The following is a 72,089-nucleotide window of genomic DNA, read 5'->3' as shown; positions in this document are numbered from 1 at the left end:
CCTTCCTTTCTAGTGTCTTGTTGTTATTATATCTACTAACCTAGACCTGCTAATGCCAATGAGTCTAATCCTTCAGACAAGGAGATCATCTTCACCGTCCTACCCCCCCACCCCATAGACACACACACACACACACACACACACACATTGAGCACAAACCATGCATACACACAGACCCTCAGCGCTCATTTTCAAAGCTTTGTTATGTAAGATACTTAATCAGCATTTTGTGACATTGAGTGACTGCTGAGACAGAGGGAGATGAGGGGCTGAGTGTGTCAGGTGTGTATGGAAACACTGAGTATCTTTTCGTGCAGTAGTATGTGATGTAGTATGACCATTCTGCAATTGTATGGATGGTGAGACATTTTTGCCCATGATTAAGCTATACAAATATAAGGATGGCAAGTCTAATTTTATCTATAATTAGCATATACCTTTTTAGAAAGAAAAAGAAACATTTGGACTTTGATATAACAGAATTTGTTATTGTGGAATGTAGTTATATACAGTATGTGAGTTCTGGTCATGGCTTCTGTTTTTTTAAGGTGATAGTTTGTGTTCACATACTTTGAGTCGTACTGTAATTTACAGAGGTGGCTCCTGGAACACTCTGAGAGAGGACTGTATATGGCCATGTCACCCCCCTCTCCAGTCTCTCGCTGATTCTGTTAATCTGTAGAAAAAAATGCTTCACATAGATTGAAAGTAGACTTCAGCTCTCCTGAATTAGCTGAATTAGCTGACAACTATGCATGCGCCGCCGAGAGTGGCAGCAATCCATGTAGCTCCATTTTTTTTTGTTTGTTTGTTTGTTTTTTTGTGTGTGTTTTTGTCTTTTGTTTACTTTTTTTACTTCGCATGCTTAGGAGTTTTAGGATTACACACTTTTAGGAGTGTTTTTCATTCTATCCTATGTATATGGATCAGTTATTAAAACGCTCTGGCGGCAGCAAACTTGTTTATACAAGGAATCAGCTGCTCGCACTACGGTGGAATGCTGGTGATGTTCACGTTAACATCCCCGAGGAATTTCGGGGCTGTAGAGCGGGACTTAAAGTGAGGACTAAACGACGGGAGCAAGAGTGGATATTCAAGCGGAAATTCAAGCCCGCAATTCCATCAGTGGTGATAGGGAACGTGAATTCACTTACTAACAAGACTGACGAGCTGGCTGCCCTGGTAAGAAATCTGAAGTTGTATAGGGAATGTAGCCTGATATGCCTTACGGAGACAATGTTGAGCTGCCTGGCTTTAGTGTGGCTCATCTGGACAGAGACATTAAACTTTCTGGAAAAAAGAAGGGAGGTGGATTGGTGATGTACATAAACAACAGATGGTGCAATCCCGGCCATGTTACAGTTAAAGAGACTGTATGTTGTAAGGATGTGGAATTAATGGCGGTTAGTCTTCGACCGTACTATATGCCGAAGGAGTTTTCGCATGCCATTGTTGTCTGTGTTTACATTCCGCCACGAGCCCTTCCGAACATGGCGTGTGACGTCATTCATTCTACAATTGCAAGGCTCCAAACTCAACACACAGATGCTTTTTTTGCGATCTCAGGCGACTTCAACCACATAACACTGGATTCTACCCTCACTAATTTGTACCAGTTTGTTGATTTGCCCAACCAGGAAGAACAGGATAATAGACCTCATGTATGCAAACGTGAGGGATGCATACAGTGCCAACCCCCTACCCCCACTGGGAAAGTCAGACCACAACCTCATTTATCTTTAACCATTGTACAAACCAAAAGTACAAAGGCTACCGGTTGTCACTCGCACCTTCAGGAAGTGGACAAGAGGAGTGGATGAGGCTTTGATAGACTGTTTTGAGTCCACTGACTGGAGCATGCTACAAAATGGAGACGATTTGGAGGAGGTCACACATTGTACAACTGACTACCTGAACTTCTGAATGGATATAGTTGTTCCCACAAGAACTGTACGTTGCTTTCCAAACAACAAGCCTTGGATAACCAGCAATGTCAAGACCCTTCTCAATAGGAAAAAGATGGCGTTCAGAGAGGGGGATCAGGCAGAGCTGAGGCGCGTACAGGGGGAACTCAAAGCCAGGCTGAGAGAGGCTAAGGAGGAATACAGAAAGAAGGTGGAACAGAAGTTGCAGGAGAACAATGTGAAGGAGGTCTGGGATGGAATGAAGACCATCACTGGACTGAGGAAGAGTGGTAGCTCTGTGGAGGGAGATCTGGATAGGGCGAATCAGTTGAACCACTTCTACAATAGGTTCGACTGCCCTGTTCCAGCTCCAATGGCAGTGGACTGTCCACTACCCTCTGCTGATTCAGACACTGCTCGTGCTTGCTTGCCTGTTCAACTCATACCTCCGCTCTCACTTTCGGTGCACCACGAACCCCCCCCCCATCAAAGGCTGATGTATTCTTCCCCCACAAAGTGACAATGAACAATGTGACTACACCGACATTGGTCACTAGTCACCAGTCTTTAGACACCAGACACCTCCCGCAGGCGCACCCATCCCCTCCCCTCCTCGCTCTCCTTCTCCTCTTCCCCCATATAATCACGGCAGATCAAGTTAAAGGACAGCTGAGGAAACTCCACCCCAGGAAGGCAGCCTGGCCTGACAGACTGTGTCCAAGGCTGCTCAGGGTCTGTGCTTCTGAACTGGGGGAGCCACTGAAGCTCATCTTCAACCTGAGTCTTTGTCTTGGAAGAGTTCCAACATTGTGGAAGACATCAAGTCTTATCCCTGTCCCCAAGAAGTCACATCCAAGTGAGCTCAATGATTACAGGCCAGTCGCTCTAACATCACATGTGATGAAGACCATGGAGCGGCTGGTTTTGTGGATACTTAGACCCCAGGTACGTCTTGCAGTAGACCTGCTGCAGTTTGCATACCAGGAGAGAGTGGGCGTGGACGATGCCATCACATATCTCCTGCACAGGATGCATACTTACCTGGACAAGGGGAAAAGTGCTGTGAGAATCATGTTCTTTGATTTCTCCAGCGCTTTTAATACCATTCAACCCCTTAGACTGGGTGACAAGCTCCTGCAGATGGGTGTGGATGCTCACCTAGTATCCTGGATTGCAGACTATCTGACAGAGCGGCAACAGTTCGTCAGACTGAAGAACTGCCTCTCTGACACTGTGATCAGTAGCACCAGAGCTCCACAGGGAACAGTGCTCTCTAGAGTCCTGTTCACCCTGTACACCTCTGACTTTTGCTACAACACAGAGTCATGCCACATGCAGAAGTTTTCGGACGATACTGCAATTGTGGGGCATATCAGGGATGGGCAGGAGGAGGAGTACAGGAGCCTGGTGGAGGACTTTGTGCAATGGTGCAAACTCAACCACCGGAAGTCTAAGCCTGCTCTGCTGCCAGTCACCATTGAGGGGGTAAAGGTGGAGGTGGTAATCACTTACAAGTATCTGGGAATACATTTGGACAATAAACTGGACTGGTCATTCAACACTGAAGCACTCTACAAGAAAGGGCAGAGCAGGCTGTACTTCCTGAAGAGGTTGCGGTCCTTCAATGTCTGCAGCAAGCTCCTCTGGATGTTCTACCAGTCTGTTGTTGCCAGCGTCCTCTTCTATGCGGTGGTATGCTGGGGAGGAAGCATTAAGAAGAAGGATGCTGGACGACTGGACAGGCTGGTAAGGAAAGCTGGCTCTGTTGTGGGAGCGGAACTGGAGTGCATCAGTCCAGTGTCAGACAAAAGGACCCTGAGCAAATTGATTAATATTTTGGACATTGACTGTCATCCACTCCATAACACTATCATAAAGCGAAAGAGCTTGATCAGTTGGAAGCTACGCTCACTGCCATGCACAACTGACAGGCTGAGGAAGTCTTTTGTCCCTAGGGCTATACAACTCTTCAATGCTTCACTTAAAGGAAGAGGTGAGATAGACTTCTCTGCATAGTCTATCTGCCTCTTCACCTTTTCATACATTCTCATACACTTCCATGACCTCTTACAACAATGTTGTGTACTGGCTCACTGTGTGATTGTTTTACTGTTTACACTGTTTACATTATTTATGGACTATATTAGCCCACATGTACAACCCCTACCTCTATTTCCCAGTCTGTGGATCTTTGATTTGGTATATTTTACTGTTTTTTATTAGCTATTTTTTTAGCATCTTGCTTATACTTTATTGTATGTCGTATTGTGTTTGATGTTTTGAGCTACTGGGACCTTGAATTTCCCCTTGGGGATCAATAAAGTATCTATCTATCTATCTATCTATCCATCTATCTGATTTCAAAGCTCTCCATGTTTGGAAAACACATTAAGCATAGCAGAAAAGGCACTTGAAGGTTTTGTGGGTATGTACAGAATACCTCTAGGCCAATACCATTACCTCTTAAGCAGTTAGAGAGAAAATCGTATTCTCCAGTATGAGCCTTCCAATGTTTTTCTGTGGCTGACTTCAAAAATAAGCTAAGCAGCTGGCTAGAGTCTTTCTGTGTCCCTACACTGCCTACACTTGATTTTCTCTGGTTGTAGCTGAGGATTGTGGGGTAAAAAAGGGATCAAATATTAGCTGTTGATTATAATGAGGCACAGTGGAGTTCAGTGGGTGGTGTACTATTTGCAGCATCTCTCACAGGAGTCAAGTAACAGCAAGTAATTCATTCATGTTATGCATCACCCAAAACGAAACAGGTCAGTCAAAATGTGTATTAAAATGTTTTGAATTTAGCCTTGGCTAAATCACTGGTTGCCCTGGACAACTGCTGATCTCAGAGACACAATACAGCCAGGCTTTATAGAAATGTCACATCACTGAAGAGGACATTTATTGCTTATTGAGTGTGTCTGCTGACAGATGGCTTCTGAGACCAGCACATGCCAATCTATTACAGGGGTTGTTATGAGGGGGAAAAAAATGTTAATATCTGTTAAAAGCAGCAGTGGTCTTCAGTAAATTTTTAATGTGAAATGTATAATAAGATGATATGCTGTTTATGTGGAGGATGCAGCCTGGCTCTTGCAGCACTTGCCCAGCTGTTGTTTTGTTCTTACATACTGTGCGTGAAGCAATTTTGTTGTTATGGATGTCTATGATTCTTTTCAGTCATCCAAGCGGGCAGTGTGTTGTCTCCTCGGAGGCGAATACATCCATTTCTGCTTGGCTGAACCTCCGCCATATGGATTCCATCACTTGTGGATGGAGCCACAAATCCCCGGGCCTCAGCCCCTGCCACGACAGAATGTGTACCCCCACATTCTGGTGGGGGAATGTATCCAGAATGTACATTGCACTCACTGGTAAAACTTTCCCTCTGCCCAGAGAAGAATTAGTTACACCTGTCTGAACAGGGGGTGTGAACATAACCCTCCCTATAGGTTGATATATGAGACCACCGCTGTATTGTCTGTCACTAACACATGGTGACCTCTCAATTGCGGAACAAAGAATTTCAGTGTTAGAAATACAGCCCACATATGTAGGTGATCTATATGCCACTCCAGATGAGGGCTGCTTCAGAGACCATGAGCTGGACAGCCGTCTAAGACCGTGCCCCAGCCTGTGAAGGAGGCATCTGTCATTACCGTCTTACAATAAGGAGACGCCTCTAGAGTGTGACCCGAGGTTAGAAACCGGGGTCACCTCAAAATTCTCAGAGCGCATAGACATCACCACGTGACACTGATTACTCTCAGGGGTTACATCCTTGGACAAAACCCCTGACTTTTCAGCCACCACTGAAACGGTCTCATGTGCAATAGGCCCAACAGTATAATGTTGGCTGCTCGTAGAGACTGGAGGGGATGCCCATACCCAGCTTTATCTTGCTCAGTGTTGATAAGATTGATCCTATGTGTGTTGAGGATAGCAATAAAAGGTAGCATCGTTGTAGAATCCCATATAACCCTAGAGAAGTTGTCCTCTGCATGTGAGAAAGCATAGGTTCAACCTGATTCCCAAACTCCTCATGTGGGTGAGAACAACATCTTGATGTTGAATCACCAGTTTCCTGGATCGTGCTAGAATTAACCAGTCGTCCAGGTAGTTTAGAACATGCAGTTGGTACATGTTGCCTGCCTCAGGCCCAATTCCCTCCCCAGTGTCGAGCTCACTGCTTGGTAGGACTGCAACACTGCTATTGTATGCAGTGACTCACAAGCGAGACCTGCTGGTGCATAGGCTTTGCCCACCAATGCCAAGGTGGCCTTACATGGCTTGGATGGCAAAGCCAGATCCCCCTAAATTACCTGCCGTCGATGGAGAGAGGTAGCTCGCAAGTGCCTTCTCCACCTTTGACATAGCTAAATAGCTGTGCTGTTCATTCCCCACGATGACCGAATAATCCAACGTCATGGTGTTATAAATATGGCTAGTGTATGATTTTCCCCAGAAGCTTGATATTTTATCATGCACTTCTGGAAAAGGAACTGAAGAGTCTCATAACGGTTTTTAAGACCGTGACGTCTGAGGGACCGGAGATTACGTGCATTCAGAAGCGGTTTTTGGCCTTGCCCTTTACGCACCAAGATTTGACCAGATTCCTTGAATCTTTTAACTATTTTGTGCACTGTTGAAGGTGAAATGGCCAAAATCCTATCAATTTGACTTTGGGGAATGTTGTTCTCAAAGTATTTGATTATTCGCTGATGCATCTGTTGGCAGATTGGCGCGCCTCGACCCATGCTTGCTCTAGAAAGACTAGGCCTTTTTTGGAAGCTCCTTATATACTATGCTTAGATAATTTCCTCACCTGTTTCACATCACCTGCTTATTTCAACTTATCACATCGCTATTAGTCCTAAATTGCTCCCGTCCCAACTTTTTTGGAATGTATTGCATGCATCAATTTCAAAATAAACGTTTAACTTAAAAAAACTATGCAGTTGATTAAGTAAAACATCAAATACCTTGTCTTTATACACTTTTTGTTTAAATACAAGTCAAAGTAGATTTGCAAATCACTCATCTTTGTTTTATTATCATTTTCTATACTGTCCCAATTTTTTCAGAATTGGGGTTGTATGTGAGATATTGGAATCAATAATTTTTATACCTCTGCCACTAGGTGGCAGATGCAATAGGTTTTTAGGCTGTCCGTGCGTCCGTCTGTCCGAAATTCTTGTTTGCTTGATATCCAAAGAAAAAGTGGTTGAATGTTTGTAGGATTTACATGGCAATTGTAACCATTAGATGATTTGATTAGCTTTGGGAATTGATCCAGGCAGGCTCAAAGTCACAGCAAGGTCAAATGTCAGAAATTGGTTTTCTTTAACAGCTTCCAACCTCTTTGAAGTATATTTTTAACAGTATTTGAGGCCTACAAATTAGTAACAAGAAGGACTAGACTTATGGGTGTTTGCACTGTTGACACTGTAGACATTGATTTCTATTTGTTTGCAAGAACATATAGGTTTAAAACAGTAATTGTCATCTTGGATCTAGACAATAGTGCAAGAGTGAGAGGCACTTCATGACAGGAGAAAGGATACAATAGCATTAACACTCACTGCATTTATGATGGTTTTACCATGTGGTAGCAAAGTATAGTCAAGGACTGCATTGTAATTTCCTTTCTTATGATAGATTCGAATACTACCATAATGACCTCAGGGAAATATTTAAATGTTGTCCTTCATCAGTTGTTCTTCACAGCTTTCCAATATTCTGTCATATAATTTTTTTAATGAGCATTTCAAGCAACTTTATATTTACCCTTTCAGATTTTATGTGAAAACTTACTATCTCCATATTAATTCGATAACATATATATATATATATATATATATATATATATATATATATATATATATATATATATATATATATATATATATATGAGTGAGAGAGAGAGAGAGAGAGAGAGAGAGAGAGAGAGAGAGAGAGAGAGAGAGAGAGAGAGAGAGAGAGTTCTATTACATTCAGGTAAACAGGACAAGAGGTTTTGCATGTGAAGGGGCATTATTTTGTATAACTCTAATTAAACCTGGTAAAAAAAACAAAACAAAACAGGACTGCACATGTTTTTTGTATTACTACAGTAGTTTTTCCTAGCACATGTGGCATTATCATTAAATTAAGGCCTACAAACTAACAACCATCAGATAGTAATTCTGATTCCTGACTTTGCACTGTTGATTATTAGTCTTGCCACAGATGACTGCATGTTCCACCAGACCTGTGCTTATACTCAGTCCCTGCTGATGTGTTTGTGTTTTTTTAAGATTAATTTACAATATGAACCCCCATTGAACTTTATTAAATTTTATTGTGTAACAACCTAACCAAATTGAAATGGATTTAGTTGGGATTATATGGCGGAATCTACACAAATAGTCTATAATGTTTATGTCGGTGAAAATCAATATAGTTTGCAAAGTTATTTATGAATAAAAGTGTATCTGTGAAAGGTTCTCTAGTCTGATGAGACCAAAATAGAACTTATTGGCCTTGGCACAATGTTTGGCAGAAACCCAGTGCTGCTCCTCATTATTGAATTATCCTCATTGTGTTGAACATTGGCCTCTTGGTTTCTTCTTGTGGTTGCTTCTCTAAAGAATGGCCTTCTTACCTGGTCACTGTGTCATGCTTGTCATGGTGATCTGGGATACAAATAAATCCTGATTGACACTTTTCCAGAACTTTGTCCTGGACTTGTTTTGATAACTCACTGATCTTTGTGATGCTGTTAACATAATTAACTGGGATGAATATTTCTGCAAGGCACTGTAAAACAGATGCATCAGGGCTACTGCTACACAGATCCTCTATTCTCTATGCTTCCTTATCATATGACCACCGTAAAATACAAACGGTGTTCACAGTGGACCTACCTTAATCAAACAATAGTTTAAACTGTCTCTTATAAGTGTGCTTGTGTCTATACATTGAACATTAGAGAACTCTTAGGCCTGTCACTCAACTTCTCACTGCACAGAATTTTAAACTGTACATAAACCTGACTTGCAGTTAAATAGTCTAAACCCACAGTCTATAAACAAACATACTATTTTTATTATGTTGTTTTATAGCCTTTGACTAAGGGTACCATTTCTTGGCTACACTCCAAGTACAAGCTCATAAGTGTCTCATTTTGTGTACCAGAGCATTAGAATCACACTATTTATACAGTTTACTGAATATAATGAATATAATTATATGTTAGCAAACGGTATAATATCCTCTATAATCGTATACATTATGACTTAGCTAACTCTACCCAGCAAATACATTTAGTTAATGGCTCTTCTTTTAATTAGAGAATATACAGTGCCCTCCACTAACATTGGCACCCTTTGTAAATATGAGCAAAGAAGGCTGTGAAAAATTGTCTATTGTTTAACCTTTTGATATTTTTTTTTTTGGAAAAAAATTACAAAAATACTCTGCTCTCACAGATATCAAACACAACACAGGTTTATCAAAAAAAAAAATCTTTGTTAAATGTAGGTGTGCAACAATTATGAATTCATATGAGAAAAATATATCTGAAGTATATTCCCATTCCCAATATTTTACATTGTTTTAGTACACCTGCGTGACTGTTCAACCATGACTTCCTGTTTCACAGGGGTATAAATCTGAGGTAACACATAGACCAAATTCCCTTAGTCATTTATAACAATGGGTAAGACCAAGGAATATAGCTGTGATTTGCGGCAAAAGGTTGTTGAGCTTCACAAAATGGAAAGTGGGTATAAGAATATAGCAAAAGCATTGAAAATGCCAATTTCCAACATCAGGGCAATAAATAAGAAGTTCCAGTCAACTGGAAATGTTATGAATCAACCTGGAATTGGACGTGTGTCTATATTGTCTCAACGCACTGTGAAGAGGATGGTTTGAGTGGTCAATAAAACTCCAAGGATCACAGCTGGAGAATTGCAGAAGATAGTTGTGCCTTGGGGTCAGAAAGTCTCCAAAACTACGATCTGAAGTCACCTACATCACAAGTTGTTTGGAAGGGTTTCAAGAAAAAAGCCTCTACTCTCATTCAAAAATAAACTCAAGCGTCTTCAGTTTGCCAGACACTACTGGAACGTCAAATGGGATCGGGTTCCATGGTGATGAAACCAAAATAGAGCTTTTTGGTAATAAACACCAGAGGTGGTTTTAGTGCACACAGAGAGGTAGCCATATGGAAAATTACCTCATGTCCACGATTAAATATGGTGGTGGCTCTTTAATGTTTTGGGGCTTTTTTTCTGCCAGAGGACCTGGATATTTTGTTAGGATACATGGCATCATGGACTCTATCAAATATCAACAGATATTAAATGAAAACCTGACTGCCTCTGCCAGAAAGCTTAAAATGAGCCATGGTTGGATCTTTCAGCAGGTCAATGATCAAAACATTCATCAAAATCGACACCAAAATGGTTTACTGACCACAAAATCAAGACCCTGCCATGTCCATCCCAGTCCCCTGACTTGAGACCTATAGAAAACCTGTGGGGTTAACTGAAGAGGACACCAGTGTGGACCTGGAAATTTGAAGGATCTGGAGAGATTCTGTATGGAGGAATGGTCTCTACTGGACCATACATCCCTTGTCATGTATTCTCCAACCTCGTCAGGAATTACAGGAGAAGACTCAGAGCTGTTATCTTAGCAAAGTGAGGTAGCACAAAGTATTGACTAAAAGGGTGCCAATAATTATTGCATACTTATATTCAACAAAGATTGCTTTTGGATAAACCTGTGTTGTGTTTGCAATTGTTTGTTATGATAATTGCAAACACAGCAAATAAAAACAGAAAAAAATATGACAGCAGAGTATTTTTGTCTATTGTCAATTTAAACAAAATATCAAAAGTTTCAACAGTAAAGGCAGTTTTTCACAGCCTTCTTTGCTCATATTTATCAAGGGTGCCAATATTAGTGGAGGGCACTGTATATGAAGTGCATGTTAGCATAATCTCAGTTACAATAAACATGATTAATCCAGGTATTTTTAAAAATCTGGTAGTGAAATAAACGTTCATTGTTCATTCGGTGGCAACTTTTTTTTAAACAATTGAGTATCAAGAATATTTGTTCTTAATTTAAGAGTTAATAGTAAACACTGCATACTGAAATACTGAATGTTATAGAAAATATTTAAAATGTAAAAATGCTTGATGTACAGGGTGTACCAAAAGTCTCCGTACATAGGGAAAACTAGCTATTTTTAAGAAAAGGTCTTCCAAAATTTTTCATACTTAGTTTATTTTTATATATATATATATATATATATATATATATATATATATATATATATATATATATATATGTGTGTGTGTGTGTGTGTGTGTGTGTGTATATATATATATATATATATATATATATATATATATATATATAAAGCAGAACATATTGAAATCATTCTCATGGCTGGATCAGGAAGCTGCTGCAAGGTTGCAATGGACCTGCAATTACATGCATAACATGCTTAACGTGAGTTCATCATGAGTGGGAGAGACAACTCCATGTGTGTAATGCATTCAATCATGTAGAAAGTTTCTAGATAAAGTTACATTTTGCTAAAAAGTCTTAATTTGCCCGAGACTTTTGGGACACACTGTAGTAGAACTGTTAAACACATAATTGATATTTTATTTCATAAATTAGTCCATAGAGGGTTAAATAACTTGCTCATTATGCTGTTTGTCTGTTTGTAACTCTTGCTTTTCTGTGTAACTGCAGTATCGTACTGGTGCTGTTATCAGCTGTGTAGTGCAAGTGCAAGTTGATGAGCAGGCTTAAAAGCTAAATAGAAAAAAAATAAAATAAAAAATCCCTCTCATTCAGCGATTAGGCAGCAGTAGTAACACACCAATCTCTCTCTTTCTCTCTCTCTGGCTCTCTCTCTCTCTCTGGCTCTCTCGCTCTCTCACGCGTGCACTTTCTCTCACTTTGGTCTGGATCATACTGTGATGTAGCAATTCCAGACCAGGGTTTTACTTTGTCTGCTAAGAATTATGCCCAAAACAAACAGACAATAATTACAATTTAGAGCAGTCATAATATTCTTTACACGGACTTCCAAGAGTAAGAAAAAAGGTAGGACTAAATGTATTATTATGCCCTGTAAATTCATACATTTATATTTTTCCCCAAGATTTCTTGTTTCTCCTAATTAAGGTACATGAAAGGCAGAGCTAATTAGATTCCTCACATGCATATGGTTTAGACTGTCTCAGTTCTAGTAACAAGAAGAGCAAATTAAATTTAAAGCTTTTTTTGTACAAGGCAAATAAATCTTCCCTGGCTAGAGGCATTTTTCCTTGTGACAGAGCAAAGACATTGTAGTTCAAACAGTGAAAAGGACAGAATAAGATTACTTGTGTTTATCATCTTTTATTAAGGAAAAAAAAAATCCTTTAAATGTTCGACCCATTGGACACATGAACAATATTTGCAAAAGAGCGATTAAAAAAAAAAAAACATTTAGCAGCTTGATCACACATTTTAAAGCGGATTGACAATTATGATGTATAATACATTTATTGAAAACAAGTATGATACAAACACAGAGAACAGAATGTCTTATTTTTTAACATTTTGAAGCAGTTTAGAACACTGTGCAACAGGGGATGGTATGCTACATGTTTTTTTTTTGCCCAGCTAAGCAACACTAAACTCTTATAGCATTCATAGGGCGTGTGTAAATTCCTTCTGTGTGTGTGTCATCCACAAGACACCAGCAACGGACGTGACAAAAATGTTACTCAACAAACGACAAGGTTGCATGTTAATCACAAAAAATGACAAATGAGAACATGAGCATATAAAATAGCAGGATAGAAAAAAAAATAGATTGTGTAAGATTCTGCTTGATTTAGCAGTAGACACACATCATAGTCTATGCACAGGCTCCTCTCAGCATCACTGTACTGTGCTGCTATAAACAACCTGACAAATCCAAACCTGGTAAAATGGAGACAACAAGGACAAATCTCAAATCATATGCTGCCTTATTTACCACAACTAAATGTCCAACAAATGTTTCCATTTTTTAAAGCTGTATTTAATGCATACACATCATTGGTTATCACTCAGTTTTTAAATGCTGGTGATGAATAAAGTATTTTTAGTGCTACACTTAAATATACTATATTTAAGTATATTGGGTCAGCATTGTTCCTGTTTATGTCTCTTTAAATTTCTGTGGCTCAGAGCGACATCATTTAGAGCCATAACAGGCAGTTCAGATTATATGCAAACTGAGATAAACCCCTTCACCAGCTGCACCCATCTCCCCAGCTCTCACTCCCTCTCCTGCTCCTCCTCAGCTCTCCCATGCACTCTTTCACACATTCTCTCATTCCCTGCCTTCTCCATCTCAAGTTTACATATCTCAGCCGTCCGGACATGCTTCCTCTTGTCGCTATTAATCAAGAACAGGTTATGCTCTGCTCGCAGGAGCTGAATGCTGAGCTAACACTGAGCACACAGAAAGGTGAACCCAAGCGAGGAAGCATGAACAGTCAGTTTTAGTCTCAGCGCTTCAGCGGTGACTGAGGAATTCCCTGCTAGAGTGTTACATCAAATACTGTCCCACCTTCAGAAGTGCCTCAACAAATATGTTCCCTCATGGCAGCAGGGAAACACACTCCCCTCGATCTGTTAAATAACATGGCTCTTTGTTTTCTAGTGCACCATGCCTTTGACTTTCCTCTCTCACTTGACACAGGGTTTTTGTACATTTGTTTGTTATAAGCCAAAAGCGATAGTCGATGAGAACCAAAATGTACAACCTCAGGTCATGCTGCAGGATTGCATTTCACCAAACATACAAAAGCAGGAGCAATGAAAAATCTGAAAAATCTACCATTGTTAATTGATACATACAGTAACAAGTGTGTTAAGGGAGTCATTTGAGTTTGATCCCTGCTCATTACAAGCAACAATAAATTAAGAGATAGATAATGTGGCTAATTAATTTTCTTCAGTTTTGACGCAGTGTTTCAAAAATAGAGCACCACAAATATTGAGCTGTTCTGTCTTAATCTCGCTTCTATGAATTGAAAAAATAGCCTTTTCTCATCTGAAATGCTGATGTCATATTGACCTTCTACCAAGATGACACACTAATCAGCCATACATTCACAACCTTTGAGTCCTGTTGTTGTTTATGACGATCATGAACTTGATTAGTTTATTCCCCAGAGCAGAATGCTCAGCGTAATTCCCATAACATTCTGTATTAGGCACTTAGAATGAATGTTTCATATATACAAATATAGACAGACCTATCTTCAAATTTGGGCAATAAAAAGAGACAATCATAAAATCTTTGGTTTTGTAAACACATCAAGAATAGGACCTTTTTCTAAGACTTATTTTTTGCCATTTTAAATAAGTTGTCCCCTCACCTTTTTGTGTAAGATAAAAAGTAAGCGCTTAAAGAACGCTCCAGCTCTTTTTTTTTTGTCCTCTGTACCTTTGCACACAGACCACATGAAGAAAGGCTGCTGCATCCACATGGTCAGCATGGGAGCTTTCCACAAAACAGCACTAATGAAGCCGGTCTCTGGTCCATGTCAGCCAGTTTGATGCCAGGCCATAGGTTGCATTCTCTAGGACTGTTAGATTGCTTCAGAAGAAGCTCTAAAGATCCTTCCAGAGATGGGCATTGTAGGGCCACACTGAACCATCCTGACATCTGTTAGCAAAGCTTGTCGAAATTACAATCAGACAGGAGTACTGTCGGCTGACTTGTTTACCCCTTGCAATGCAAATTTTGCTTTATTATGCACTTTGGAAATCATGGGGTTTTTAATTCAGCACGGGAAAGCATTTTGCTCGGGCTTCGCTAAAATGCTCTGGACAAATTTGCAAATCTGATTCTGCTTATGCATGAAAATACAACCTTTTTTCTTTCTCTTATTCTTGAATTCCCCACGTGCTCAGTTACAGGGTAACCAGGTCGCATATGTATGCTGCTGGCACGCAAACACTGGCTGAACCTGGGCAATATAGTAATTACTGAAGTTGGCATCGGCTACATAAGGGGCAGGCTGGTAGTAGCAGGTGACATTTGCCACATTGGGTATGACGTTCTGCTCAGCCAGCACACGAACAGCCAGCATGGCAATGAGCCCTAATGTCTGCCGCCTCTCGTGTCCCATCAGGCACACTGTGCTTTCATTTACCACCCCATGCAGCGTCATCAGATAGTCATATTTGCGATCCTCCAAGCCCACAAAATGGTTCTGGAGGTAGGATTCCAGTTTGCGCTGCTGCTCATTAATATCAGGGAAATCAATGAAGAAGCGTGAGCACATATAGCGTTGCAGAGACTTCATCTCACTCTCAGAGTCTGCTCGGAAGCCCCTCACCAGTAGATGGCAGTACTTGAGCAGGCCGCCACCACGGATCTCCTCTGGGTTCCTCGTGCAGATCAGCTTGTTGCGCAGGTGCTCCAGGGCCATGCTGAAGTCTCCATACACGCTCTCGCCAATGATGCTTGGGTGGAATGTTTTGGTCATTGGGTTCTCAGAACATTCATAAAACAGAAGCAAAGAGTCTAGCTTGATTTGAAATGAGTCCACACTGAACTCAAACTGCCGTCGCAATGAGTCGACAAACTTGAGCTCCACATTCTTGCCTCTGTTGTTGGAGAGTGAGATGAGGCTCCAGCGGTCTGAGTCATTGCATACTTTCACCATCTTCTGAACATAAGCTTCCTGTGAGATAAAGCAAAAAAAAGATACTGAATGACCTATATGTATTCTGAATGAATTAAAAAAAAAAGTATAATCTCTGAAGTTAAATGAATTTTCTTAATAACAACTGTAGCAGCTGTGGACCGTTACACAAATATCACTCCTGAATGCTTTTTGTACTACATTTTAAAGGAGAATACAGTTCAGCTCTCTGTGTGGAAGACCAAAGGAGCTGAGAATGCAGGATCGGCTTTACACTGGTTTAGAACAATCCTCTTAGCAATACAAAACCAGGGGTTTACCTACTAGTAAAGTTGTCTTCTTTAAAAAAAAAAATTGACTTGCTCACCTGAAGTTAACACAACACCCATACTTAAAACTGCTGTAAATAATTTGCAATAACATTCATCATTAATTTATTATAAACATTTGTTAATAATATCTCAATAATGGCAACTCTAATTATTCTCCTACTTATAATAATTATTATTAATCTAATTATTAATACGAATACTTACCTTTAAGGTCAAGGGTGTAATTTTTTCCTTGTTGACTCCTTCGGGTAGGAAGTCCAGAAGACAGTCCAGCACTATGTCCTTGACCGTTTGGAACTCGCCTTCGCCCTTAAGCTCGGCGCAGAAGATCAGGTCCAGGTCCTTGTAGCCGAGTCCGCTGTCTTCGTGCAGCACGTGGCTGGCCGCTGAGCCGTTGAGGCGCACGTCGCGCACTCGGATCTCGCTCTGCTCCAGGCGACTCCGCACCGCCTTCACGATCTGCCGCGGCTGCATCTCCAGCGTGGGGAAGTTTCCCCGGCCGTGGATCGGGATGGTCTCGGTCAGTATGTTGTCCAGCCTCTGCACCTGCTCCCAGCTGAGTACGCTGAAGCTGCTGCTGGTCGGAGCGGTGCACTCCGCGGGACTCGCCATGCCGCCGTCCTCCTCAGCCATCACAGCGTACAGAGAGATGGGGGGAGAGAGAGAGAGAGAGAGAGAGAGAGAGAGAGAGAGCGAGCGAGCGCGCAATAGTACTCAGCCTGGAGAACTCACGAACTCGAGGGCTTGTTTTAATAGTGTGTTAGTATAAAGGAGAATCTGCCTTCATCAGAATAAGCACAACCCCGATTATCCTCCGAGACTTTACACTGATCTACACTAATTTTGTTGCATTTCTAACTTACTGTATCTTTCAGCTTGGCTTTTGCGCGTAGCAATGAAAAGAAAAAGAAGTTGTGTTGAGTCAGTCGCTTCAGCACTTCTCTGTTGTTTTTCAGTCCCCTCCGGTTGAGTATCCGTTGGTTTGAACGGTTTTTAATCCGGTGCTTTCTAGAGTGTGAGCGCAGTCCTGCTGCTGGCAGGCGGCTGAGTGTTTGCATAGCAAGACGCGCTGCAAAGTTCCGGCATGGCTGCAGGGAACGCCTATCACTTACATGAATATTCTAGTGGCACTTGGCACGCGCGTCAGGGCACGTAGCACTCATGAGGCGAGCATGTGCATGTTTTTTTTCCTCTCCCAGGTTTCTAACAATCTTTACGTGCCTCAGCTACGCTTTGCATGCCAGATTTCCCCCCTCATGATATACATCCTCATCATTACTGTCTATTAAAGTGCCACAGATATCTAAATAGCGTAATTAGCTAGGCTTCTCTACTGCCCCAGTATGTCCTACAGGTTCAGCATCTGGTGTGCCAAATGAGCTCTGAAATCTCCTTACTGGCTTCAGTGATGGGCATTCTGACTGACAGCTCAGTTCACCAGTAGTATCCTGCTGCTAATGAGCACTGTCAATCACACCGGTGCATCATGGTTAATGGTCAGCTGGGAGGAGGCACAATAATATAAGCCTGCTTCCTGAAATTGTTTTGAAAAATAGCCAGTTGTTTGCAATCTTGCAAAAGAATTGTAGTTTGTTGTGCAATTCATAACTTCCCTATATTAAAATGATTGATTTCAGTATATAAAAAGGCACAACGTGTATGACATTTTACCTGCATTGCATTTAACGAGCAATCATAATTACCTAAGCAAATATTGTACACGTGAGCAGGTGCGTGTAGCTTATGCACCATATACAGCACTTTGTTTGAATAAGTGATGAAGGAATCCAAGGTGTACTTGTAATAATAAGCTTAAAACATTTTTTTTAACTGAACACAAGTGTATAATGTCAATATATAGTATATACATATTTATATTTCTCTAAAACAATTCTAGTTCACTAGTGCACTTAGTTTGGTGTTTGTATACTGCCCTCTACAGGAGGTCTGGAAAACAGGCGCACCTTAAGACCACGTTCATGTAGTTTAATAGACAGCTAATCTAAATCAAATTTTAATCAAAACCGTGTGTATACACTACCAGGTAAAAGTTTGGACACATTAGATTAAATATGTATGTATGTAATGTATGTATGTATGTATGTAAAACATTTTGATTAAAAAAAGAAAAAAAGGTTATGGTTGAAATTTGTTTTTAAGATAAATGTACATTTTGAAGTGATTACCAGTTTCTGAATCCTGAAATTCTGAAAGTATATTGTAAATAATGAGTTTTTACTTAAAAATTAAAGTGTTTCTCCAGAAATGTAGCTTTACACAAAGAAAAAGCAGTGATCAACATTAAGAAAATCCTCAGGAAGCTGGATGAGAAGATGCCAAGAGCGTGCAAAGCTTTGTTACTAATACTATTAACATTTAGCATAGTTTTGATTTATTTAACACTTTTATTGGTTAGTACAAAATTAAATGTATTATTGTTCTAAAATAGTGTGAGCAGATGTGTCCAAACCTTAACAGTGAAACCCTGAATGATTCAGAGTGCTCAGACCTAGACACTGAAGCCGTTGAAGTAGTGCCTTAAGGGGTAGGCTGGGGTAAAGAATCTAGGACGTTTGGCCTTACCCCTGTATAAAAGTTTCATTAAACATGCATCTTATGAAATTCAGGAAAAATATTTACTTTACCAGGGTCAATTACTTTACCAAACCAATATTAGTCAATTAAACTGTTATTTTAGCTTTTTTTGTTTGTTTGTTTTTTTAGTTTTGCTCCAAAGTCTCTGTTGTGCTCTGAACAAAAAGCCACATTTCAGCTCCTCTAGTCAGCGATGATCACTTCAGTGGAGGTATACAAGTGCTATACAGCAATAAAGCAGAACCTGTGGCAACCTGTCAGTACTACTTGGAGAGCAGCTTTCAAGAGTGTTTATTCAGTGTAACATTTTTTCTCTTTAAAAATATCCATGCCACATTGCATTAAAGAGCATCTGACATCTCTTGACAAGTACACTCTTAGACATGTACGTCAGAAAGTGACGGCGGGAGATAAGCTGCTACGCAGGTGCTCTCTAGGCCCAATGGAGGAGTCAGAGCTACACTCTAGTGTCAGGGTGCAGCAGCTGTCAGGCTCCATTAAGACACAAGACCTGCATTGCTTTAAATCCAGCTTATCCCATTTACTCTAACACAGTTTTAGCCTAGACAAGAGGGCCTGTACACCTACCCTTATATCCGGTCCTGAAGGGCTGGAGTCCAGCATAGGTTGGATATTTCCCTGCTCTAACACACCTGCTAAACCTGATCCTTAACTGATGAGATAAGTTAGATGTGTTAAAGTAGAGAAATCTTCAAACTGTGCTAAAATAATAAACATAATTTAATTCTATGTCATTTTAACAACAGTAATTAGTCTGCAGAATCATGAACACAAAATGTTCTTCTAAATTCTTCATTAATCTTTTGGTCTCAAAACCTAAATGCAATATTTTCTAATCTAATTGTATAAATTAGATTACTATTAATACTATTAATAGTATTAGCACTATTAATAGTAATACTGTAAACTGTTTTTTTTTTTTTTTTAAATATATATATATATAGATGCTATATGTAGATGCTACCATTAATTAGCTGTGTCCACCCATTATTACAGGTAAGATATTTTGTCTCACAATAAAGCAATATATAGATCTGAATGTGAAGAACAATCCTCGAAGTTTGAAAACTGAGTAAGGACCTGGTCAGAGGTATAGTGTGTAATGACAGGACTTACCGACTTCAAACTTTTAAAAGAAGCTCACATATCTGAATCTCTCAACTGGAAGTGATACACAGGATAATAAACCAGGACTTCAGCAATGTAGGACACCAATGAACTGGCAAGACAGGGGATTTATGGCCATAAAAAAAAGAAAATAATTTCTTTTTTTAAATTTACAATTACATTTATATAGCCTAGCGCTTTTCTAGACACTCAAAGTGCTTTACATAGTGTGTTTGTGTGTGTGTGTGAGGGGGGATCTCCTCAACCCCCCACCACTAGTGTGTAGCATCCACCTGGATGATGTAATAACAATTTAAACTGATCATCCTGTTCAAAAGTTTACATGCCCCTGGCTCTTAATGCATTGTGTTGGATGGATGGATCTCAACATCATATAGCCTCTGCTGGAAAGAGATCAAATATGCACAATATGCTGGAAAAGCAAAGAATGTGCAGGACCTGGAGGATTTTTCTGAAGAACAGTGGGCAGTTTAACTGCTCACAACAAACAAGGGACTCACGAACAGCTATTACAAAACAAAAAACAGTTGCTGATCATCCAGATAACAGCACACAGTATTAAGAATCAAGCGTATGTAAACTGTTAAACGGGGTAATTTTTATAAATTCAGCTATTATCTTGTCTTGTGGACTATGTGTTTACATCTGTTATGTGAAATAGCTTATTGAAGACAGGACTAAATAAAAAAAAAAAACATGGGATTTTTATGATCTCTCTTATTTTGTTAACAGTATTAAGATTTAGCACATCTGCAAGGGGTATGCAAACCTTCACGCACAACTGTGTGCATGTGTGTTTTTATATATATATATATATATATATATATATATATATATATATATATATATATATATATATATATATATATACACACACACACATACATACATACAGTGGGGAAAATAAGTATTGAACACGTCAACATTTTTTTCAGTAAATATGTTTCCAATGAGGCTGTTCACATAAAATTTTCACCAGACTTTGGTATTAACTCAGGAAATCCACACATACAAAGAAATCCAAACATCAAAGTCCATAAATGAAGTTATGTGTAATGAAGTGGAATGACACAGGAAAATGTATTTAATACTTAGTGGAGAAGCCTTTGTTTGTAATGTCAGCTTCAGGACGCTTCTTGTATGAAGAAATTAATTGGCCGCAGTATTCAGGTGTGATTGTGGCCCATTTGTATAAACATATTATCTTTAAATCTTGTTCAATTGGATTCAAGTCAGGGGATTGACTGGGCCTTTCTAACACCTTGTTTTTTTTCTCTGAAACCAATTGAGAGTTTCCTTTGCTGTATGCTTTGGATCGTTGTCCTGCTGGAAGGTCTACCCATGTCTCATCTTAATCGTCCTGGTGGATGGCAGCAGATTCTTCTCAAGAATCTTCTGGTAAAGGGCTCCATTCATTGTTCCTTCAATTATATGAAGTCTGTCTGTACCATGCGATGAAAAACAGCCCCACACCATGATTCTTCCACCTCCAAACTTCACTGTTGGTATAGTGTTTTAAGGTGATGTGCAGTGCCATTTCTCCCTCAAATATGGTGTTTAGTATAACGGCCAAAAAGTTCAATTTTGCTCTCATCTAACCAGACTGCACTCTCCCAGTATTTCATAGGCTTGTCCAAATGAGTTGTAGCAAACTTTAAACAAGCCTCGACATGCCTTTCCTTTAGGAATGGAGTCTTGCGGGGTGAGCGTGAGCAGTGTTGTGCATTGCCTATTGTTTTCTCTGTGATGATGGTACCTGCTGCCTCCAAGTGTTTCTGGAGCTCTTTCTGAATGGTCCTTGAGTCTTGGGCTACTCTTCTGACTATTCTTCTGACTCCCTGGTCAGAGATCTTGCAAGGAGCTCCTGTGTGAGGCCGGTTGATGACGGAGTGATGTTGCTTCCACTTGTGCATAATGGCCCCAATCGTGCTTACTGGAAGATTCAGAAGTTTTCAAATCTGTATATGATTCCATCAGTATGTTTCACAACAATAAGGTTGTGAAGGTCTTGGGAGAGCTCTTTGCTTTTACCCATCATGAGATATTTCTTGTGTGACACCTTGGTAATGAGAAGCCTTTTTATATACTATCAATTTACAAACCCAGCTGATATTAATTTGGACAGATAGGAGGTATAATTACTTTCTAACTAGAACTTGGAGAAGTTTTTGTCTTTTAGCACACACCCTTGCAACTATACCAGGATGTGTGCATTTTATTTATTTCATTTCATAGTTTAGGAAACAAAGGAATCTTTTGTTTTTTTTTAAACCTATTTTTCTACATAATCTCCATTTTGTTCAGTGCACGTTCTAGTGTCATGTAAATGAATCTGAACCTTTATGTAATTTATGTCACACTTCTATAGTTTTTATTTGACTCATTCTTATACATACATGCATGGCATACCCCTTTAACATAAAAAAAAACTATTCTGTTTATTGGTAACACAGTCTGAATCAGTAATGAAACTCTGAGTCAGCGTGAAAAGGCAGTATGGGGAGCAAAATGCCAAACCAAACAAAAAATGTTCCAGAAGATAAAAAGAATGTCTGATGACAAAAATAGGTTTTCTGCGGGTCTAAAAACTTGTTTAATGCCTCATGTATATTTCTAGATTTTTGGGGGAAATATTCAAGAAAATAAGAAGGATTAGAGGAGATTTAAAAATAAACATAACATAATGGATAATTAATGGAGCTGTTGTTAAAATGGGGTTTCTATCTTTTCTTTAACTTAAGAGACAGCTTTGAGAGACTGTAGTCTTAGATATGGTGGACCACAGATCCTTGAATCTGTACTTGAAGTTTATTGATTTTGTACACAGAGGTGGATCATTACATGCGCTCTTATCTCAGGACAATTGACAGATTGAGGAATTTGTACTCTTCTGGGAGATTTGATCAATTTGATTATGCTAGGTTTGCGGTTTATTTTTCAGGCACGCAGCTTCAAGCAAAGCATACTGCTGCTAAAGAGCTTTAGCTGATGATGTGCAGAGCAGATCTGCTCGTCATCCTCAGTAACAGACTCCCACCTTTTTAATCCATTAGAAAGACCTTCAGATGTGTGGAATAATTAATAACCCAGCAACTGAGATATAAAGTTATTCATGAATTACTCTTAGATTATTACCTTTAAGGGAAAATGTGTCGTCTTTATATAGTTTGGACAATAAGCAATATATTGGCAAACTCTCTTATCTACTCCTACTCTAGTAGGAGTATCTACTCCTCCCTAGCAACAATGTTTAAGCCCTTGTCCTGAGCAACACTCTCCACACTGCAACCTGGCAGTGCGCCACAACATGCCCATCGGCATGCAGCACAAGAGTTTACTACGCCACAGGTAAAAGAGATCATTGACGTTACACGGTACAGTGAGCATGACCAGGATCCTCTCCAACCTCTAGCCTTAATCATTTAAAGCCGGGGGCTGATGAAGAGCACGCTCATAATCCATGCTTAATGGCTCCATGACAGCCAAATAAGATTAAGAAGGCTGGCCTGGTTGAGTTCTTAGCTATAGAGAGAGAGAGAGAGAGAGAGAAACTAATCAGCTAGAACAAACTTTTCAGGATTGAATAAAAAGTCTGGGCTTAATGCCTCTCACTTTCACTTATTGCTATAAAATGAAATTGAACAGTGATTCTTAGCCTGGCTGAAAATACACTGATAAACCTTATCTGGCTTGTGTTACTTCCTGTCATCAATTTGTTCGTTTGCTTAATTATTTTGCCACTTCCTGGCTTACAGAAAAATAAAGTGAGTGGCTTGCAGAGAAAAGCACACCACAATGTTAAATAGACATTTGCTACTTTACCAAATATTCTCTCAGGGGTTTCCACAAACCCCTTTAAATTCCACGGACCCCCTGATTTAAAGATTTATATAAGGAACATTATTCAAAAGTGAACAATAATATTTAGTCTATTTGTTACAGCCATTGAGCTTTCAATTCCTGAACTTTCCATTTACAGAACATTAAAAAAAATTGTCATTAGGTCCAAGTTCATATTATTTATAATCCAACCTGTTTAAATTTTTAATTAAAGGGGCCAGCTAATGATAATCATTAATGAATTTACTAGCCTTTATAATAATGGGTTGTGATTTCCACCACTGAAATTAAATATTAATAATACAAATTTTTTAAAAAGCTTGAGAACCACTAATCTATGCAGTCAGGAAAAGGGTACTGTACAGTTGATGTACAAGTTAAATGTACCCTAAAGTCAGGTACATTTGATGTTAGACAATGCTCCCTAAAATATAGCACAGTAGTCATTAGGGTCTAGTTACCATACCTTCAACACTTATTTAAGTGTTGAGGGTATGCTACATTAATTTCCAAGGAACAAAAACCCTTGAGGTAACCTCAGTGTCATGTTTGCTCATTAAAAGGTCTAGATTTTCTTTATCTATTTTCCTAATTGAATACAAGAGTATAAAATGTTCCTCAATTGTTCTTGATTTCCTAAGGGGTTTGTACTTTGAACATTTACATTTACAATTGCAGCATTTGGCAGACACCCTTATCCAGAGCGAATCACATTTATCTCATTTATACAACTGAGCAGTTGAGGGTTAAAGGCCTTGCTCAAGGGCTTTGGGATTTGAACTCTTGACCTTCTGATCAGTAGTCCAACATCTTATCCACTGAGATCGAACCTTTTGAGAGTGTAAGATTGCTGATCAAGGTCCATTTTTGCTACTAACTATTTATAACCATGAACCTGGGCTCAGCTCCTTGTCCATTGCTGTATTCCAGACTGATTCAATTCACACACCAGAACATCTAGAACTGGACTAGATCAGCTGTGAAATGGTTGAAGGATCCTTAATGCATGTAGGATCTGTCTCTGGTGTTGCCATCAGAACAGGCTGGGTGTGAAATAGGAATTCACTGAATGAATAGTCTCTTTTTCTCACACAGTCTTGCTGTAAACACACTGGGATATCTTAGGTGGCTGGAGGGCTTCCAGATGGTTTCTCCAGGTGACAGGTGGGAATTTTTTTTTTTTACCATACTCAGTAAAGAATGTTTTCATACAACTGTCTATCTCTTCTGATTAGAGAAAGAAGACACTGTCAATGCAAACACTATAGTATTTCTACTCTCTGCTGAATATACAATATATTGATGGCCAATGTATTTGACAAATGTAATTCAGAGTACAGATGTCCAAAGCCATTACTGTGAACAAAAAATAACACCACTGATTAGGTAAACACATTTACTCAACTTATTTAGGCAACTTTCCATGATACAACAATTTTAAACAGTTGTGTATTCTACACAATCTTTTTCTTTCTCCTACCACAACAAAGACTCCAACTTTAAGTACAAATATTATGCAAAGAATATTTTACAGTGGCAATACATCTTATAAACTGCTGCACAGCAACAAGGTTTCAATTAACGTTCATTGAACATCTGGATCATGTAATGGATTTTGTGTGATCTCAAACTAGAAAATCCTGGAAAAGTTCTTTTTTTTTTTTTTTTTTTTACATAATTTAATTAAAAAAGTTGAACTTTCATATATTCTAGATTCAGTACACATAAAGTGAAATATTTCAAGCCTTTTTTATTTTAACCTTGATGATTACGGCTTATAGCTCACAGGGAAAAAAAAAAAAAAAACTTTTCCATAATATTTGAATTTTTTGAGATGCACCTGTATGCTCTTGTTGGGTTCTTAGTACTTACTCATACTTTTCTATGAAAAAACATTAGATTAAACAGTGCTGAGTACAAAATAAACCAGTTAATCACATAAGCATTATAGTGTTTATGTATTGTGTATATACATAGCCTTCATTAACTAGTTCACAATACAGCTCCAACAGTGCAATGGAGAATAGTTATTTTTCTTTAGTGCCAAAAAATGTCCCACTCCTTATAGTCATGATATTGACTCTCCAGTCAGGTTCTCATGGCACTAAAGTCAGTTTCATTCATAAGGCATAATTCTCCTAATGAAGAAATACACTTTGGTGTGCATGGATGTCAAGATGTCTTAGCAACCTTCCAGTGTTTTTTTTTGCCAGCCCCATAGAACATCTGCTCTCGAACTAACTAAGTCAAATGAGTAATTTCTATTCACTTCACAGTACTCAGGCCAGATGACTAAATGGCACCATGTTAGTAATTATAGTCTATTACCATCCTTAATCACAATGCACTTTTTTTATGAAGATGTCATCCAGTCTGCTTTCAAAATCACACCTATTTAATGACATAATGAACCCTCGGGATGCAAAGGGAGAGATCTCTTAGAGAGGAATCATCTGCCTGATTGAATGTAAGTATCAAATTCATCAATATGAAATCAAAAGGAGTGCACAAATGAATATGTTATAGGAATAAAGGTGGCGCCATGGAAAAGAATTGATAGTGGTTTCATCTGGTTTATTTTGGAGAGAATGTCACTTAAGTTTTATTCAGGAATAGGTGTGGATAAAACCATTGCATTAATATTGACAAGACTGACTTCAAGAATGAGTCATTTACAATGACACATTGTCTGTGTTTATAACACATTCTATTTAATAACCATTTCGATGTCCTTTCACATTACTAACAATGTATATAGCCTTCATTCACTACATGGATAAAAGTTTGTGGACACCTGATCATCATAGCCATATGTGCATTTTAAACATCCCATTCCAGATTTAGTCCCCTCTTTGCTGTTATAATAATATCCACACTTCTAGGAAGGCTTTCCATGAGATTTTGGAAATTAGTGAGGTCAGGCACTGATGTTGGGTGAGGAGGCCTGGGGCACAGTCTGCTTCATAATTAATCCCAAACGTGTGCATTGGGATTGAGGTCAAGGCTCTGTTCAGGCCTTTTGAATTCTTCGAAACCAAACTTGGCAAACCATGTCTTTATGGACCTCATTTTGTGCATAGGAGAATATTCATTCTGGAAAATATTTGGGTCTCTAAGTTCCAGTAAATTGAAATTGTAAAGACACAGCATACTAAGGCATCATATACAACTGCGCTTCCAACTTTGTGGCAACAGTTTTGGGAAGAACCACATACAAGTGTGATTCTCAGGTGTCCACAAACCTTTGGTCATGCTGTGTATTAGTAGTCACACTTACTTCATCATAAACAAACCAGTAAAATGTCATGAAATACACATTTGACTTAAGTATTTTCTAATTATGCATGGCCACTCACTTTCCCTAAACAATTTATCCTGCTTAGGGTCACAGTAGATCCAGAGTCTATCCTGCGAACGCTGGATATGAGGCTGGAATACAACCTGGATGAGATGCCAGAACAGTGCAGGGCACCGTGCACACACACACACATTCAATCTTTTGATGAATGTCAGGGAAACTTCACCAATCTACTACAAAACTATAGACCAATTTGACTTAGTGTTTATAGAGAATAATTTTCAATTCATTAACCTTGTGGAACAATCATGAATTGGAAGAAAAAAAAAAATTTGTATAATAAGAACATGTAAATGATGTGTACTGAATTTCATTCAAATGAAGATACCACGTAAAGGAAGTATTGGTGCATGAGTTATTTATTTATTGCATGCCACTTCCAGAATAAACTGTCCCATAATGATCATTGCCAAAAACCCTAAAGAGAAAGACTCTAGAAAAGCCTCGGTTAACATTCACTCTGTCTTGTAATAACCTTAGACTTCAAGTGCAGTGTCCATTTCTGCTAACTGCTGTAAGTCATATGCAACAAAGCAAAAGAAAAGAAAAACAAAAAAAACCTAATTTCTTCTAATCAAATACACAATCTCATAGTAAACTGCAACACACCACACAGGGGCATCATTTTTCATCAAATTTATAATCCATAATTCTATGACCATGACTTATGATTTTCAGTCCTTATTCACTCTAATTAACAGCAAAAATATGAAGCACTGAAAAATTCCTAACATGAACACAAAAGAAGGAAAAAGCCCTATTGATCCAGTTACATAGCCATGGTAGACGCCAACACTGACTGGACCACACAAAGATAGACAAGACAATAGCAGACAAGAGATGGGCGGTAGGTGTGCTAATTTGAATGTTTGTTCCAGGTAGGGGCAGCGATAGGGCCTTGGGGGGATCTCTCCACCATGATGAACTCATCAGGGTTGTTGAAAGCTCTGTAATGAACCAGCAAGTCCTGTATTGCTCGCTCCTCAATCTACAACACACACAGATAGAACAAAAGAGCTGAGGAAGATGAACATCTTACCAATGCAGGTCTTCCTCACACATTTAGTTGTAATGACAAGACCTAGATTCAGTTTCCTCTTCGATGGAGGAAGTGAAATTTATATCACAATATAATAGAACAATAATTATAATTAATAATAGTCATGGATATGCCGGAAGGAACTAAGGACTACACTGCATCACTGTCACATGACCACCTGCACCTGATTCAAATTCATGTTAATAAGCACTTGTGTGTGAGAGAGAGATAGTCACAGTTTGCATTTCACTCCTTGTCTTGCTTTGATTGTCTTTCTTTGCTGTTGTTTCTGTTGCTGTGATTATAGTTTTTATGTTTATTTTTAGCCTTAATGTTTTGCCATAATTTCTACAGATCCTGTTTTGTTTGGATTTATATTAAACTTAATCTGCACTTGCATCCTTCTTCATCTCCATATTGTGACAATAATAATAATAAAAAAATACAGTTGCAATCAAAATTATTCAACCCCTATTGCAAATCAGGTTTGACCTCAAAACGTACAGACTTTCAGCTGTTTGCGGTGAACAAATCGAACAAAAGCAATTGAAATAGTTCAACACAACTAATGCTTCAAGTGGTTTACCCAAATTCAACTGAAAATGCAACTTATAATGACTTCTCCAACCCCTTCATGGCAAGCATCTTTAGTGCTTAGTAGAGCACCCTTTTCCTATTATGACCTGCTGCAAACGAGATGCATAGCTTCTGGCAACGTTTCTGAGGAATCTTAACCCATTCCTCATGAGCAATGTCCTCCAGTTCAGTAATATTCCACCAGAGATTTTCTATGGGTTTCAAGTCACGTGACTGTGATGGCCCTCTAGAATCTTCCAGGATGACTTCTGCAACCAAGCCTTGATGGAATTTGAGGTATGCTTGTGATCACTGTCCTGTTGGAAGGTCCAATGTCGCCCAAGTTTCAGCTTCCTCACAGACGGCACGAAGTTTACTCCTAGGATTTCCTGAGACTTCAATGAATTCATCTTCCCTTCCACATGCTGCAGGTTTCCAGTGCCAGAGGATGCAAAGCAGCCCCAGAGCATCACCGTGCTACCACCATGCTTGACTGTGGACAGAGTGTTCTTTCTTCATTCTTCTTCCTCCAGACATACCGCTGATCCATCGTGCCGAAAACTTCCAGTTTTTCCAGTTTATTATTATTATTATTATTATTATTGTCACTGTGCTGGGAAATCACACAAACATCTGCTCACCCAGGCAATTCTGGGTGTCTTCTAACTTTCCAGCATAATGTGCAGGTGTAACTTTCAAACACCCTCAGTTACCTGTATCAATGCCAGAGGCTTCTCTCGACTGCGGATGAGTGCAGCTTCCTGCTGCTTCTCCTCTTCAATGATGGATGCAAAAGTGACTGCAGTAGTAGCCGGTGGACCACCCATCTGTCCAAGCACCCATGGCCTAAGGAGAAAGGGAATGTTACCATTTAGTTTACCCTGAAATAAATAAATAAATAAATAAATAAACCAAGACAACCTTTAGGATTACAAGCTGTTTATGCACACACACTCAAATGAGCATAAAAGCAAGAGAAGGAAATAAAGAGAACGGAAATGCTGCAAATATAGGACATGGTTAGAGATTTTCTGATCCAGACATTTGTTGCTTGGAAGAAATAAGATACAAAATATCTGTAGAACTCAAACTAACGTTGCAATGTTTAAAGTTTGAAAGCTTGATAAACTTGTGCACTTGAATTACAAGTTAAAGAGTGCAGCTGGAGTCACCTATAACCAGCTCCTATGTGCTCTCTTTGACAGTCCCACACTCCAGGATACTTATATACAATTGCATCTCAAAAAATTAGAATATTGTGGAAAAATTTGTTTTTTTTCCCCTCTATAATTTAATTAAAAAAGTGGAACTTTCGTATATTCTAGATTCATTACACAAAGTGAAATATTTCAATCTTTTTTTTTGTTTTAATCTTGATGACTATGGCTTATAGCTCATGGAAATCCAAAAATCCAGTATTTCAAAATATTAGAATAAAGAATTTATAATACAGACATGTTGACCTTCTGAAAAGTATATTAGTTTATGCACTCAATACATGGTCAGGGCTCCTTTTGCATGAATTACTGCAACAATGTGGCGTGGCATGGAGGCAATCAGCCTGTGGCACTGCTGAGGTGTTATGAAAACCAGGTTGCTTTGATAGCGGACTTCAGCTCGTCTGTATTGTTGGGTCTGGTCTCTCTCATAGATTCTCTATGGGGTTCAGGTCAGTCGAGTTGGCTGGCCAATCAAGCACAGTAATAACATGGTCAGCAAACCAGTTACTAGTAGTTTTGGCACTGTGGACAGTTGCCAAGTCCTGCTGGAAAAGGAAATCAGCATCTCCATAAAGCTTGTCAGCAGATGGAAGCATGAAGAGCTCTAAAATCTCCTGGTAGACGCTCCATTGACTCATCGACTCTACACTTTGTGTAATGAATCTTTAATACATGAAAATTCCACTTTTTGAATCTAATTACGGAAAAAGATGAACTTTTCCACAATATTCTAATGTTTTGAGATGCACCTGTACTCAATGTGCTGACCAGAGTGAAAGATTGATGATGACAAAGTCTGACCTTATCAATGGAGATACAGTCACAGGAAAAACATTCTAATAAGCCACCAGGGGAAAGTAACCAGACTTGAGCTATAGCTACAGACTTAACTGCTTGCCACGTCAAGGAAGTGAAAGAGCAGGTTGCCAGAGCGGCTCATCTGTAAAATTATATTACATCACTACTGGCAGCATTCGAAAGAAACTGCCTTTGAGATTCTTGGTAACACTGTCTACACAGGACACGCAGAGTATTAACTAACCACATACAAAGATTCTAGCTCATGCAGATGGACATCCAAGATGTATAAATAAGAGTGATAATGGGCATGCAGGCGTCTGGTTAAAAAAGCCATACATCTACTGTCAATAAATTCAAAGTGTAGTAAATAATTTCAGTCTTGGCATTACAGAAACTCTCTTACAATTGTTCAATCTCAGTTCATAGCAAGGTGACAGCAGATAACCTACTGATATTGCTAAAGCTTGCTACCCGAGGCCTGTAACACGGAACACAACCAAATTCATTTTGAAATGTAAGAGTGCCACCTGGAGGTACCCAAGTGACTCTACATAGGCATCAAAACTCAGTACTGTGATGACAAAAGCTAGTTATCAAGTGATGGTAGGTATGCTTGTCCGCCATATTCTGTGTGTATAGAGTTGAATGAAGTGCCATCTCGCTCACCCTGCAGGTTTGCCAGCATTGCCAGGCTCGGCACACTTAAAGGTCACTCTTTTGGCACAAGTGGCCGTTCCAGTAGTACTCGCTGGACTCCCGGCAGCCATGGCTGCAGTTTTATCACGCTGCTCTTCCTCCGTTAACAAATCCCGAAAAGACAGTGATGAAGGACAGGACTGCACCGCTGTTGCCCTGAGTATGCATAGACACAGGGTCATGTTGTCTTACTGTGTCAGAGCTGGTTGGGAAAAATTTTTGTAAAAAGAAAAATAAAGCACAAAGTGGCCAGATACACACCAGCCCTTCGCAAGCTTAACTGAAGTGACTCCAGGGGGAGATTTGGCAGATGGTCCATCAAAATTGGCCTCTCTGTTAGCCATGGCTATCATCTTCCTCTGCTTCTGAGACAGTTTAGTGGGGATGACTGAAGATTTACTGCTGTTTCCAGACCTATAAATCACACAAGGAGGAGGAGTATAGGACATTGTGTAACATTTCAACCCATTGAACTCAAAAGGATCTTATAGAGTCTTATAAAGCGGTGACACTCATCATGCATCATGGTTTTAGCGTAAATAGTACAGAATTAGCAACCCTTACGAGCCAGGGCTTTTCGGAGTGGCTCCAAGGTTCAAAGAGTTGGCCTCCATCTCCATAATGGCCCGGAGATCCAGAACAGGTGCCGGACGAGTCGGACTGAACAGGTCAGAATCACAGTTCAATAAAAGATGGCTGATAATAGCTGCATTGTATTTATATTAAGGTACACTGATCTTTATATAAAGGAAATAAAAAGTTACACAAAATAAAAAATTGGTATGGTTTTTTATTTCTATATGTATATAGAAATAATCTATATAGAAATAATATTGAAATATATTTCAGTATTATACATTTTTGTTGTACAATTTGTACAAGTTCTTGAATGAATCATTGGATTTAACTGTACTCCAAAAATTAATGGCATTTCCTCTCTGTGACTTTACAAAAGTAACAACTGCAACTCATTCACCATTTTCAAAGAATTACAACACAATTTTAATGTTTGTTTACATTAGAAAAGGATCTGTTAAATAAACAAAAGACATCATTTCTATATGCAAAGGTTGTAAAATACCTCACTGTATATAAGGCTTAACTCCAAAGTGTGCCCCACACTAAATCTGAGTGACCCAAAGGTATATGGGGGAAAAATTAAATCATGCCCATCCCTGATAAGGTTTGATGGTAATAAATAGGGCTCACCTTGCCTTAACCCTGGGAATAGGTTCAGGTGTGGAGCACTTAACAGGCAAAGATCCTTTCCTCCAGGTTGGAGTCTTGGGAGGAGTCTTCCAACCAACATGCCCTGACTTTTCCTCCTAAAAATGCACAATTCCTTATTTCGGTTTCTCTAGTGAATAAACATCACAGTAAATTTCACTTACTGCGTGTGTAAATATGTAGGAATGTTTTTACATTAGCATTACTTGTACATAAGGTCTGTCCTGTAAGATTGGAGACTGAAGGTCTCGAGGACTGCCCACTCCAATATAACTGCCCTCAGAATCAGATGTGATCAGCTCATGCAGAGATTCCACTGAGCAAGCTTTCCCAGAGTCTACCAAACCTGGGAATGATTAAAAACAGTTTTCATTTGAGGCTGTATACTGAGGAAGGCATCTGCCAAATTAATACATGCAAATCCAAATAAATTAATGGAATCCATTTTTGCATGAAGCAAAACTATCCAGTAAATGTCACCGTTTGGTTTATGGATGCCTCAGTATTTGCTTTAATTACTATATGCAGGCTCACCTACAGAGGTTGGACTCTCAATGACATCAGTGGGTGAACTCTGGATGATATCAGACAGGTTGTACCCTCCTGAGCTATCCAAGCGGCGACGTGGTTTCTTCTTAGCCTTCACCTTGGGTTTCTTCAACGGACCATCACTGAACAAAAAAAATCAAAGCAAGATCACAATACTACACTGTATCACTAGGTCTGGTCTCACACACACCACAGTGAGCTGCGATAGACATACTTGTAGGACTGCTCCTGTTCAAAGCTGGTTTTACAGCTGGTGGTTGAATCCAGGCTCATGTCCTCATAGGCACTCAGATTAGGGGCACTGAGATAGGGAGTGATATGTCGTCTCTGCATAGCTGGAATCTGAGGAAATCACAACATGATACTTTCTTTCTTTGATTTTGTTTTTTCCACCATGCCAGCTATTCATATTTAGGTTTAGTTATTTAAATTTGAGTTAAATAAGGTGTTTAAGATTCATTTTTAAAAACTTTCCTAAATACTTTAAAACTAACTTTGGATTCATGTGATTAAAAGCCTTTTCAAAAGTATCAGCTGAAAAAAACAGGCTCCTCAGATGTGTAGAGGTATGACAGTACAGTAAAATATGTTTAATCGATAGTCGCTTCGGTGGATTTTGGTGGATTTTCTCCTGATAGTTAAAATTGGTGTGCGATTCTTGAATGTCCTGCCTGGCATTGTGTGTAGATGACTTGATACCAGCAGTTATTATAAGGGAACACTTATCTTGTCCCAACAACAGGTTTTATTTCCTGTAACCTAATTTGTTGTTTAAACCAACTGCCATTTGTTTTTGATAAACACATTCAAAGTTAGTTACAGATCTGTGGAAGGTATAGGGCATTTTACTGGTTTAGTAGATAGTGCTTCTCTGGCAGCTCTGTCTGCTTGCTCATTAACGGAGATTCCTGAGAGTCCAGGTACCCAGCTGAAAATAACATTAAACTCTTTGCTTCAAGAGACGACAGTTTGATTAAAATCTTCACTATTGTTCGGGGATCAGTTTTAGTAGCTTCCATTCAAAACAAGATTTTGGATCAGTTAAAAAAAAGGGGTTTTGTGGCACAGTCTCAATAAACTTCAGTGCCAGTAGTAGAACGTTTGCCTCTGCAGTGAAAACTGAACTTTGGTCAGGGATGCAGATACCCCGACACAGTTGGTTTGTCACAAAAGCTGCTGCCACTTTATTTCCAGATTTAGATCCATCTGTGCACAGTGGGATTATGTTGTGTGTGTGTATACTGCTCATGTCCAGAAATTGTTGATGGAAATCATTCGGATGGATTTTAAATCCAGACGGATTTTAGGCTTTTTGAAATCCCATGGAGGAATTTTGCAGTAGTGGTGTCTGTTCCAACGGTATAAATCCACTTTCAAGTTCTCCAGATGGGTTTTTATACGTAGGCCAAATGGACGAATTAAACTTTTTTCCACCAAATATTGTTGAATGCTGGAGTGAGAAAACTGATGAATAGGCTGGGTTTTCTTTATATGTTTTAAGTTTGGTTGCATACTGCAGTGCCAAATTTAGGCGTTTGATTTCCAAGGAAGGTTTGTTGGCTTCCACATAGAGACTTTGGATTGGTGATGTTCTGTAGGCTCCCAAAGCTAGTCGTATACCTTGGTGGTGTAGTGTCCAAAAGTCACATGTATGACTTTAGCTGATCCATAAATGATACTTCCATAGTCCAGCTTTGAGCATACCATGGTTCTGTACAAGTTCATGAGAGTTGAGCTGTCTGTTCCCCATTTGGTTTTGGATAAAACCTTTAAAACATTTCTTTTTTAGTGATTTACTAGGAGGAATAAAAGACAGTTTGTTGTCGAAAATGATACCAAGAAACCTATTTCTCTTTAACAACTTTAATGGGGACTCCATCCATAAACAGCTCTGATTCATTGTGTAACGAACAAAGCCAACAGAAATGCATACAGGTGGTTTTTGTTTGTGAGAACTTGAAACCATTCTGTGTTGACCAGGAGTGCATTTTGGTAATCTTCAGTTGCATTTTTCGCTTGATAGTATTTATGTACTCGCTCTTGTAGCAAATGCAGAGTTCATCTACATATAAACTACAGAGGACATCAGAACTTTTGCAATGCTATTTATATTTATATCGAAGAAGGTTACTGACAGGATACTTCCTGCAGGTACTCCATGTTCTTGTTTATGTAGGTCAGACAAGGCGTTTGCCATTTTAACTCTAAAAAGTCTGTTTGATAAAAAAAATCAATGAAGATTGGCAGTTGACCTCTAAAATTCATCTGGTAAAGATCTTTTAAAATGCCATGTTTCCATATTGTGTCATAGGCTTTTTCCAAATCAAAGAAGACAGCAAGAATGTGTTATTTTCTAAAAAAGTGTCACGAGTGTAACTTTCAAGGCAAATAAGGTGATCTGTAGTGCCTCGACCTTTCCTAAAACCACACTGGGTGTTACATATGTGGTGTTTAGATTCCAGTATCTAGAACAGGCAATCATTGACCTCTTCATTGTTTTGCATAAAGAACTGCTTAAAGCTATAGGGCGGTCGTTTATGGGGTCGTTATGGTCTTTTGCTGGCTTTGGTATAGGTATTAGTTCTGCTTCATGCCAGGTGGGTGGGATTTTTCCCACAATATCCAGATGGAGTTAAAAAGGTGGGGCAGATTCTTTAAGAACTAGTAATGGATTTCATCCGCTCCAAAAGCTATATTCTGGGTTTTTTTTTAAAGGGCTTGCTGTAGTTCTTCCACTGTAAAAGGTTGGTTATATGGCTCTGTATTACCGGAGCCGAAGTTTAAGAAAAGTTCGGAAAGCAGGAGGGCAGATCTCAATAGATTAAATGTTTTCGAAAGTTTTTGCTAGAATGTTTGCAATTTCTTGTTTTGAAGTCAACAGTGTGCCGTGCTGTTTGATGTGTTGTATTTGAGGTCCGATGTTTTTCCTTTCATTTTCAGTACCAGGCTCCATATTTTCTATGATGGAGAACTTCTTGTCATGCTGGAGATGAATCTTCTCCAGCTTTCCTTTTATGCTTCATTTCTAATAATTCTTGCTCGTGCTCTACTCATCTAGAGTTTGATAAGATTTTCAGTTGTTGGATGTCTGAAGAACAGTCCTTAAATTTTTTCCTCTTGTTTATAGCTTCCTTACATGCATCATCAAACCATGGAAGTCATCTATGTTTTATATTTAAAGATGTTCTTGGGACTGTATCATTAGCTATAGATTTGAGCATTACAGTGAAATTCTATATGGCATCTGGGCTGTCTTCTCGAAACCGTGCCAGTTTCTCATGACAGGGTTTGAAATTGATATCAATTTGCGTTATTAATTTTCCATCTTTGTACACTTGTTTCTTCCTCTCTGCCTTTGATGGTTACAATAATTGGGAAATGGTCACTTCCACTTTCCATGCTAGGTCTAAAAATAATTCAGGCTGACAAATTGTCAGGTCGATTGCAAAGTACGTTCCATGCCCTGGGTGTAGATAGGTATTCAATCCATTATTTAAAAAGACATAAGTTGTGTTTATCTATAAAAGCTTCAATCTTCTTTCCTTTTGTGTTACAGTGATACTATGGCCCAACAACATGTTATGACTATTGAAATCTCCCATGAGAATAAAAGGAGATGGGAGTTGAGTAATAAGGTGATCTAGGTCCATGTGTATCAGGTTTAAATTTGGAGGAATGTAGATAGGGATGACTGTAATAGTTTTCTGCAAAGTCAGGCGTACTGCTTTTGCCTGCTCGTCATTGGGAGCAGATGTTAAAACTTGTAAAACTTTTAAAAGAGAGAGTACCGTCTGGTGGTAATTGTGTTTCTTGAAGACATATGGCTAGAGGGTTAATAATTGCAGTTATATGCTGTAGCTGCACGCAGGGCATGTCTTGACCAGTCAATTGATAGGATCGAGCCATTCCAACCTCCCGCCTAGGTGAAGTAGGAGCCAAAGTACCGTGCTGAAATAGTGGAAGCTGAAGCAAACCACATTTCTCAGGGACCAGGATCTCTTCCTCCACCGACATGGGTCGCTTGAGTGTTGTTCTCTCTTGCCCAAGGAGGCAACCCTAGCACATGACTGTAGCACTACGGAGGGAAGGAGCGTGCCACTGTTCCTTTCACGGGCTACCATCATAAAGATGGGTCCCGAGCCGTACCCAGTACAACATGATGCAAGAGTTTTAGACCAGCCTATGGCGTTAGAACTGTATTTGTTGATATTAACTCACCATTTTTCTATATGCTTCAGAGAGCTCCAATAACACATCATCGCTCAAGATCTCCAGAGCCCTGGGACAAATAAAAGTTTAATATTCTGTTTTAATACAAGACAGGAAGTCAGTCTAAAATAAACACGGGGAATGTCAAGTCCTGGCTTAGCCAATATGGTCATTCAACAAATCATTTTTACAACTAGTGGGTTAGAAAAACACATTTGAAACCCACTACATGGATGAAAACTTTTATTTCCTTCCTGTAATGCCATGGAAATGGAAAAAAAAGAGAACATTGAGTTATTTTGTCTGACTTAAAATCCACAGGGTGAATAACTACTCACTTGGACTCCAGCAAGGCGGCCATATTGAGACCAATAAACTGCAGGCAGGAGAGTTTAAGCTGCTCGGCATTGTAAATCATGGCAAACTCTAGTAGATCTGCAGCATTCTTCAGAGTCACTACACAGAGACATACAAGATATACATCATTTATCTACAGCTGTACATCACTACCGTAAATGATGGGATGCACATTCAGTTATGAAATCATTTCCCACTTGTACCTGCATGAGTGATTTTCATCTGTTCACATTCACAACATTAAAGGTAAGAATGCAATACCTAATATACATGTACACAAGCCATTTCTTGACCAGTAATCATTTGGATAACTAGTTTGACGAAAATGATAATGGGTAATACAGTCTTACTCACCGTTAGGGACCAGTGGTTGGTTATGTTTAAAATAATAGAGAATTTCAAGAATTACATAAAAACATTAATAATTTGACACCTAAAAATAGCCCATAAAACCCCAAATCTGGTTAATATACTATGTTTACTTCTTGGCTAGGTCAGGTGGGGGGGGGGGTCGTCTCTGTTATTCCACTAGGGGGCAAAAGAGAGCAATAAACTGTATTTCATTAGCATGTTGAAAATTTCATGCGGTAATTCTGTCTCTTTCCAAAATATTTATAGTTGCAGTGTATGTTCAATCTAATTTTTCAATCTATTTGTGCATTCAGAATGTACCTTTCAGACAAATTAACACATTTAATATTGATATGGTATTGGTATAATAAACTGTTTTTTTGGTTTGCCCATTTGATAAGTCTAACGTGGTGACCCATTACCTAAAATGAATTTAATGTGTGCCATTTCATGTTCTAAGATATGCAATCATAGTGTCTTAACAGCCCACTAACATTTTCTAAGGACTTTATAAATTTCATCCCTAGAAGACTAAATTTCCAGGTTTTCCCCTTTTTTTCTGGGATGCTTGCAAATTCTGACATCATATGCACATATAAAAAGACTTGGAAGGTAAAAAGACAATTCAGGCTTACAGTTTTCAGTGATGGCCACTTCACATATCTCCTTCAATCGAGTGATGAGTAGTTGATCAGCCACCACCAGGACACTGCACGCAAACTCCACACTCAGAGACTCTGCAGCACACAGAGACGTATAACTCAGTTATATATACACGTAACTATTATGATGATTAAAATCAGTCCTTAAATCAGTACAGACTAATACCTCTGATAGTGGGAGACTCATCTGTGTAGATGTACTCCAGAATAACCTGCAAGACCTTGGCACTCGTCGGCATCTCCAGTGCAGTACAGCTAGTAGACTGAAGGGGGCAGAAAAGATCCACATGACAATCCTAAAAGCTGCTACAAATAACTTATGTGAACCAGACGCACTTCTTAGTCAAATTGGATTAACTGGACTAACTAGTTAATTGGATTGACAATTAACTGTTAATTTTTTTCGTACCTCAATCCAGGGATTTCCCAACATACTGTTAAAATACTCTGCAAAAGAAAGAAATACGAAAACTTTAGATGCACTGATCAACATAAAGGTAATCTCATGGCTCTATGGATAATGAAATATTGCTACACGATTGGGAGTTCTTTTTTATTACTTAATATGAGAGTAGCAAACAGGATGACTTTTGCTGAGCTACAATGTGTAAATATCAGACAACATTTCAGTACAACATGGACAAAACACCTAGGTAACTCCACTGCCACAGGCTGAGAACAGCTTATTTTGTTACCACGTCATTTGAACGTGCGTGTTACAATGAGTACTTTAATTGGACAGTGAGAGATTGTCATTTTGTCTTTTAAATACAGCACTAAGCATTTGACCATGAGGTTAAAGCGTAGAATGTCAAGTGCAACCTGCTTAAACATGGGAATAACGCCTCTCTTTCAATAGTCTCCCATTTCAAGGAAACATTTATCTCCTCAGTTGTCTGTTGGCCAGCTCGCTGCATGCCCTAGAGCAGTGCTTCTCAGACCTGTTCTGGAGGACCCCCTGCACTGCTCATTTTGTATGTCTCCCTCATCCAACACACCTGCTTCAACTCATCAGCTCATTAGTACAGACTGCAAGACCTGGATTGGGTCGGTCAGATAAGGGAGATGTACAAAATGTGCAGTGCTGGGGGTCCTGAAGGACAGGTTTGAGAAGCCCTGCCCTACAGGGCCAAACAAAAAGTCTGCAGTTCATTCAAAATGTAGCATTTGCATCTCGTATTTGTTCCTGTAGTCGTTCAACAATTGAAAAATCTGAATAAAATTAGATACATTTAAGTGTGTGGAAATCAATTGTTTCATACAGTTAAAAAAATAAAAAAAACAAACCTAATGTGGAGTTCAGCTTAGCGATAACCAACAAAAACTACCACAAAGAAGAAGATGCAAATAACCTGCATGACCTCAAGAGTGTTTACATAATGCAAACCAGCAAAATGTGAGAACAGAAAATCCAGGTTACAGTTTGCTTTAAAGGGCTGTAGAGCTTAATTCTTGTGGAAAAAAGGGTGAGGATTTGGTACCTCAGGTATGAATGGGGAAGATATCGAAGGGCTTGGGGGGGGCGGGGGGGAGGAACAAGGACGGAACAGCTCATGATCCAAATTTGAGTGTCAAGTATTTTTATTCATTATGCGCCTGCCAAAGGCAGAAGTAACAAGATGAATTCTGAACTGCACAAAAGAAGCTTATCTGCTCAGATCAAGCCAAATGCATCAAATGTGGCAATGGCAGGGCAACAACTCAAAACATGTCACTAAAGCAACTACAGAGTTCTTCAGAGCTTTAAAAAAAAAAAAAAAAAAAAAAAAGGAAAAAAGGAAAAAAAAGGAAAAAGGAGGGGGGAAAAAAGGAGGCTCAAGACTTGACAGTCACGTCACTCATCCATTCAAACTGGACTAAGCACAAATTTCACGGGGAAAAACAAGGGGTGAATCTCACAATAAAAGCAGAGGTACCAACAATGCTAACAAGAAAGTCCTACCAGGCAGAAAAAAAAAGAAAAAGACACAAAACAAACAAACTGTATTTTACCATTAAAACCGTATGCAACTGTCCACAGTCCCACCCTCTTGTTCTCTATTGGCTCACACCACTGTGGCTCATGATTTTATAGGTCAATTTACCTAAAGTCGGTGCAAAGCGAAAATAACTGCTACAAAAAGCAAATGACCAGGTTTCATGTCATTTCCCCTTCAGTGAATCAGCTTTCCTGGTTTAATTTATCTGCATTTGTGTTTAATTCATCTACATCTGACTGCTGCTTTACTGAGAAAGCAGAAATGCATAGCTCCAAGTTCCCTCTGTACCACTGTAACAGGGGGTCGAATATCATAAACGCTATGGCTAAACTGTAGATGTTAGCACCTCTGTAAAGACACTATAGGGCATTCAGGATGTGGTCCACAGACTTTTGGCAGTTATAGATTGTAAAGGATATGACACTTTGTTAAATTACATACATACATACATACATACATACATACATACTCTTGGACAAACACAGACTGTCTGCCCTTTAACCATATAGTTACTATTACATTTTAATTACAATTTGATTTAGATCAGATTTCTTAAAGGCAGGGCCTTCTGTACTCCTCAGTACAGCTTTGCATTAGACTATAGACATTTGCTTCTACACTTTAAAAGGTACAGGACTATAATAAATCAAGTCAGTACAGCTCACCCAGTCGGGCACACAGAATGCATTTGTGACAAGGGAACTCCTTCCCATCCTCAGACCGCAAGGTGACGTCACAGAGGTAGGGGCTGTGATATCAGAACTTTATTATTATTTATGAACGGTAAATTAAATAACCATACTACCAGAAAATAATGATGAATGAGAGATTGTATGTTTTACATGACATCACTCACCATTTCTTCAGGTAGAATCTTGGTCTGTTGCCAGTCTTCTTTTGCACCACACGGATTTGCCCATTTTCATACTTCACTCCATCAAGCCTAAAGGAATGAGTAGAAATATATGGAATAGAAATATAGTAAATGCTAATTTAATTTAAAATTTTCTGCAGTATATTTTCAATCATGCGGTGTAGCTTCTGGACGATTAAAACAATCTATACAGCTACTAGGAACTTTTATTATATGTATAGTTTATATACCCTATAAAACAGCACATCAGACACTACCACTGGAATTGTCTAGTTAGTTTTTATCCTGTTTTTGTGGATCAGTGTATATGGTTTCTTGAGATGGAATCCATGTCAGTTTTTATTTGAATTGCTGTGTCTCATCACTGCTGCTACTATAATTCTACATTTCACTAGAATGGCTATGGTGTATTCAATGATAGATTTGTACCAAATTAATAATAGCGCACCTCTCTATAATCATCCTGATTGCCAAATGTAAAAATATTAATAAAATGTTGAAAGTTACACTAATGTTGCAATTACTGTAACGTAAAAAATAATCATTTGGTCCTGCTGTAGGGCAAGGAAATCTGCTTCTTACAGAAAATACAGTAAATTCAAATCCCACCTTGCAAAGAGACCACCCAAGCCCAGTTTCTTGGCTACTCCTTGCAGCATCTTTACAGGATTGTGGCTAGGTTCATTAGTACCATCACCCTTGTCCTTCTTCCCAGATTTGGCACTTTTGCTCTTCGGCTTTTCTACCTGTGCGGGAACCGAGGCAGGCAGCGATCGGTAGATCTCCAGAGCAGAGTGTCCACTGACGTTCAGCTCCTGCAGGTTGCATATTAGCTGCTGCTGCACCTGCTCAGGGCCATGGCTGAGGCATGAGATTGTTGGCCTTGCTCCATGCACTAGCATCTCACATGAGTCTGTATAGATGAAGTGCAGTGCCTGCTGTAGCATATCAGGGGAGATCTTATCCAGAACCAGAAGGTCACAACCCACAGCGTCCACACTTCTCCTTACCTCCCCATCCGCCTCGTCTCCCTGCCCGGCCTCTGGGAGGAGCTGCTTGCGGAAAAATTCTGAACGCATAGACAGGATGTACTTGTGAGTTGGAAAGACACGATCACCAGCCTGAAGGGTCACGTCATGAATGCTGTCTGTCTCATCGGCTTCAGCTAGGAGCCGCTGGAAATGTTGGGGGAACAAGGAGGCTGAAACAGTGGGCACTTCATATATGCTACAGAGGGAGGGGGGGGGGGGACAAGACTCTGTTCAGCTTCAAAAAGTAGCAGACACATGAATGTATGTGTGCACTATGTATATATACACTATGCTATGTGTAAGGTTGCAAGGTCAAACTGTATGTCCTGTTTAACTCATGCAGCAGTATGTATTTGACCATAACTTGTTAATGAGGAAAGAAGTATAACTTCATAGAAATCACAATGATAATGACTTGATTTGATAAAGCTTCAGACTGATATTTGATGGTGCAATTGTTGCATTTTGGTTAAACAGCATCTCTACGTGAATGTGAGTTATTGCATTAAAAATTCTGCAAAACTCAAGCTCTTTAATATGAACAAAGGCAACATAATGTCAATTGGAACACATGCTCAGCTGATGTTTTACAAGGCCAGAGCAAAGTAAGATGTTTCAATACCACAAATTTAATAACACACTTGAATTTATAGCTATGGACAACCTGATAATCTCTGTTCTGGAAGAAATGACGTTTTGATTACATCAGGTCTTTGCTATTTTATAAGTATCTCTAGAGGACCTGAGATAGCATGAACCCACTGTATGTTCTTCGCCATCAATGTTTCCCCACCAACATTTTAACTGCTGAGTGTACCAGCAAAAAGTTGGAATTACAGAAGGATTTAAGCCAAAGCATAATAAAGAATGCTCAAGATTGTACACTGGCAGAATGTTCTCCATGTCTTTCGAAAGACACAGGATAAAAGGATATGCATGCAATATTCATGTAATGTAAAATGTATATGATTTTTAGATTCACGTACCTGGTTTTGGGATCTGACTGGAGCACCCCAAAGTTACGGCCCTTAGAGTCCATGGTAATGCTGACAGCTCGATGGATGTAGGGTAGCCTTTCCAGTCGAATGCGCTCATACACACTTCCACTTTCAGAATGACTGCAAACCTCTACAAACAGACAAATTCCAACAGTTACTTTGCCATCAAATCATTTCACAGGCCAGAGTACGTCATATCTGTAAGAAGTAAAACTTAGTGCTTTTTCCAGGTTTTTACCTTTTTTATCCATACCCTTCTTGTATTCACCAAGCCACTGGCCACTAAAGCCCTCTCCATCCTGCGTGACGAACATCATTTTGTTCTCGCCAATGGCGATGTCGGACATAAGGACCTGTCGCCCATAGGCCCACCTACACTGTCTCAACAACGTGCCCACAGAGCGCCAGCAGAACACCTGACAGAAAACAAGACCAGGGAAAGATGGACAGAGGCAAAAAAAAAAAAAAGGTACATACAGTAACAAATTAAGTTTCTTATTTTAAGCACACCCAATATATTTTCAAGTGCTTACACCATTGTATATATTTATATTAAAATAATAAAATAAATTAATTAATTAAAAAAAAACCCTCACCCTGCCAATCTCATCCAGGGCTAAGATAGACATCTTCTCTCCCCCACTCTCATTTAGGAGGTGCGGGTCTACCCGATGGTCCAAAGTGCCTCCAGTTACAAGAACCTTCTTGATGTTCAGTTGCCTAAAGGACATCCAATCTTACTATTTACAAAAGGACTAAAATTTGACTGAAAAAAAAAAATATTACTAATTAATCTTATAATACTATCAAGTTTAATAATTATCAGTCAAAACCAGCAAAACTAAACATTACGATGGAGATTATATGATGCGTGACCACGACTGTCCAGATTTATTATATCGGTTCACTAAACAAAATTTTTCACAATACATTGCTGATGTTTTAATGAGAAATACACCCATCAGGCTTGAGGTTTTTAGTCCAAGGAGACAGAGGCATCGCAAAATGACTCACTTGGAGGCCAACTTCTTGCACTGGTAGTCAGCAAGCAAATAGATATCCCCTTTCTCCGTCAAACACACAGTAGCCCCATTACTGGCTGCAGCCATGGCAATGGTGACATCCTTGTGGTGTAGGGCAGACACCTGCCGGGGCACAGTCACACACTTCTCTCCATTTGGGTCCAGCAGGTAGCCTGTGTGTGTGTGTGTACACACAGATTCAGACCAGAGCTCATTATATGAGGAACAGCCTACACGATCATAGGCTCTACTGTATTGTATGTGAAATATTTGGGCTTTTTTATTAGTGTTCAGTAAGAATATTGAAGACAATTAACTTAAGGGAATGCTTCATTTTGTTAAATATTTGAAAAAGTATTACAATGCTTCACATTAAATTAGAAAAATTACTGAAAAATATACGTGTTGCAAAGGTTAAACGTATTGGGTCTTGCCATGGTCTTACATCATCCAAATAAACAATTACTGCGTGTTATTTCTCTAATTTGTTTCCTACCCAGCTGTCCTCCATTCAGTCCCACAGTGTAGACTGCATCTTTCGTCCACAGAACTGTGTGAAACCTTGCAGCAGCAACACCAACCACATTCTTCCCTTTCAAACACTTAGAAGTCACCTGCATCCAAAAATAAATGAAAGCTCAGACATGCACATTCATCATCCTTTCGAACCATATCCTGACACAAGGCTGTCTCACAGAAGCAGGTATGCAGTTTGCTCACCTGTTTAGGCACTTGGCTGGCAGCAGGAGGCGTCAGACCCAGCTGGTGGTATGTGTTAAGACCAAAAGTGTAAACATAACCCTCCTCGGTCAGAACTACTGTGTGATCTCTGGCTGCAGCAACCTGAGAGCAGTGATGAGAGACTAGCCCCTCCACTATACGGGGAACCTAAAACAGAAACACAGTTTTAAAAAAAAGAGCAAAATGGAATAACAATACAGTACACACAATAAAGAAACGAGTCCCACCAAATATGTCTGTTCATCCCCATGTCCAAGACGTCCTCCCTGTCCATGACCACAAGTGTAAACCTGACCCTTCTGAGAAAGAAAGACAGAGTGGAACTTGCACACGACCACCTGGGAAAACAAAAACACTCAAGTTATACATTAAAAAGCAACAGAATTATATAAATCGGTGACTTGAATAATTATACACGTCACAACCTGAAAAACAAATGTTGCACTATTACAAAGCTGGAGTGTTTAGTTCAGGAAGAGGCCATAAACCCTTAAGTGGAATCTAGACAGATACTTTGCAGAATACTATGTTCTAGCTGTGGTCTATTCAATATGTACGCGGGTTAGACTTTTCTTTCATGCCCATTTATTTCCATCTTCTGTCTGCTGAGGTTCAGAGTGCACTGGAGAAGAGGAAACAAAGCCAACCTCATCATTAATGCAAGAAGCTCTTCAAAGCCCAAACAAGTAATGAGATGTCCTGTATAGCATCCTGTGCATGGGCAAAAGTGCCCCCTACACACATACAGAACAGTCTCTCGTCACACATGCTGAGCTTATTGAATTTGAGCATGTTAATCGCGAATTAATGTTTAACTCTAAGCACCTGGAGAACAGAAACTTGGTGACATGTATAGGGCACCCGAGAGCTGATGAAATGGAATGTGATCCTCTACAGACTGATTAAACTAACGTCAACATGAACGTAAATGGTCTGCACTTATATAACGCTTTTTAACCTTAGCGCTTTACATTGTGTCTCATTTGCTCACTCACTCACTCACACCATGCAAGGCGCTAGCCTGCAATCAGGAGCACCCTGGGGTTCAGGGTCTTGCCCAAGGACACTTCGACATGTAGAGACGTGGGCCGGGAATCGAACCGCCAACCCTACAATTAATGGACAACCCGCTCTACCACCTGAGCCACAGCCACCTCTTGTCCTTGTCTGAATGTTCTTTTCAGCAGCTTTCAGAAATTAAATCTGCCAACAGAGACCATTTGAAATGAACTGTATTCAGTCATTTGCAGAGTCAGTTCCTGCAGGAAACTGAGACACTAACAGGCTGTTTAACAGTGCAAGTACACATGCTCTTATTTATCAAAATTACAAAAGGTAAAATCTGACAGTAAAACAAGTGTAAAAAAAATAATAAAAATAAATCCAGCAACAGTTTCCTTATTAATCAACAACCAGACATCAGAAGACAACAGTATTCCCACACATGAATATAACTGAACTTTTAGTTCAATTAAATACCCTACAGTAATAGGACATTTATTGACCAAGCCCTATAGAAATGCGGCTGTTGAGCTGAGCTGATTGAAAGGGCTTGGGGAGACTGGGCATTGTGCGATGTTGCGGTATGCTGATGTGGATTAGTCTATACAAATAGTATCCTATTGACTTTCTTCTGTTTTTGTGTACATCTCATACTAAAAATTGTTTTAGACCTTTAAACAAAATACAATATAAAACAAAAGCAACCAGAGTATACACGCAATACAGTTTTTATTTATTTCTTTTATTGAAGCAAAAAAAAAAAAAAAAAAGATCCAACACCCATCACCAATGTGAAAAACTAATTGCTCCCTTAAACTTAAAATCTGGTTGTGCCATCTCTAGCAGCAATAACTGCAACCAAACGCTTCTGATAACTGGAGATCAGATTTTCACTTACTTCTAGGACTTGGACTTACTCCTATGCTTTGGATCATTGTCTTGCTGCATAATCCAGTTGTGCTTGAGTTTCAATTTACAGACTGAAGACCTGACATTCTCCTTTAGGATTTTCTGGTACAGAGCAGAATTCATGTTTCCCTCAGTTACTGCAAGTTGCCCAGGTCCTGAAGCAGCAAAACATCCCCACACCATCACACTTCCTCCACCATTCTTGACCTTAGGTATGATGTTCTTTTTGTGGAATTCGGTGTTTGGGTTACGCCAGATATAACAGGACACTTGTCTTCCAAACAGTTCCACTTTCGACTCATCAGTCCACAGAACATTCCCCCAAAAGGTTTGAGGATCATCAAGATGTGTTTTGGCAAAATTCAGACGAGCCTTAAATGTTCTTCTGGGTTAGCAGTGGTTTTCACTTCGCCACTCTTCCATGGATGCCAGTGTCTTTCTGATAGTGGAGTCATGAACAGTGACCTTTACTGATGCAAGAGGCCTGTAGGTCCTTTGATGTTGTCCTTGGCTCTTTGTGACTTCCTGTATGAGTCACTGTTGTGCTCTTGGAGGAATTTTGGAAGGTCAGCAACTTCTTGGAATGTTCATTACTGGGCCGAGTTTGTTTTTTTCAACTGGAGATAATGGCTCTCACTTGAAATAACTTTATTACCCTTCTCAGACTGACCTATTTACTTACCTTCTTCCTCATAATTTCTGAAATGATGGAACACAGAGTGTAACTGGGTAAGACCTTTAACCAACTTTACACTGTTGAAAAAGTTCTATTTAAGTGTTGATTTGATTGAACAGGGTTTGAAGTAATCAGGCCTGATTGCGTCTAGTCCAGCTGAACCCCATTATGAATGGCGATTCATAGATTTGGGGAATTAGTAACTGAGGGGGCAAATACATTTTCACAGAGGCCCAGTTGATATTGAAAATCTTTTTTGCTTCTATAAATAACATTATCATTTAAAAACTGAATTTTGTGTTTACTCTGGTTGCCTTTGTTTAATCTTAATTAATTTTAATTAGGTTTTAATTTCTGAAACAATTTAGTATCTACACAAAAACAAAAGAAATCAGGATGAGGGCAAATACTTTTTCACAGCACTGTATGTACAATATAGGATGTACAACTTAAAAAATAAAACTATTCTGGTTTTAAACCAAGTGACCAATGAGAGCCACAAAACATGGGGGAGGCTGTTTGCAGCCAATGTATATTTAAAAAAAAAAAAATCAAATACAGGATCATGTAAAATCTGTGAAAACGTTTAAATCACAACTGCCCCCATGTTAACACATAGCTTAACTATCTTTATGGCATTTAAACAACACAAGCGCAGCCGACCTGAGCATGCACAGCAGTATCAGTGAACAAGGTGATTGCATGTTCGCAAAGATTTTCACGTGTGTGGAGCAGTGAAGCAAGCATCGTGTGCGAGAACTCTTCAGTGCTCGAGAGCATGGAGATGCATGTGCTTCCGCTTGTACACCAAAGTCTACACAAGTCAAGTTAATGCAAGTAAGGTACAAGTGCCATGGCTTAAAGTACAAAATGTCATTTTTAATATTTAATTTTTATTCTGAGAATTTGATCTTAATTAAAAGGAAAAATAAATACATTTTTTTGTGAATTTTTTTAAACTGCTACCTATGTTAGCAATTCGCTATTGTTATTCAAACCACAGCTCGTTCTGATTGACAACAGTGGCAGATTTGTTTGTACATCATTTTGTGTGCTCAAATGTGCGCTCATTTCTATGTAACTTTACATAACTGTACTTAATGGAGCAATGTCAATGTAGCCTAAAAGTAAATGCTCACTCCTTTATAAATTAATCAAGTAATTTTATCAAGAACTTCAAATAAAACTGTGCTATCTAGTGCTTCTTGTGCAGGTTTGTTCTGTAAGGGCACCGGCAAGGGCTCTGTTAAAAAAGAACTGATCACATTTGTCTAATTCCAATACAATACCAATATCAGCGGTCTCAATGTTCATCTACTACTAGCTTCAGGTTGCAAAATTTTGTTACCTATCCAAGGCAATTTTTGTTCATGTGGGAAATCTGAGTCAGTGTCAGGCCAGTAAAGCCCTGATACCAATACTTAGACTTACGCATCCCTAATCTCGGCACAGTACAGCTTTGTGCTTCTGTTATACAGGCTAAAGTTATGGTAGGCACTAGTATCAAATGAACTTCAAGGATTCAGTTAATCAATAAATAAGATGATGCTATTCAGCAGCAGGAGTAACAGAATCATGGCTATCTGGTCTCATACCACTACTTGCCATGTTCAGTGGACAACAGAATGTACACTAAAAAGCATAGTGCATCTTTAATGTAATCAATTCAGATGCCATAAATCAGTTTTCAGACTCAATGATCGAACAACAAAAGTTATAACAAAAATTATGTTAGCAGCAAGCAGAGTGGCCATCATATCAACATCCATACCATATCAACTTGCTTCACTTAAAACCCTAGCAGTGAAAGGAGGATAATGAGCTATGTTATGTGTCATACAAGCCAATTTCAAAAAAACACACAATGTATAACTGTAAATGAGTCCCTGTGATTACTGAAAATAGAGAAAATGAACGTATACATATCTGTAAGATGAGACTTAGTGGAACTAATGAGGCTTGTCTAATTGTTTTAAACTGCTGTTTATTGTCTCTGTAAATATGAATCATCTTTCAGCACAAGCATTACTTTGAAATACTTATAAGAAAAATGAATCATTTAAAAAATATTCTCAAGGGACAGGTGAATTAGAGATGCACCGATGTATGGGCCAATGATCTGTATTTATATATATTTAATTTATTTGCATTTCTTTCAGAATTGTGGAATTAATTATTATTAATTTAAAAGAAGGTATAAAAGGCAGAACTATCGGTATCGGCCGATATCACTCCGAATAATCGGTTACCGTATCGACTGAGAAATTTAGTATTAGTGCATCTCAAAGGTGAATAGTGGTGGTCGATTGTTTGTTGATTTTTATACTTCATATATATATATATATATATATATATATATATATATATATATATATATATATATATATATATATATGGAGAGAAAAAAAAGGTACAACTCCAGAAATTGACAGAGCAAGGCATTTTCTATACAAGATATTTGTATAAAAAGAGGGAAGGAATTCTAAAGAGGGAATGTCATAATATAGCATCCATAAATAACTTAGCAAGAATTTAAAATGTCATCTTCCTGAATTTGTTAAAAAATTACCTGCTTAATATAAACCCCAGATCTGGGAAACAGGTCCACAATCTCAGGATTGTGTCTGCTCTCCTGGTTTCCATGTCCAAGGCTGAAGTTGGTATTGTTACCCCAGGTGTACACCTCAGTGGGATCTGGTGGATTAGAGCAGAGAAGCGTACCCAAATCTTTAAATGTTACACAACACAATGTATGCTGTATTAACATTATGGAGTGAAGCATCACTGAAATAATTATATTTTGATCTTTATTGCGATTGTTTTATAGGATGGCATGCAGGTAAATTATTTTTCTATAAGAAATGCCAAAATGGTGTATATAGACAAAGTTCACTGATTATGATTTAATTTTAATTACCACTGTTCTGAAACACAACATGACCTGGGCGATCCTTCATAGTTATATCCAGAACAGAGAGTCCTTCCTTATCCGGAATAGAGAGTGAACCGCCATGCTGCAAGCCAAAAATACAATATGCAAGGATTGTTAGTTAAATTCTCAAATCTGATTGGTCAGATGGAGTTGATAAATTTCCTATAACAGCAGTATATAATTATATAATCATCGAAAATAGCATATTGCTACACAGCAGCTAATCATCAGATCACCCACTCCTACATTAAGTTTGTCATTAACATGGGCATTTGCACATGCAAAGCACAAATCATTCTGATACAGACATTTTGTTTAATTACTCAAAAATTCTAGATTTGTACCAAGTTCCAAACGAAGCTCACCTTGACAAGGGCCATGAGACAGTGAATATGTCCATAGAATGCACTGCGGTGCAGAGCTGTCCATCCTGACTCCTTGTCCTTCAACAACAGGTCAGCACTCTTGCTGTCCAGAAGCCATTCGAGCAAGGCTCGTTTTCCCAGTGAAGCAGCGAGATGGAGTGCTGTGCGTCCAAACTCATCCTTCAGAGTGGCAGCATTATGGCAGTAAGCTGACAGGAAGGTCTTCAGCTGTCCTTCTGAGCCACCAGTCAGAGCAGCCACAATCACCTCGGCATGACGTGGTGAATGGCATTTTGGTGTGCATTCTGGTGTTATCAGACTCATCTTACTACCTTTCCCACAACACCTTATTATACTCTTTTCCCCCACCGAATTAAAAATCTGCCCTACTCTGCCACAGTCTTGCTTGCTAATAAGACAAATAATCAGTTATGCCACAAGTCCTGAATAAAACTGTACTGAAAACCTAAACTTGCCATACAACACGAGCACAAAACAAACAAAAAAAAGTGCTCCTTGTCCAAACTTTGGGGTGCTAGAATTGTGCAAGTGTTGGGTTTCCACCGCACCCTAGCAACCCCAGGGTGAATGTCAACCTTGCCTCAGTCCACCATATCAACAACGTGACCCACACAACACAGTGCTAGAAGAAGCATCACAGGCATCATTAACTGATAAATATTTGGCTAGTTCTTTTCTGTACAAAATTTTACAAACATATATTCTCAGTTTTGCAAAAATACTTTCTTTATAATAGCTCTCTAGTTTAGCTTAGTGTGCAAAAGGCAAATTCTCAAACCACCTGAAAAGTCCATCAAACAGTCCATCCAGTTTGAGGGGGAAAGCCCCTTCCCCCCAAAACACATTACCTTTTTAAACCTCCATAATTGTAAATGTTACCTGTGGAGAAAAAAAAAGAACAAATTAGTACTACTTCTAATCTACTACATAAATTTTCCTCCAAAATGTGTTGTCAAACATATTAATTTATTATATTAACACAAATGCAATAAAACAAATCTCAACGTTTTACCAACTAAAATCATTTAAGTTGTCTGAAAATGTTACACGTCAGCTTATAAATAATCAATTTCAAAATAAGAGATTCTTCAATGCCATCTTGCTATCTTCAATGCTAGTCCACACTCAGTCATTGCTACATTTTCTTTAACTTGTGAGTTTAGGTTTAGTCTGTATTTTTACATATAGGCTACTCCACCAGACTGCAGCCCTAGTTAAATTAACTAGTTAATAAACATGGGTGTGCTATCTGGATATTTAGCTCTCTAATTAAAAAGTTGCTTGATAAAGACAAATCAACATCTCATGTAACATTACAACATCAGGCTGATAAGCATGGCATCCTTACCACTGACTCTTTCAAAAATATTGATTAAAATGCATATCTATCTTTTTTCTGGCTTAGTTGACTTTCGTCACAGACATTTCCATCTTTCTTATGTTCTCCAACTGAACTCGAATTGAAACCAATTACTGAGTAAGTTAAAAATGCAAGAACATTAAAATATAGGCCTAGTCAATACAGTGCCCTCCACTTATATTGGCACTCTTGATAAATATGAGCAAAGAAGGCTGTGAAAAATCATCTCTATTGTTTAAACTTTTGATCTTTTGTTAAAAGAATTCACAAAAAACTCTGATCTCATGGATATCAAACAGTTGCAAACACAATACAGATTTATCCAGAAAAATATCTTTGTTAAATATAGGTGTGCAACAATTATTGGCACCCCTATGAATTCATATGATAAAAATATATTTGAAGTATATTCCCATTGATATATAAAAAAAAGTTTAGTACACCTGGGTGACTAGGAACAGGAAATTGTTCAACTATGACTTCCAAACACATAGGCCAAATGCGCTTAGTCAAACATAACAATGGTAAGACTGAGGAATATAGCTGTGATATGCGGCAAAAGGCTGTTGAGCTTCACAAAAGGGGAAGTGGCTATAAGAAAATAGCAATAGCATTGAAAATGCCCATTTCCACCATCAGGGCAATAATTAAGAAGTTCCAGTCAACTGGAAATGTTATGAATCAACTTGGAAGAGGACGTGTGTCTATATTGTCTCTATTGTCTCAGTGCACTGTGAAGAGGATGGTTCGAGTGGCCAAAAAATCTCCAAGGATCACAGCTGGAGAATTGCAGAAGTTAGCTGCGTCTTGGGGTCAGAAAGTCTCCAAAACTACAATCTAAAGTGTCCTACATCACCACAACTTTTTTGGAAGGGTTTCATGAAAAAAGCTTCTACACTCATCCAAAAACAAACTCAAGCATCTTCAGTTTGCCAGACACTACTGCAACTTCAAATTGGATCAAGTTCTATGAAACCAAAATAGAGCTTTTTTGTCAATAAACACCAGAGGTGGTTTTGGTGCACATAGAGAGGTAGCCATATGGAGAAGTACTTCATGTCCACAGATAAATGTGTTGGTGGCTCTTTAATGTTTTGGGGCTGTTTTTCTGCCAGAGGACCTGGACACTTTGTTAGGATGCATGGCATCATGGACTCTATTCTGTATGGAGGAATGGTCTCAGATCCCTTGCCGTGTATTCTCCAACCTCATCAGGCGTTATAGGAGAAGACTCAGAGCTGTTATCTTGGTAAAGGGAGGTAGCACAAAGTACTGACTAAAAGGGTGCCAATAATTGATGCACACCTATATTTAACAAAGATATTTTTGGATAAACCTGTGTTTTGTTTGCAATTGTTTGATATCTATGAGAGCAGAGTATTTTTGTGAACTTTTTTTGAACAAAAGATCAAAAAGATTAAACAATAAAGACAATTTTTCAAAGCCTTCTTTGCTCATATGTACCAAGGGTGCCAATATTAGTGGCAGGCACTGTATGTAAAAAAAAACTTGTCAGTGAAACAATACTTCCTGGATGTTTTAGGCAAGTTATGATGTTCTTAGCACAGGTTTAGCCTACATACTTTTTATGGTCATGAGTGCAACTTGCACAGGCACTCTCTCTACAACACACTTATATGTAATCAGTCTGCATTTAAATTAAATGCATGTAATACATCTAAATTTATTGTGACAACAACATGTACATTGTGAAGACACTACGTTCAGGCAGTGCTTTTTGTTTGTGCAAAAAGAATTTTGTAATGAAAATATTTGCTTTCATTTTCACCACTGGCATGTGTGTTATTTTGTTTTTTTTTAATGGTTGTTCAACAAGGGATACTCATGACATTTTTCTTTGAATAGTTTACCACAGTATAAACATTTCAAACACCAACACCCAAGAGCTGTTTTTCAAGAAAGAGTTTAATCATTTTCATTCTGGTGGTTTTAAAAGGTCACAGAACATTATGAAGATTCTACTTGTCATAAACCACCTCCAAGCTTATTTCCTCAAGTTAAAACATCTGGCATTGTGTTTGAATCTATGATTGTGATTATATTCCATGAGGTGAATTAATTAGCTAGTACCCAAATCCTAAGGTTTAGTTGCTGCATGTAAGAAAGAGAATGTACTTGTGTACACATGATGGTTTAAACCTTCTGACCACATATACTTCAACATGTTTCACATGGAATAAAGAGCATTTGAAATACAGAGTACTAGATACAAGTTATTGTCTATTGTAGAGTTTAGTCTTTTCAGCCAAAAGTTTTGCAATATCTAAATGCCTTTGGCTCTGTGTGTGTCTCTCTCTCTGAGAAGTTGTTAGCTTGATATATTTTGCAAAGGAGTCAGCTACTATGGCAGAAGGCAATACACCTTTAGAAACGACAAACTACACACATCTTGCTAACAAACTTACTTTTAGGTGTCAAGTTTTAGCTGTATATTCTTACTAATTAATATTAACCGACATTCTTGTTAACAAATATCTGTTTGGCTTATTACTTATCAGGGTAATGTACGTTTGTAAAGTATGTTTAGCTAACCAGCTTGTTCACTGGATTATTAGCAGCACTAGCTCACTGGTTTTGCTAATCCAGCATTGGCTATGGGTGTGTGAAATTTTCTGTATTTTGTATTCATATTTCTTTTTTTATGAATTCAGCTGGAAACTCCGAAGTGCTGAAATAAAACTTAAGCAGAGTAGCTAGCTAGCGACCTAAAACTAGCTTAGTTTATACGATTTCAGAGCAACAGACAAACCTGACGCCCATCTCATTGTCTCACCTGCCGCTAGATGAAATAGGAAACAGTGTTTGAGCTTGACTCGGCATGAACATCCTGGAGGCACATCTTCAATCAATAGTCCTGCTTTTACAGATATTCTGCAGAGCCACGGTCAAGGCGAGCTAACCTGGTACGACCCGGAAAGGTGGAGAACGCTGATTGGCTCCCGGAATCATGTATCGTCAATTTCTATTGGTCGATGATAGCTCGCTATATAGCTATGGGATGTTTATGGGAATATACGCATTATATTGCGCTAATTAAGTCAAACGAATATGCATATTCAGCCCAATAATATCTGCGTCCTGCATGAGGTTGATACGCAGATAGTTTCTCTGTAACCTCTCCTACCGTGTGTGTGCGCCTCACTGATAGCGCGCGCCGGTGCCCCTTTATACGTCATCACTTGTAGGCCACCGCACACGTGGAGCCCTAATGCTTTCAGAGTCAGTACGGTGCTTTATTGGCCAAGTACATTAAGGCAGGGGTTCTCAAACCTGTCCTGGACGACCCCCAGCACTGCACATTTTGTACGTTTCCCTTATCTGACAGACCCAATCCAGGTCTTGCAGTCTGTACTAATGAGCTAATGAGATGAAGCAGGTGTGTTAAATGAGGGAGACATACAAAATGTGCAGTGCAGGGGGTCCTCCAGGACAGTTTTGAGAAGCACTGCACTAGAGTACACAAGGAATTCTATTCGTTTGCTGTGCTTATTGATATTACACATTACAATAAGATAATAAACACAAGGACATAGACAAGTGATTCTCAAAGTGGGGTCTGGGGACTCCACTTTGAGAAGTGCTATATGATTACAAGCTCTTATAATCATTAGCCTCTTTGATTGGTCACTTGAATTAAATTTGTTTAATCCAAATGTCAATAACTGGAAGTGTTGCAGACCAACCCGAGAACTGAAGGTCTACGAACAGCCACTGATGAAGGCACAACCAATGTGGTACTGACCCCTATGTATGGAGACTTTTGGGATGCCCTGGGTATATTACTGTACAAATTTAAATAATGAGACTAATATTTAAAACGTTTGAATAGGTTTGTAAAATAAATCTGTGCTGCAGGGGTCAGTGGAATTTATTTTACAGTTACAGGGGTCCCTGACTACAAAATGTTTGCAAACACTGGTAATATAACACTTTCACTATGAACAGAAGTGAAAACTATTTATTTATTTAAAAAGAAGAAGAATATTTCACAGAGGAGAATGCTGCACTGCTAAAAATTTATTGCAACTTGAACACATAAGCTGCAGATCCAAACTTACCAAAGCTTAGCCTTAACCTTATCATACTAACATAGTTTGAGGGGTATTTTCAGGGCCTGTAGTTAGTTGATTTAAAACATATTAGGTTTTTTTTCAGTCAACTGTGAAAACCTAACTAAGATATTTATTATATGTGTTTTCTAGGTGCCTTTGGAGTGATGCTGAAAGAAATCAGCACAATCATAAATGTTGTGTGCAATAAATAAAATACAATAATATAAAAGGGGTGAAAAATGTGGCTGTTTTTTTTTGTCCCTCATAGCATATTCACTGCCTGGCCTTGGCACGTACATCATTCAGGGCTCAAGCTGGGTGTAAATTGAGCCCACCCACAGCTGTGTGACAGAGATGTACTGCAGTTACAGGGCCAAGCAATTGTGGAGCAGTAAAGCAAGAGTGGGGCCAGTATGTATAAAGGTTAAAAAAAAATTCTAGGTAAGCACTGGGAGTAAAAAATATGTTATAAAAGCTTTCTGAGCAATTCTTAGTGAATAGAGTCACATAGCCCTATATATGTGAAGTCCAACATTAATAAATAATGTTATAAATAATTAATAACATGCATTTAATAAGCCACAGTGACAGTGATAATGGATTTAAACCTTCTTCCAGTGATGGTGTCTAGTTACAGCTTCGATATATTTTTAGGAAAATGTATTTTCAAAATGAAATGCAGACATGCTACTGTATTGTCTCTGTTCAAACAAATAAAGAAACAAAAAACTAAACTGGAACCAAATACAACCCCTATAACTGAGTTGAAATAATAGGACAGGATACAGAGTGGATTTGGGTGGCAATTTTTCCTCGATGTAGATGTCCTAGTTGTAGATCACAGCATTTTAAAAATCACAAGAAGCCCCAGACAATTATTTCTACATATAACAATTGACTGTATTAAACAAATACATAAAATTTATTAAATATCAGTATTGGATTGGCCACAAATGGGGTTAGACTCACTGGCTGAAATTGTGCCTTATATGATCGAATATTCCAGCGGCGCATTTCCAGGATAAAGCGGTTAGTGAAGAATGATGTATAATATTCCGTAATGCTTTCTAATTGAGTGTCCTTCATGGTTGTGCCAGGCCCACCATGCATATTGCTGGCACAGGTGAAACCATTTATGAAGGTCCTCAGTCCTTAACTATAACTCTAATATAATTAGACATACTATGTGTATACATATATTCACCCTTTTTTCTTTTCTCTTTTTTTGTACACTTGACGTACGAGATATCTAGGCAAACTTGCACAAACTAAAGTAGGCTGACTGACAGCCAGAGACCCCCATATGATAAAATGTCTGTAATTAGCCTCAAAAGTTTCAGTGAATGTGTAAACTCAACAGAAGGAACCATTTTATAAAATATAGAAAATAGTAACTTACTTGATGAGCTGCAAACAATATATAGACTTTGATGGTCATCGTTTTATCAAACAGATATATTTCAGACAGTCCTATCCTGAATTAAATTTTATAATTAAACTATCCTGGGCCCTTCACCCGGCCCAGCCCAGGACATCTTCCCTGGGTGTCCCCTGCGCCTTAGACATTATTGCATTTTTTATTAAAGTGCTGCTGGAGATATTTGAGTACTGATTACTATAATTTAAAAAGCATAATATTGTAATAAACTCTGCATCAATTGCAATACTTGCGTATTTACAAGAGTGCTGTCTCAGTGCTACATTGCACTACTCTTCACAACAGTTTGAGTCCCCTCTGAAACACTCTTCTTCTTAGGCCTACATATTTGAGTCAATTTCTAAGAATGATGTCTTAGAATTTTTGGACTGTCAGAACTAAAATTTTACTTTGAGAGTCCTTATTTATACCAGCCCTGATCTACTGACATTAGTCTGGCACTCAGGGTAACTGAGCCAGAGTTAGAAACAGTATGAGTCAGAATGCCGAATGTATTCGGAGTGTGGGAGTAATAGCAGTAAATCAACTGTTTAAATTGCTCGTGTTAAAAAAAACACTCAATTGCTTTTGGAAAAATTATTAACTTACTTGTCTAATCATTTAATGAATGAAGCAAGAAAGTGTTTAATATGTTTACTTTATGAAGGTTAATTTCCTGAAACTGCATAAACCCTGGACTAAAAAAGTATTATCAGATATTTGCTTTCATAGATAAAATAGATAAAATAACCCACGCATTTCCTGGGTTATTATACATGCAAAGTTAAATAATAATAAATGCTACCAAAATATATATTATACTATTGGTGACATAACAGCTTCTGTTAGTTTTGAATATCAGCTGGTGTCATCTCCTGCAGCTTCCACTTTGCTTGCACAGCTAATGAACTTTCTGGAGTTTTGGAAATGTTTGCTTACCTTACACAGTTACACAGAAGGGTGAATTCAGTAGGGTGGGATAGTCTTTGAATTTCCACATTTCCTAAGCTTTATTGCCATTAATAAAACAAAACACCCAACACATGATTTCAGGGTGATGGTGGAAAAATGTTTATATTCTTTTCTGAAGAAACATTGTTTACTTTTTTTGTCAATACTGACTGAAAACTAATTTAATGACATGTTTGGTCATTTGGGACACACAGTGTCATTGGTATAGGCTGTTACTTTCATCCTCAATGACATTTAAAACATAGTTCATTTTTAACATGCTTATTCATGGAATTAATTAATCAAATTTCAATAGCAAATTCACCATCAAAATATTCTAATATTGTATGACGCAGAAGACTAAGTCAAAGTGACTATAAACATGTATTAAAGTGACCTATGAATTACTGTTACAGCAATAACAACAATAAAATAGTTTAGAAAATCTTCAGTATAACCCAAATTCATAAGCAGTCTGTTCTTCAATTCGGTATGAACATATTGAATAAAAATGACAGTAAAAATGCCAGTAAAGGATAAGTACATTTAATTTTTTTTTTATTTCTTGCAGTATAGCATAACACAGGATTAAGAAAACACACACTGACATCAATCATATGAACACAGTACATATGGTTTAAGTAACAGTTTGTATTTTCCAGTTTAGCTTATTCCCCTACTTATTAAGAGGTTTCATACAAACATCTTTTAATACACATTAAATTCATCAGTGGATCAGATAACCATAGTTGTGGGGTGTTTCATGTATCATGCATGCATGCATTACATCCGTTCAGTTTTCTTCTCTCCACTATTGTATTTTAGGACTGTCCCACTGTCCCAATTAACCTGAATTCTGCCATAATCTTGGAAGTAATTCAATTATAAATATATGTTCATTATTTGAACTAACTTATTTTGTTACAGAATACTTTTTATGTATATAGGCATCATAAGTATGTGTTATACAGTACTGTTTAAAAAGTATTAGGCACCTCGTTTTTTAGTGCACATTTTGTTATAGATGTTTATTTAATGACTTCTGCATTGTTGAGTCAGTTGCAAAAACATTTGATATTTCCCAACCATTACTTTTCCAACAAAACATTTAAATGTTACAGAAAAAAACTTTGTATGTCAATAAAGAAAACAACATATCACGTAACAGATGCCTTCTCATGCAAAAAACATAATGAAGGCTGCTGGGTTTTGCATGTGAAATAAGAAGCAAGTGCAACAATCAGAGTCTCTAGAAGAACTGTGGCAGATTCTCAGTTAATCTTACCAGCTTTTAAGTGTACCGGAGACTACTGGTTTTGTTTTGTTTGTTTGTTTTAAGTAAAGGGTTATCACATGAAATATTGATTTTATTATTTATTACTGGTTACTGCACTTTATAGTGTTTTGTTTTTTTGTAGAAACTTTTAATTTCATCATTTTTTTTGAAGACTTTTGCATTGTACTGTATATTAGTCATAACAACTTTATAAAATGTCATTTCACCTACCTGAATATTTTTTGGAGTAAACTTACTGTTTGTGACATTAATCCATAAACCTTGTTACTCCTATCAAGCCATTCCACTGCAAGGGCTCAGTAACATCCCTGTTAAAAAAACAAAAAAACAAAAAACAAAAAACAAAAAAACCCAAAATTAAATAAATTTAAGAAAAAAAAGAAAACATCACCGAAATATTATATTTGTTTCCACTACAAATGCCATTACAAATCCTCAGCTAACCATTAAAACCATTAACATTATTGATCCATAATGGTATCCACTAGACATAACATGCCACCAACAGAAGGCAACAAATGACCAATAGACCATTACAGAGGGACCATTACAGTTTCCATTATAACCATTACAAATTCTGAGTGTTTCTACTGTTTGGGGTTTTTTTTTTTTTGTTCAGACTTGAAAAAGTTCTGACGTTCACTTTTCCCCAGTAAGAAAACAAATGCTGCTAAATACACACCACAAAGAAAACCAGGGAGGCCCGTGTCCAGAGCAGTGACGTTTGTTTTCCGACGGGTTAAACGATTTTCTTTAAGGAACAATCACTCATAAGGACCAACCAACAAATAAATAATAAACAGACGTAAAGACGAACAGGATGCAGACCTCTGTAACCACATACAATATTATTACACCTCACTTGCACACTAGCTGCTTTGTGTGGATTATGGTTCTTGTGGCGTTGCCGGCGTCGTCGTCCTCCCCCGCACCGTGTCGTAATGGTACAGTCCACTGAGAGGTTTGGACTAGACTCGGGGAGCGGAGCAGGAATCTGAACTCGGCACGAGTCTGCTATGTGTCCAAAGGCGCTGACATGAAAATCCGAAAAGAACCCAGAATACATCAAGGACATGAAAAAATCAAAAGTTCCTGGATACATATCACCGCTACACAGCGTCTAAAACCTGAACAGTTTCCGTATTGGAGGTGAATTTTGTCCGGCGCGAGACAAGTAGGCTGTTGGAGATTGAACTTTTTGTGCTTGAACACAGGAATGAGTGCCGTCAGTTCTGGAGCTGGACACAGCGGAGGCTTCACGGCGGGTATGTGACATTGAGAGTCGTTTGAACAGGTCCCTGTGCAATTTGCATATTGCTTTTGGCTTCTTTCTGTAACTACGTAAGACAAAAAAAAGTGTGCCGAAAATAAGTGGAAGGAATGAAAGAAAGTGTCCACCGGAAATCCAGGTAAACACACAAGGTGTAAGGTTCAGACTTCTCTGAATTTGTGCAAGCGTTAGTTTCAGTGCAGCGGTACTTTTCTTGACACAGTGTACAGCCGGGCAGAAATGCGTGCAGGAGCCTCGCTGCGTTTGCTGCTAGTGAAGGAGAAGCAGGCCAGGCGGCAAGTCTCCACTCCCTGTGTGGTGCTTTTCCTTACATGCTTTGGCACTGCTGCGTCTCTGGAATGCCCTCACAAATGCGTGTGCACAGACACTACAGTACAGTGCACACGCCTGAACTTAACATCCATCCCACAGCCAATTCCCGTCAACACAACAAACCTTCTCCTTACTGGAAATGATATTTCCCATCTATCCGACAAGTCCTTTCCTGTTCGCCTGGACTATTTGGCAGAGCTTTATCTGTCTGAAAACCGAATAGAGCAAGTGGACCCTGGGGCGTTTTACAACTTGCCAAGACTGCGTTTGCTTGACCTGAGCAACAACCAAATCTTCAATTTTAGCCCTGATGCTTTTCCACAGAACAACATGGTCCAGGTCGTGAACCTGAGCAGATCGTTGTATAATTTCTCCTACGCTGATGTTTTTTCTAATCTTCTAAGGCTCTCTGTTCCTAAACTTTCCAATCTCAGCTTGGCAAACAATGACCTTGTCGTCCTTCCAGATGACATGTTTATCAGCTTATCTGACCTCACTACCTTGGATCTGAGAAACAATTCACTAGTTTCGATTAAGAACGTGACTTTCCAAAACCAAGCACTTATTAGTTTGGACCTACGGAACAATGCTCTGAAAGAGCTGTCTAATGGGACGTTGAAGGAGTTCAACCAGATACCTGGGCTTCAGGTGTACCTGCTGGAAAACCAGTGGGTTTGTGACTGCAACATTGAGGACATGGTGATGTGGTTACAGAGCTCAGATGTTGTTGTGGACAAGCAGAACTTGACCTGCACTCAGCCTGAAAAACTGAGAACCACTCAGCTCTTGCAGTTGAAGCATTCAGAGCTGCCGTGCACTGACTTTGGAAACATGGAGGCTACCTTGGAGACCTCATATGTCTTTTTGGGTATGGTGTTGGCCCTCATTGGGGTCATATTCCTGCTAGTCCTTTACCTGAACAGAAAAGGCATCAAGAGATGGATTTATAATATCCGTGATGCATGCAGGGACCACATGGAGGGCTACCATTACAGGTATGAGATCAACTCGGATCCACGCCTGGCCAACCTCAGTCTTAACTCGGACGTGTAAGGAGGTGTGGTTCTTGATTGGAGATAGGGAAAAGTGTTTCCCACATTTACGCACAGTGACTCAGCTCTACATTTGTATAGTTTTCACAAGCTTATACCGTAATATGCATTTTGTCATGCCAGATAGATTAACTGGCATCTGCCTCGGTACACGCCGCATGCTATGTTATGGTGTGTCTTGTTTAGATGTTGTTCAATGCTTGCATGAATCAAGAACTCATAAAGGTACATAAGTGTTTCTTTCTTCTTCTAAAAAAAAAAATCTACACGTGATTTTGGGACAGTGTGAAGTATGATGCAAGGATCTTTCTAATGGATGCAAGTTCTTGCTTCTAAAATGACTGAAATGAAGAATTATACATGTCTTAAATCTCATTAATGCTTGACTTTTTCCCTTGAATAATAAGTTACCATGTTTGCATGTGTTTATGTACTTTTACAGTGGTTATAATATCATACAACTTGCATATAATGATCACAGCTGTCCATTTTTATATTCACATTTGTTCCATGGACATGGCTCAACTTTTCTTATGAATATATTCTGCTGAATAAAAAGGTCTTGCGTTGAGCCCTCATCTCCCCTCCGGTGCTTTGAACTCCAGAGAGGAATCCAAAGCTGCTGGAACAGGAGCAGGGATTAGGCATATTCATTCTTTTTCTCTCTCTCTCTCTCTCTCTCTCTCTCTCTCTCTCTCTCTCTCTCTCTCTCACACACACACACACACACACACACACACACACACACACACACACACACACACACACACACACACACACATATATACAGACAGACCCAAACATGCACACAGACACAGATACATCTGTACAAATACATGAACATCAATTCCAATTCAGCATTATGTGTTATTATAATATAAACAGTTATCATTTTATGTAAAATTTGTAATTGGTTCATTCTGTTTTGTACCCTGTATATTATTAGTAATGTGTATAGATTGAAGGCCTGCGATGTAACTACAGACCTATAATTTTATAAGACATGCTACCCGAATAATATTTGGCCGTTACCAGAGCAGGTAGACACAGTGGAACTGGAGCTGCTTCCTGAAATAGACTTAATAGCCAGCATTTTACTGGTATTTTATTTACAGTTCCTATATATATTTTCAGCATCTCTGTAACAGCTTTTGTTTAGACATGGGGGAAGAGTGGATATGTTCGAAAAACAGTCCTTAAGGGTTTGACTGATCAGTGAATCGAAATTTTCATCTTATTTCCACATTTGTATGTAAACCCTTGACGTGGCTAGCGTTAGTAATGGACATTGATGCACAGCTCGTGTTTCAGCCACTATCCAGATACAGAATAAAATTTTATAAACATGCATAACTATATATATATATATATATATATATATATATATATATATATATATATATATATATATATATATATATATATATATATATATTTTTTTTTTTTTTTTATTGAAATACTCACACAGTATTAAAGCTTAGTGGATAATAATTTATTGGATTTCAGTTTCTCCAATTTTAAATTTACTTTTAAAATTTTCATTTTAAATTTGCAATCCTGTCATTAATTTTATTTAAATCACACCACACCATTCCAAAACTAGACTCACAATTCATATGCTCCTAATAGTGTGTAAACAGTAAAACATATATGAACAGTAAAACATAGCAGTGAAGGATTTGTTATTAAATAAAATGAAATGCATTTGGTTGCGATCAAGAAGGAGTATAGTGGGTGCTCTTTTAATAATACATTTTTTAGCTCATTTTACCATTTCTTAAAAGTGGCCTCTAGGTGAAGTAAATGTGTCCAGTTATGTCATCTCATAATTGTATAGAAATAAGTATAAGGGTGAGTAATCTGGAGATGAATTGTACCCAAAATGTACAAAAAAAAAAAAGGTAATAAAATCACCAAGATAAAATCAGGCAAACAGGGAAAACGTAATGTAACTGCATAAAGAGTGTTCTCAAAGGAGGTATGTCAGTAATAGTACAGACAACACAAAGGGGTGAACACACACAAACATCTTGGTCTTAAATTGCTCCTACTCCATGCTCTTTAGTGGTGCACTGAAATGTTTATGTGACGCTTTTAACTGAAGATAACAGTTCACTCTTTGTCAGTGCTTAGTGATGATTAATACTTGATGAGTCCCGCTTTGTCTGCTGGATTGTTTGGACACTGTAGATTGGGACCGCATGTCAAGTTTAAATGTAATGACTGATCCGATGTTTTGGCATGACTTTGGCCTAAAAGTATTGGGGGGGGGGGGGGGGGGGGGCATCTATGATTACTCAGGCCAGGCTGTGAGTCAGACCTCTTTATTACATGTGTTGTGTTCTTGCTGGTTTCCAGGAGTCTCCCATATCCTCTGTAAAGCTGGTTAAACTGTAGGAGTAACACAATCTGCTCTGTCCATAGTGTTATGTTGTGGAGTACTGCCTCCTTCCCGTGCCGAAAATGAGTGACATTCATGGCTTATAGAAATGCTGTTTTAAAGCTTGTCCCTGGAGCCACATTCACTAACAACTGACAAATAAGGTCATCTGAATAAGCTGCCAGTAGGCCCTTCAGCTTATTCTTTGAAGAATGCCCTAAAGCTTGTTAAAGCTTGACTCTTCGTTCTGTCTTAAAATATGGTGGTTATTATGTTCGCATGTATTTATGTATTTTTTTCACAGTGATTTTGATATCCAAATATCAAACATTTCATTTGATAATTATTCAAGTTCCTTGTGAAAATGTCAATTCAGGTAATTTACAGTATGTACAAGCTGACTATAGGTCCTTCAGCTTTTTTTTTTTTTAGTACTGTACTTTTGCACAACTTAATACAAATCTGAATAGCACTTTAACTGACTTATTATTGAAAAATCTTTTATTTACAACATATCCATGCTTACCCTCCTTCTGTAATATTGATCTGTTATTTTGTTGTTTAATTTACTAAGTGAGCATAAAGCCAGGTTGATTAGTAGAGGCTGATGGTTATTTTCAACAATGGCTCATTGTGCTGAACGTAACAGAGTGGTTGATGACCCCTTGAGGCTGGATCACTCCTTTCCCACAGGAGAGAACCTGGGCTTCCCTCTCTAGAGTCTTTACAGGTGCTCACTGTCTTCTGTTTCTACCACAACCATTTCGACCCTGCTGCACTAGCTGTGTGGAAAGAGACAGACGGTAGACTTTTATTAACAAGTTGGAACAGCGTAACTTGGCCATGCTTGCCTGAGCAGGTGTAATTAGAGGGCGAACAATAAAGCATTGTGTGGAAAAGTTTAGAAGTACTGTGGAAGACACTAGAGACCGCAGTCTCCTTATAGTGCCTATTAAAATTCCAAATAGATGGAATAATTTTTCAGACTGTCAGTTTATATAAATGCATTTAAAAAAAAAAAAAAAGCTTTAAATAGCTGTTTGTAGCTGTGGTTTTCTAAGCGTGATACTGTAAGGTGAGTACGTAAGTATTGATGGTGGCTGAGGTATGTAAATGGTAAATGCAAACGCACTAAATGGAAATTTAAACACACTTATATAGCGCTTTTTTTAAACCTTAGCAGCTCTACAAAGCGCTTAACACTGTGTCTCATTCACCCATTCACACACACACATACTCACACACGAATGGCTGCAGAGCTGCCATGCAAGGTGGTAGATTGCCATCGGGAGCAAATTGGGGCTCAGTGTTTTGCCCAAACACACTTTGGCATGTGGAGACATGTGGGCCGGGAATCGAACAGCCAATCCTACGATTAGTGGACAACCCGCTCTACCACCTGCCCCACTGCCTGGTGTATAAATGCTATACTGTACATTATATACATATACAAAAATAATTTGACAGTAGGCCAAAGTAAAGGCCATTTCACACAAGGAGGAATACAATAATGATAGACGTTTCACTTTCAATGCCTCAAAAAATTTGCTGATTCTAAATTTTTACCCATGGCTCCCTTTTGAAATGACTCACCTCAAACCAAAATCATTCTCATGAGAACTTCATTTCTCTTGCAAACATATGGTGAATTGAATTTAAAGTTTTTAAAGATGCTGTTCTTTATTTATTACTGTCAGCCTACAGCAGCCCTATTTTTATCTTTTCCCATTGGTAGTTACACAAGATGCACCTGCACAGTGTATATATAAAAAACAAAAAACAATCAAGCACAACCAGGGCCATAAAAAAAAGCTTCAGAAGTTGAAAATTTGCCAAGAAGATGGAGCATGAGCATATTGTGACCACATAAATACAGCCAAATCAACACAGAGATGGTTGTACGAACACAAAATCAGTGTTTTGCAATGACCACCTCAGTTCTTTGGGTTTAAACCTGTGGTTTAAATTGAAGCAGGAAGTCCACATGTTCAAACCTGAGAATATACTGTAAAAGAGCTTGAAATGTTCTATATGGAGTGGTTCAAGATCCCTTTACAAGTGTCCAAACCCGCTAGATATGTACAGGAAGAGGCTCAGTGCTGTTATTTTCTGCAGGGGAGGCGTCACCAAATATTGTGTTTATGTGTTGTGTAAGGGAATCATTTTATTATAATGATGTTTTGTACTGGGCTTTTATTCAATTATTTTTATTCACGTACTTCATTCACTTACCCTCTCATCCAACTGAAAGGTTAATGAGTGAAATAGATCATGAGACAAAGTTATTTGAGACTTAATTGGTATTGTTCATGTTCATTAGCCAATTTTGTCTGGGTTATGGGTTTGAAACCATGTAAAATATCTAACCCTTTTCTGCTGCAAGGGATTGAGGCTTGTTATTAGGTTACCAGTGATTTTCATTACTGTCTCCCTCTGAAAGACCATGAAAACTCTGAGCAAAATGGCCAAGGACATAAGACGAATAACCTTCAAAACGAGACAGCTAGAATGATTCCCATAAAAGGACTGGGTCTAGGTGATGGGAGTAAGTCTACTATTTATATCAAAGGACCAGCTCTTTTAAACAAACAAATAAAAATTACTGGTCAAAATTAATGTCACTTATATAAGGCAGACCCTACCCTACTGGATACTCTACCTTGCATGTGTATCTGTATTGTGGCTTTCTCAGTGGGAGAGCCTCATTTTACCTAATTTGGATTTATGATACGACATATGTGTGTGCTATTTCTTTCTTCCCCGCTGAGCTTTATTAAACAAGCATCCTCAGAAATAAAGACAGATTTGAGATGACATCAGTGCCACTTAAGCTGTGAATACTTTCCCAGCCTCCACTGGGATCAAACAGGGAGGAAATGTGAAAAGTACTCGCTGTGATAATGAGCAGTGTGCTTCATCTATACAGATAAATGTCACTTTAAGACACCTAAAATGTAAGATATATCCTAATGTACTATAACAGCAGGTGTCTTAGATTAGCCTTCTTCCCCATTCCGGGTATCTTGTTACAAACTACTACCTCACTTTATAACTGTGCTCTACAAAGTTATTGATCTTTTGTTCAGGATCAATAACTTTAAAGTTCTGTTGTATTTTGGTGCACAGAACAATGCTAGTTGCAGTGTCAATGAGCTCGCTCAGTAAACTGTTAGAGGTGACTGGAAAAAGTTCACTACCTACTTAAGCTGAGACAAAGATCAACTTTCCTGTACAGCTTGACTTCCATTGTGTGATAACGGAATGATAGCTAACTGATAGCACCGAGACAAATAGCCTGTGTGCTTTAACTCAGGCTTGTCAAGATTGACAAAACTGGTAACTATAACAGTGTCTCTGTTCCACTTCCTTATCATCTAAATGACATTTGGCTGTAAGCTTCTTGTTAGTTGCCCAATAAAGATACAGTGTTGTGACTGCTGATCTGGAGTGGAATTAAACAGTGTACCTATGAACACTCACCCTCATGGGGAAGTGGTGGCTTAACGGTTAAGGCTCTGGGATACTGATTTGAAGGTCGGGGGTTCCCTAGTACTGCCAGGGCAAGAGCAAGGCCCTTAACCCTCTCTGGTCCAGTGGTGCCGTGTCATGGCTGACCCTGTGCTCTGACCCAGACTTGATGGCATGCTGGGGTATGCGAAGAAAAGTATTTCACTCTGCTGTAATGTATATGTGACCAATAAAGACTCATTATCACTCATGATCATCACAGTGACCACAATTAACTCATTTATTCATTCATTTTCCTTCCACGTTTCCTGGTCAGGGGGGTCATGGTGGAAACAGGCTGAGAAGGTCAGCCCAGACTTCACTATCCCCAGCCACATTTTCTGGCTCTTTCTGGTGGATCCCCAGACATTTCCAAGCCAGCTGTGATATATAATCTCTTCAGAGGGTCCTGGGTCTGCCTCAGGATTTCTGTCTATTGGGATTTGGATAATACAGCTGTAGTGGGAACTGACCAGGTAGCATTCTTTTAAGATTCCCAAACCACCAGAACTGGACCCTCTGAATTTGGAGGAGCAGCGGCCTAATTTGTTGAGCTGCTTACTGAGAATAAGCCTAGCAACCCCGCAGAGGAACCTCATTTCCAACACCTGCACACGTGACCTTATTCTTTCAATCACTACGCATTGCTCATGACCAGTAAAAACTCCTCCATGTAGTACAAGACCTCTCCCCTCTCCCTTCAGCCCATGCCCCTGGAGGAGGAGTTTACGTATCTTGGGATCTTATTCACAAGTGGTGGAAAAAGAGACCATGAAATTGACAAATGGAGCAGCTCAGCGACAGCAGTGTTACAGTCACTGTACCAGTCTGTGGTGTTGAAGCAGGAGCTCAGTTTGCAGCCAAAGCTCTCTGTTTACCGGTCAATCTATGTCTCTATTCTCACAGTGACCATGAGCTCATGGAAAAAAGACTGTACATTGATCCCTGTGAATCTGGTGGCTGAGATAATAAATGGATTAAGAGAGAGGTTGATCTTGACCAGGCCTGCACTGGGAGATTCATTTCAGGGGTTTGATATGATTATATGAGGTAACATATGGGCACATCTTTGGAACTGTAGCTAGTGCTGTTATAGCTTAGAACTGTCAAATAACTTGCATTGCTAATTAGATTACTGCTAGAGTGCTCTGATAGAGCATACAATGACATTTTCATTTTTGTAGAACATTCTTTGAATTCTCTGCTTTTTTCCATTTGGTGTCGCATAGTCTGATTTCTGTCTTGCGGTTATTCATTATGGACGTGAAGGATTGAACCTGGAGACACAGGTCACGCAAAAATGGGAGTCAATTTCATGCCTCATTATCTTAAAGATATTACAGTGACTTTTATGAAAAAAATGGAAAACTGCACAAATACACTTCTCATGCAAAGGCAATGGGGAAATATTTTGTGATGCTAATGTCTGCTGTCCCCAGCTTGGCAGACACACTTAGCTGGCATTGAAAGTAAACTCAGTGTTAATATTCAGCTTGATCCAACTCAAATAGTTAGTGTGGCGTGAAGGTGATTGGTTTGAGATCCTCATGACGCATCCACCTTGTGCTAACACACTGCCAACAGCTGGAGCGACTGATAAATCTGCACAGTGAATCCTTCCATTTCTAAACGTGCCAACATAGAGTACCATCTGAACCTTTTTTTAAAGAAAAATATATTTCCTCTCAACTTAGGATCCGTCTAACACCATGATTCATTTAAAGGATTACTGTCATGTTTACTGTTAATGTTAATAATAATAAGATAAATAGTAATAATAATAAGCACACAAACAAGAAGAAGAAGAACATGGTGAAGAGTATAAATAGTTACAATAGAATTACAATTATATCTAATGCAGAATATGAAATTCATATATCGTCATAACATATAATAAATATCATTATCATTCTACTATTTCTACTACCATCTTACAAATCCATCTGCATTATTGTTCAAAAAGATATGAACAAAACAATAATTACGTCCGAGTTTAATTCCTTTTGAGTGTCATATAACAAGAGAAACTCACTGATCAGGTACCTTCACAGGACGAATAACTAAGTTGTGTTGAAAGACAACACAAAAACACTTAATAAATACATAATAAAATATATTCTAATACAAAAATCTTCATTCATCAGTAACTACTTTATCCTGGTGAGGGTTGTGCTGGATCCAGAGCCTATCCTGGTAACACTGGGCACAAGGTGGGAGAATTCATCTTGGATGAGACACTAATCCATTTCAGGGCATCATTCACATCCATATTCACACACTCATTCCCACCTAGGGGCAACCTAGCATAGCCAATCTACCTACCTGCATGTTTTTGGACAGTGGGAGGAATCTGGAGAACCCTAGAGGAAACCCACGCACACATTGGGAGAACATCTGAAACCCCGCACAGACAACACCCAAGCTCTGGATTCTACACAGGACCCTGGAGCTGAGAGGCAGCAGTGCTACATTCTGCACTACTGTGCTATCCTTCCCAAAATATAATTGCAATTATTTCCGTAGAAAGTTTGATCAGCAACTGAAATGTATTGTGTAAATTTACACTTCTTTGGAGCATGAAGGAATCAATCATACCAAGAGCATAAACCCACTTTTTTTGGACACTTACAAAGCAACTAATCAGGATTAAAGTCTTATTTAAGAAATGGTAATTAATTATGCTATGTGATGCTGAATGAGGAAGCAAGGATAAAGCTCAAGTTTTCACTTTCTCTATGCTGCATTTGCAAGTGTACACACACACGGCCAGATCTAACAAATATTATTTTAAGAAGTGTATTTACTTCATTTTAAAATGAGCAGTGAACCTTGAAGCGGCAGTGTGACTGAGCTCCCTCAGGGATCGGAACACCACGTGCATTACGGCCCTGTGGGAACTGCTTTACTTACACCGTGTGTACAGAAAGGAGACGGGCAACAGAATTATTTATGTGCCTTCTGTATTGTGCTATGCTAGCTGTGTTAAGAGCTAGGCTGTCAACTGATTATTATTAAAATGTAATATGAAATAAGGAACAAATTAATTGGAGTATAAACAAGAATATCCATTCTGTGTATGCCAAAGAGTAATAAAAATGAGTTTACAAATAGAATACACAGCAGCCATTTCAACAAGGTTTGCTAATGTGCAGTACAGTTATCTAGAGGATGGTTTAAATGATGCACCAAGTGTAATAATCTAGTTAGGATGCTTTCAGAGGGTTCCGCCTATTAATGTGGAATAAAAAAATGTAATGAACCAGGTAATTTGTGGCTCACCTCCTGAATAACTAATAACTTTGTTTTATAATAGCAAATTATGAACAGGACTCTG

At 38.7% G+C, this 72,089-nt stretch overlaps 3 protein-coding genes across 4 annotated transcripts; 1 reads left to right on the top strand and 2 right to left on the bottom strand.

The window, feature by feature from the left end:
- Positions 1-12,295: 12,295 nt before the first annotated feature.
- tent5aa (terminal nucleotidyltransferase 5Aa) lies at positions 12,296-17,366 on the bottom strand. 2 transcript variants are annotated; one of them, XM_053683186.1, is made up of 3 exons: positions 16,800-17,366; positions 16,141-16,557; positions 12,296-15,643 (listed from the first exon to the last, which is right to left on the bottom strand). In XM_053683186.1, the coding sequence occupies exons 1-3, from the start codon at positions 16,992-16,994 to the stop codon at positions 14,864-14,866; spliced, it is 1,392 nt and encodes a 463-aa protein (XP_053539161.1). In that variant the 5' UTR covers positions 16,995-17,366; the 3' UTR covers positions 12,296-14,863. The 2 variants fall into 2 exon arrangements, with proteins under 2 accessions (XP_053539161.1, XP_017336110.1); XM_017480621.3 differs by having other exon boundaries at positions 16,141-17,365.
- A 9,853-nt stretch (positions 17,367-27,219) lies between these two features.
- Positions 27,220-55,596, bottom strand: ibtk (inhibitor of Bruton agammaglobulinemia tyrosine kinase). Its single transcript, XM_017477220.3, has 28 exons — positions 55,270-55,596; positions 51,095-51,994; positions 50,715-50,811; positions 50,367-50,491; positions 45,438-45,548; positions 45,190-45,357; positions 44,966-45,083; positions 44,462-44,642; positions 44,044-44,167; positions 43,686-43,863; positions 43,436-43,577; positions 42,028-42,645; positions 41,401-41,487; positions 41,210-41,292; positions 38,975-39,012; positions 38,732-38,828; positions 38,539-38,640; positions 37,534-37,651; positions 37,205-37,265; positions 33,201-33,328; positions 32,972-33,108; positions 32,644-32,783; positions 32,420-32,535; positions 31,775-31,870; positions 31,472-31,624; positions 31,181-31,366; positions 29,207-29,339; positions 27,220-27,866 (listed from the first exon to the last, which is right to left on the bottom strand). The coding sequence occupies exons 2-28, from the start codon at positions 51,416-51,418 to the stop codon at positions 27,735-27,737; spliced, it is 3,993 nt and encodes a 1,330-aa protein (XP_017332709.1). The 5' UTR covers positions 51,419-51,994; positions 55,270-55,596; the 3' UTR covers positions 27,220-27,734.
- Positions 55,597-61,174: 5,578 nt separating this feature from the next.
- Positions 61,175-63,439, top strand: tpbgb (trophoblast glycoprotein b). Its single transcript, XM_053683183.1, has 2 exons — positions 61,175-61,622; positions 61,707-63,439. Exon 2 carries the CDS (start codon positions 61,724-61,726, stop codon positions 62,867-62,869), a length of 1,146 nt encoding a protein of 381 aa, XP_053539158.1. The 5' UTR covers positions 61,175-61,622; positions 61,707-61,723; the 3' UTR covers positions 62,870-63,439.
- The last annotated feature ends 8,650 nt before the right edge of the window (positions 63,440-72,089 follow it).

Source organism: Ictalurus punctatus, chromosome 1 (assembly GCF_001660625.3).
Source record: "Ictalurus punctatus breed USDA103 chromosome 1, Coco_2.0, whole genome shotgun sequence".
NCBI classification, from domain to species: domain Eukaryota; kingdom Metazoa; phylum Chordata; class Actinopteri; order Siluriformes; family Ictaluridae; genus Ictalurus; species Ictalurus punctatus.
Note: the sequence above shows the minus strand (reverse complement) of the source record. Positions and strands in the feature narration are given on the sequence as shown.

Excerpts from the sequence above, each read along its gene's own strand:
- tent5aa (XM_053683186.1), bottom strand. The coding sequence starts at position 16,994 with ATGCAAACACTCAGCCGCCTGCCAGCAGCAGGACTGCGCTCACACTCT. Across the intron at positions 16,558-16,799 it reads AAGCCAAGCTGAAAGATACA|GACGGCGGCATGGCGAGTCC; the intron begins GTAAGTTAGAAA and ends ATGGCTGAGGAG. Across the intron at positions 15,644-16,140 it reads TTACACCCTTGACCTTAAAG|GAAGCTTATGTTCAGAAGAT; the intron begins GTAAGTATTCGT and ends TTTATCTCACAG.
- ibtk (XM_017477220.3), bottom strand. The coding sequence starts at position 51,418 with ATGAGTCTGATAACACCAGAATGCACACCAAAATGCCATTCACCACGT. Across the intron at positions 45,084-45,189 it reads CCAGCCAAGTGCCTAAACAG|GTGACTTCTAAGTGTTTGAA; the intron begins GTGAGCAAACTG and ends TTTTGGATGCAG. Across the intron at positions 37,266-37,533 it reads GCCGCCTTGCTGGAGTCCAA|GGCTCTGGAGATCTTGAGCG; the intron begins GTGAGTAGTTAT and ends TATTTGTCCCAG.
- tpbgb (XM_053683183.1), top strand. The coding sequence starts at position 61,724 with ATGCGTGCAGGAGCCTCGCTGCGTTTGCTGCTAGTGAAGGAGAAGCAG.